The 64,718-nt window shown below is 38.7% G+C and overlaps 1 protein-coding gene and 1 non-coding gene across 2 annotated transcripts; both read right to left on the reverse strand.

Moving 5' to 3' along the window:
- Window positions 1-33,376: 33,376 nt before the first annotated feature.
- On the reverse strand, window positions 33,377-60,598 carry LOC122726767 (SLAM family member 7-like). Its single transcript, XM_043964709.1, has 7 exons — window positions 60,578-60,598; window positions 50,342-50,689; window positions 47,624-47,890; window positions 47,213-47,332; window positions 44,566-44,669; window positions 35,978-36,043; window positions 33,377-35,112 (listed from the first exon to the last, which is right to left on the reverse strand). The coding sequence occupies exons 2-7, from the start codon at window positions 50,652-50,654 to the stop codon at window positions 35,044-35,046; spliced, it is 939 nt and encodes a 312-aa protein (XP_043820644.1). The 5' UTR covers window positions 50,655-50,689; window positions 60,578-60,598; the 3' UTR covers window positions 33,377-35,043.
- Window positions 43,735-43,841, reverse strand: LOC122726891. The gene has a single exon (XR_006352884.1). It is a non-coding gene; the product is annotated as a U6 spliceosomal RNA (small nuclear RNA).
- Window positions 60,599-64,718: the final 4,120 nt, after the last annotated feature.

Raw genomic sequence — 64,718 nt, forward strand, 5'->3', positions numbered from 1 at the left:
GAAAAATGATTTCTACGGTTCTCTGTGAAATCCAGATCAGCATTTTGTGGGGACAAGAGTCTTTCATGATTAAAGAATATGATATATTTTTACCTCAGAGAGAAAACAACTTTTCCATAAGTCAGGCAGGAAATGTCCTAAAAGACCAAAATCAGGTAAAATATAAATAATTTAATATAAAATTATATAATATATTATATACAATTATCTAATATGAAATTGTTAAAGCCTCTTACATTTCACTTCTATCCCCACCCTAAACTGATGTGGGATGGAATTTAGGGTCAAATTGATTGTGAGTCATCCCCAAAGAATTACAAGACTCAGTGACTCAGTTTACCAAGTTTTATTGCAATGCTGTGAGTGAAAGGTATCTCTTGAATAGTGAAAGGAAAGACAGTTATATTTATAGTATGGATAAACTGATTATCAGTCTCATTATAATAATCTCCACCTTGGGGAGGTACAGGGGAGGGCTTATCCTAATTTGGACTTCCTGGGATCCTAAGCCAATCCCCAAGGCGGGTACCTTTTTCAGTGGAGGTGTGTTTTGGGGGTTTACCTGTCAAAAGGTGATTCTGGGGACAAATTTGGCCTTTTCTGTGCATGTCTCTTTCTGATTCCCATGCTTAGTTTCAAAACATCTTCATTTTTCTTTAGAATTTCTATAGCCTGTCATTTTATTTAAGGTCTTCATGCCCTAGCTCCCTCTGTTCCCGGTATGGGTACTGATTACTGTAGGTAAGAGAACCTAGCATCCTGACTTATAAGTTATCCATTAACTGGGGTCTGACTCCCTTTGAGAGCTAATATCTGAATTAAAGCTTGGGTCTTAGGTTTTTCTGTTAACCCTTTTTCACCTCCTACATCACAAACCAAATAGGCTTCAGATACTCCTCTAATCTACAATCTTTAAGGGGAGGATGAATATGGTTGGATAACCTTGAGGTTCATAGATCTCAAAGCCCAAAATTTATAGATCTCCCAAAGCTCAAAGATGAAAGCCCCTTCCCAAAATAGGAAGAATCCAAATAAGTGAAATGGGGAATCCAAATAGGTGAAAGGGGGGTTTCTCCTTGAGAAACTAAACCAAAGGATAGACACACCTAAAGAGATAAGTGGCACAGGATCAGGACTGAATTAGCTCCAGGACCACCACCCTTCATTTCAGTCTCCACTGCCCCTTGGGGAGATAAGATTAGGTGTGGCTGCAGCCTTTGTGGCATGAGGAGGAGAGAGATGGCTTGAGAGATCCAGAGCTACCCCTCACCCAACTTCCCCCAGTCATCACCAGTGTGGGATGGTCTTCCCCCAATAAGGGAACTTTCCACAGTCAGATGATCACCTCATTGTACCACCATAGTTCCTCAATAAAAGTATCTGCCTGTCTCTTGCTCAAGGGGATAGGTATCTCAGAGAGCCACGCCTCTTCTCTTGGTTTCCCTTCCCTAGCACCTAAATAAACTTATTTTACCCTAATTGGATTTGGGTGCAAGAGAGTATAATTCTTTATCTTTTTTTTTTTTGTGTGGAGCAATGAGGTTGAAGTGACTTACCCAGGGTCACACAGCTAGTAAGTATCTGAGGCTGGATTTGAACTCAGGTCCTCCTGAACCCAGGGCTGGTGCTTTATCCACTGCACCACCTAGCTTGCCCCTGGGTGTAATTCTTTAAAGAGGAATTTTTAAGAACCCCTGCCCCAAACCCCTACTCTATTTCCCCATAACAGGGATGAAATGTAAGATCTGAAAGGAAAAAAGATCAAGAGGAGTAAGGTCATGGGGAAGAGAAGGGAAAAGGGGGAGTTAGGGTATCCTGGAGCACAGCTTCTTAAACTTTTTCCACTCATGATCCCTTTTCACCCAAGAAATTTTTACTCAGCTATGGGGATATAGGTATATAAAATAGGTATACATAACCTTTTACTCACATTCAATTACACGACCCCATATGGGGTCTTGACCCACAATTTAAAAAGCAAAGTCCTAGAGTGCAGGACAAAGGGAGGGCACAAGAAATGAGGCTCTGGAGTAGGTAGGTGGCACAGTGGATAAAGCACCAGCCCTGAATTCAAGAGGACCTGAGTTCAAATCCAGCCTCAGACACTTGACACTTACTAGCTGTGTGACTCTGGGCAAGTCACTTAACCCTTATTGCCCTGCCCAAAAATTAAATGAAATGAGATTCTGAGTTCCATGTCAGAGTAAATTCTGCCCCCCTAAACTAATGGAACTGGGGTCTCAGGAAACCCCATGGGAAAGTTGTACTGGGGAAAAGGGCCACTAAATAAGGTAATAAACATCTACAAGTCTGACAGAATAGGAGAGTTTTAGCACTGTGTAGTAGTAGTAGAAGTAATACAGAACTTGGAATCAGGGGGCATTTGTGTCCAAATCTTTCCTATGACACTAACTATAGGATTATGGGCAAGATTCTTAGCCTCTTAGAACTTCAGTTTCTTCATGTATATAAATGGAGTAATAATAGCACCAGCCTCAAAGAGTTGTTTTGATGAACAAATAAGCTAATGTAGGTTATAGAACTTGCAAACGTTAAAGGGGCTATGTTATATGTTAGTTATTATCATCATCACTATTATTTTTTGTGGGGCAATTGGGGTTAAGTGACTTGCCCAGGGTCACACAGCTAGTAAGTGTTAAGTGTCTGAGGCCGCATTTGAACTCAGGTCCTCCTGAAGCCAGAGCCGGTGCTCTATCCACTGTGCCACCTAGCTGCCCAGCTATTATTATTATTAGAGCTGAATAACATGTCTTCTGACTGGGGCCTGCCTTCTATTTTCTACCCTAGAGCCTCAGATCTCACCCTGGCTCCCTCTTGATGACACAGCTTTGGAGACCATCCTTTCCAACGCTGGTTGCACATTTACTCATACCAGTGACTTATTGGTCATTATGGGGAAGATTGGAACACTTTGTACCTCATTGTTACTTTCAGGTTCCCTCTCTACCACTATAACCACTATTCCTTTGAGATTCATTTAAGCCTATTCACTTTCCAATCAAGATTCTGTTGACTGTTGTCTTCTGACCTCAAAGATTTTTTCCTCCATTCTTTAACCAGTTCAGTCCCTGGTTCACAGTCTTTCTCTCCCCTACAATCCCTGCCTTCATACTAAGGGACTTCACCATACATATCAATACTCTCCAAACACTCTTAACTTCCCAATTCATGAACTAACTTATTTTCTATGATCTATTCCTCCACTCCTCTGCAAATATATACATGTATGTACATATATATGTGTGTGTGTATGTGTGTGTGTGTCATGGGGATAATGGGGTACGGGGTTTGGGTTAGGGGTTGGGGTTCTTAGGAATTCCTCTTTAAAGAATTACACCCTCTTGCACACAAAAGCAGTTAAAATAAGATGGTAGTTTATTTAAGGGGCAAGGGAAGAGAGGGGAAGGGAAACCATGAAAAAAATCCTTGGACTTTTCATGGGGAGAGAGGCATGGCACAAAGCATGTGGCTTTGAGATACCAATCTCCTCGAGCAGGAGACTGGCAGGTACTTTTATAGGGGACTGATGGGGGTGAACATCTCACCGTGGAAAGTTCCTTTAGTGAGGGAGGACCATCCCCCACTGGTGGTGGCTGGAGGAGTTGGGTGAGGGGAGGCTGCAGATCTCCCAAGCCATCTCTTCAGGACACAAAGGGAACAGCCCCACCTAATCTTATCACCCCAGGGTTGAGGGACATGAAGGGTGGGGGTCGCTTAGTCCAAACTGGTTCCGCTTATCTCTCTAGTCATATCTGTCCTCTGGCTTAGTTTCTCAAGAAGATTCTTTGATGTGCTCCAGAGAACTTCTGGGGTGCATATATATATATATATGTGAACATATATGTATGTATATACACACACACACATATATATATATACACACACATATACATACATATACATAAATACCCTTTACCTTGGCCTCATTCCCAATGTAGGTGTTAAAATTAGCCTCAGGCTTCTCAAGTGGAGCTTCCCCTCCCCCTCTGCTTCAGCTGCTGGGGGGCTCTGAGCCAGGCTAAACTGTGCAGATGAAAAACCCCAGGCCACTGAGCAGCTTGTGGGCACAGTGGGGAGGTGCACAAAAACCCTCAGAGACGCTAGGGTTTGCTTCACCCAGCCCCCAGCTTGGCTTGGGGAGCATGGGCTCAGCTGGCCCTGGGAGCAGCCAGCCCTGAGTTTCACCTGGGAGAGCAGGTTAATAAAAAGGGGGCTGACAAGAGAGACAGGGACAGTACAAGGAAGATGGAGAAAGCGAGAAAGGGCTAGGATACAGAGACACTAGAGATGTTGAGGGGGCGGTAAGCAGAGAGGAGTTGGAGAAGGGGCTTTCCAGTTAGAAGGTAGAGAGAAAAAGGATGGACAGAGAGAGGACAGACAGAAGGGAGGACGCTGGAGGACACCCAGAGGACTGGAGATGCTGAGATGTCGGTGAGAAAAGAACGCCAGAGACGCAGAGAGGGGAGGACTGACAGAGCAAGTAGAGAAGACGCAGGGGGGTCGACAAAGTGAAAAGGGCTTGGAGTTAGAAGAAAGGAGCTGACCAGTAAAAGTGAAGCAGGAGAGCCAGAGTGAAGGAGAGAAAGAATGAAAGCTGGAGCATACCTTAAGGCAAGAGGCAGCTACGCCCTTATTATATTAAAAGCAGACAGGTCTATAATTTGCATTTCTTAACCCTTATCTTTCACACTGATTTTTATAAATAAACTCTGCTTTGATTATTTAATTAAGAGGCTTCTTAATCGTTTGCTTATCAATTTGGGAGTAGGGCAGTGTGGAGAAATTTTTAAAAGGCCCTAACAGATTGATTTAGGAAATTAATAGCAGTCAGATAGCAAGCCAGTCAGAAATCAAACATCCACAGATTAGGCCCTGCAGTCAGATTAGTCCCCCCAAATCAGGCAAGTTAATAAAATATTTTCACATTTGAATGGCAACCCAGATGGGACTTATGGCCAATTATAATTTTTCTAAACTAATAATTTTTCTTATAATCATACTTTTCATATGAGTACAGTTGTTAAATAATCTTTCAGATATAGTTAATTTTTTTTTACACCAAGTATTCCAAGTCCGTGTCAATGAACTCTGAAATTCCTTTACCTGATCATAATCTGTTTTCATTCCACCTCTCTATCACCTTGCAAGCCCAAACCCTGTTCTTTGTTGTCGCCATGATAAGAGATTGCACCAAGTTTGAATCTAGACTCCAACACATATATTCTGAAATTTTGGCCACTCCTCTATAACTCTTAGAGTCTGTTTCTTCATCTACAAAATGGGGATGAAGATAATATTTGCAGTAATTCCCTTAAAGGGTAATTGTGAACAAAACTTTTTATATAGCTCTAAGTGCTAAAGAAATATGAAATATTTTGTACAGTTATCAACAGGTGAGGGTTCCCAGGACCCTGTGCATCTGGGAAAAGGAAGTTTTTGTTATTTTCTTTTTGTGTTTGCAGGGCCAGGAGGCTCCAAAGGGATCACAGGCCCAGGGGAGTTGATCGGCATTGTAGGGGAGTCAATTACTCTTCCTTTGGAAATCATGGCAGGAGAGAAGGTTGAAAACATCACTTGGATTTCACAAACACTGGTTGCTGTTGTGTACGGGGGACAAGGAAGAAAACCAGCCAATGTCACACTAATAAACCCTTTTTATGTGGGAAGGTTGAACGTCCCTCCCCATAGCTATTCCTTGGAGATCAGTGCCCTGAGGATGGAGGATGCAGGGTCCTACAGAGCTTTGATAACCACTCAGACCTGCTCTGTGGGCACCAACAAGGAGTTCATCTTAAGCATCCATGGTGAGGTTCATGGGCAAAGCTCCTGGTATTGAAACTACTGATACCTAGATATTCATCTTTTTAAGCCCTTGGCTTCTTAGCCTTCTCTACTTTGGCTAAGAGAATGCAATGTTCATCCTCACCATGAGTACCTTTCCTCTCACACAGTGTGGCTTAAGGAGGCAAACATTACATCAAACTTTAGGTCAATGCTGATAGTTCCTGTATTATCACCCTGATATATTCCATGGAAGGAGGAGAAAAGCTAATATTTTTAAGTACTTTGCAAACATTAAAGTGTTAGATTTTAGTGTTATTATAATTTAATATTATCAATTACCAATATAATTAATAATTAAAATTTTGTTATATGTGTTATAGTAGATAATAATAATTCATTAATATTTTTATTTGTTCCCTTCCAAATCCAAGATTCTGTGATTATACTAAGTAAATTGGAGAAAGCTCAAAAATGGTAGGGAAGTGGTGAAGCCAGGGCAGGGACTATTGTTGCTATCCAAAGTAGTTGTGGTATATTGGAATGAAAACTGACAGTGAAGCCAGAAGACCTGGGTTCAAGATCCTACACTACTACTTATTAGCTGTGTGATCATAGCCAAATCACTTAACCTCTCTAAAACTCTGTTTCCTTATATTTAAATTGGGTATAAATAATACTTGCATTATGTACTTCATAGGGCTGCTGGGAAGGTCAAGTTAAATGATAAAATGTAAATAGTTCTTTAATCCACAAAGCACTATATCAGTGGCAATTCTCAACATTGTTATTAACAACTTCAGGAAGACTGGGTTTGTGGAATTGAAAAAAAGCAACACATGAGCATCTATGAATGGATCTCCATCTGAAAGCTCCAGGGCATTCAACTTTCACTGGAAAAATGAAACCAACTCGATTGGGAATCATTTAATTTTTTTTAATTATTTTTTAAAAATAAAAGTATTTTATTATTTTCCAGTTACATGTAAAGATAGCTTTCAGCATTTGTTTACATAAGATTTCTAATTTCAAAATGTTCTCCCTCCCTCAGACACCAGGCAATCCAATATAAGTTTCGTATATATATTATATATACATAACAACATTAAACATATTTCTGCATCAGTCATGCTATAAGAGAATCAGAGCAAAAAGGGAAAACCTCAAAATAAAAAAACAACAGCACCAAAACCAAAAGATATAGTATGGTTCAATCAGCATCCATATTCCACAGTTCTTTTTTTTTTTTTCCTGGATTTGGAGATCCTTTTCCATCATGAGTCCCCTGGAACTTTCTTGCACCATTGTATTGGTGAGAAGAATCCAGTCTATCACAGTTGATCAACACATAATGTTGATGATACTGTGTTTAATGTTCTTCTTGTTCTGCTCATCTCACTCATCATCAGTTCATGCAAGTCCTTCCAGGTTTCTCTGAACTTCTCCTGCTGATCGTTTCTCACAGCACAATAGAATTCCATTACATTCATATACCACAACTTGTTCAGCCATTCCCCAATTGATGGGCAGTCCCTCAATTTTCAATTCCTTGCCACCACAAAAAGAGCAGCTATAAATATTTTTGAACATGTGGGTCCTTTTCCCTTTTCTATGATCTCCTTGGGAAGAAGACCCAAAAGTGGTATTGCTGGGTCAAAGGGTATGCATAGCTTTATCGCCCTTTGGGCATAATTCCAAATTGCTCTCCAGAATGGTTGGATTAGTTCACAGCTCCACCATCAATGCCTTAGTGTTCAAATTTTTCCGCAGCTTCTCCAACATTTATTATTTTCCTTTTTTGTCATATTAGCCAATCTGACAGGTGTCAGGTGGTACCTCAGAGTTGTTTTAATTTGCATCTCTCTAGTCAATAGTGATTTAGAGCATTTTTTCATATGGGAATAGATAGCTTTGATTTCTTCATCAGAAAACTGCCTGTTCATATCCTTTGATCATTTCTCAATTGGGGAATGACTTGGATTCTTATAAATTTGATTTAGTTCTGTAATGATTGGAATGATGCCACCTACTGGAGACTTGCTGTGGGAAAGCTCTGCCATGAGGAAAATGCCTCAGAGGGCAAGGCCATGTGGCTTTTCCTTGGCATCAGGAAATGACGTTTGCTCATGGGTGCTGCCTATCAAGGCTACCAGCCAATGAACTTGAGGAGCCTCCTATTTTCTGGGAGAAGACAGGAAGGAGGAAAGAGAGCCTGCACGGAGAGCTCTCGCTCTTTTGGGTTCCTGACTTGATGGTGGTGGTGGCGGCAGAGGACTTCACAGGAAATTTGAGGAAAGATAGGAATGCCAGGCTGTTGGAATTCTGTTCTCAATCTTTTTCTTTCTATTTTTCAATAAACCCTTAAAAACCTAAACTCGTTTTATCAGTGATTTTAGTCAGCTTCCCCCAAAACTGGGGGAACAGATTAGAATCCACATTTAGAATCTTAAATTATGCAGTTCCTTATATATTTTAGAAATGAGGTCTTTATCAGAAGTACTGGCCATAAAAATTGTTTCCCAGCTTTCTGCATCCCTTCTAATTTTGGATGCATTGCCTCCGTTTGTACAAAACCTTTTTAATTTAATGTAATCAAAATCATCCATTTTGCATTTCATAATATTCTCTATCTCTTGTTTGGTCATAAACTGTTCCCCTTTCCAAAGATCTGAAAGGTAGACTATTCCTTCTTCTCCTAATTTACCTATGGTATCACCTCTTATGTCTAGATCATGTACCCATTTTGATCTTATTTTAGTGTAAGCTGTAAGATGTTGGTCTATACCTAATTTCTGCCATACTATCTTCCAGTTTTCCCGGCAGTTTTTGTCAAATAATGAGTTCCTATCCCAGAAGCTGGAGTCTTTGGGTTTATCAAAAACTACATTACTAATGTCATTTACTACTGTGTCTCTTGTGCCTAGCCTATTCCATTGATCCTCCACTCTATTTCTTAGCCAGTATCAGATAGTTTTGATGACTGCCACTCTATAGTAAAACTCCAGATTTGGTACAGCTAACCCACCTTCCTGTGCCTTTTTTTCATTATTTCCCTTGATGGGAATCATTTATTTTTATGAAGAATATGATGCCCTCTCCTTTCCCTTAGTCTGGTACCTGGAGAGCAACTTTTCCCAAATGGAGGCCTCTAGGGATGGGATCTAACTCTGGGCCTCATTTCCTCATCTGTAAAATGAGGGGTTTAACTAGATGTTTCTAAAAGTCCTTTCCAGCTTTAAATCTAGAATCCTAAGAAGACCAGGTACCTCCAGGGGCTTGTGATCTGGGAGTTGTCCACAGAAGGGAGCCTTCTCATGCCCCTGACCACAGTTCTGAGTCTGGGGTCTCTTAGGGACAGGGCCTTTCTGAGGGAAGCACAGTTTGTACCAGAAATCCATTATTTTTCCCCTTGGAAGAGTTGCAGTCTTTCTTAATTCAGTTCTTTAAGGTTGACCCTAACAGGCACATCTTTTGTTAGCTAGGAGAGTCATCTCCAGATTGGTGTTTTATTCACTGTGTCTAGTGAGTACCATGGGTCCTATATTATGCTAGATTCCATAGGATATAAAAGCCTAAGATACTCCCCAGACTAAAGAAGTATCAATTGGCTTAAATAGCTCCTTTTCAGGTAACTTCACTTACATTATTGCATTTGATAATCACAACGAAAACTTTGTGAGATAAGTACAATTATTTTTTTTGTGTGTGTGGTGAGTAGATAGTTATTTCTTTTATTTTTTAAAATTTTTTTATTATTTTCCAGTTACATATTAGGATAGATTTCAACATTTGTTTTCACAGGACTTTTAGTTCCAAATTTTTTTCTCCCACCCTCCCTTCTTTCCCTCCTCCCTAAGATGGAAAGCAGTCTGATATAGGTTGTATATGTACAATCACATTAAACATATTTCTACATTAGTCATCTTGTGAAAGAAGAATCAGAGCACAAAGGAAAAACCTCAAAAAAGAAGGAAAAAAAAACAGTCCAAAAGTAGAAACAATATGGTTCAATCTGCATTCATAATTCACAGATCTTTTTTCTGGATGTTGAGAACATTTTCTATCATGAGTTCTTTGAAACTGTTTTGGATCCAATGATCCAATGCTGTGAAGTCTTGCCCAAGGTCACATAGCTAGTAAGGCCCAGCTAGGCAGTGGGTAGAGTACTGGGCCTGGAGTCAAGAGGAGCTAAGTTTAAATCACTAGGCACTTATTAGCTGTGTGACCCTGGGAAAGTTATTTAACTTTTATTGGCCTTGGTTTCCTCATTTGTAAAATGAGGAGAATAATAACACTGAGCTCCCAGGTTTGTTGTAAGGATCAAATGATCCTTGTAAAGCAGTTAGCATGGTACCTGGTACATAATAAACTCTCTGTCTGTCTCTATATCTATACTTGACACTTACTATATATATATATATATAATAGTAGTAGTAAGCAGCAGTATTAATACTAATACTAAATATTAGTACTAATGGGTCAAGTAGAGATTTGAATCCAGGTTTCTCCTGACTCCACATTCACTGTTCTTTGTATTATACTATACTTCTAGAATTTTCATACCCATAGGTGATAAGGGGGTGAGAGTGGTGAATTGGTGTCAACTTGTTTGGAAACCTTTTTCTCTGAACCCAGTTTCCTGAGGAACAGAAACCCCGTTCCATTGGTCTATGGGTCCAGACTGTCTCTCAGGGTGGAGTTCCGAGCCTCATTTATCGGTTCCTCTCTTGGTACTGTTTTCTGTAACAGTTTTCCTTTTTCTTTATTTTGCTAGTGACCTTGCTTCTCCTTTTCCCCTTTCAGATTCTACAGCTCTTGCTCATTCAGCCTCCTCAGATTCTTCCTCCTTAGGGAAGGAGACTTTCTTCCTTGGATTCTTGGGGTTCCTGAGAATTGGACACATCTGATCATGACACAAAGAATCAAGAGGAGGAATGAGAAGACAGGAGTCCTGGTGTGAGATACTATGGAGCACCCAGTTTCTTGTCTATGCCAAATGGAGAGCTGCCAATCTGAGAACATAGCTTCCCTGGTTCTTCATCTCACTTAGAATCCCTATAATTGAAAAGATGGATTGGCTGCAGGATGTTCCTGCATCTGCTCTTACTATTGTTGAAGGCAAAAATTGCCATTTTACCTGAAACCTGAATATGAGATTATGGAGAAACCGTTGTACATTTACTTGCTTTTTTCTTAATTTTTTTGGGTATTCTTAAATTGACAAACACTAATAAACATAAATATTTCCATATACAAAGAATAGAAAAAGAGGATTGTATGTGAAACTGTGAATTTCTATTATGTAGTGTATGGGAACATGTGGGCCCCCACATAAAAGTTGAAAATGCTAATGTCCACAAACTAGGAGGAGGGGGGCACAGAATCTTTCCATTCCAAGAAAGGGCTGCCTCCCCTCCCCCCAGGGGAGGGAGACCCAAGGCTGGTCAGGTGGGGGGAGTTTAGTAGGCAGTCTCTGTGTTGCCTCCCCCCCATTGTTTACATTGCATTCTGATTGGGCTAGTTTTGGGCTCCAGTATCTTGGTGGGCAGATTGTAACTGGGGAAGAAGGGAGGGGCCAGCTGTGTTAAAGGATAAAAGAGCTCAGGGGCCCACATTTCACAGCTTTCTTCATTAGGGGGCTGGCCCATTCTTGTGAGAATGTAAATAAAGACCTTTGATACTTCTTCAACACTGAGTCCCAGAAATTTTTAAATGGGGTTTCTCATTATAGTGGTTCTCTATCAAGAATGGTGTGTGTAGGGGCAGCTAAATGGCACAGTGGATAAAACACCGGCCCTGGATTCAGGAGTACCTGAGTTCAAATCCAGCCTCAGACACTTGACACTTACTAGCTCTGTGACCCTAGGCAAGTCACTTAACCTCATGATGTGTGACAGGCTAGCAACCAACTTTAGGATGATGGAGTTGTTGTTTTATACCTAGTTTCTCTCATATTGGACCGACATTCTTCAGAAAAGCCCAGATAAAAATTGCCCATCTTCTCATCCCTTTCTCCCCTGACCCCACCCTGCCCTTTTGACAGTTTCACTTTCTGTGTTGGGAGAACACTAGAAGGGAAGTAAAGGGAAGGGAATAATATTTATATAGTACCTAATATTTACCAGGCAATGTGCCAAGCACTTTTTACAAATATTATCTCGTTACAAATATTATTAGTAAATAGCAACAACTTGCCTGTGGCAATGAGGGAAGACACACATTGTGAAAAAGCACTGCTCAGGTTCCCTAGATGACCCAGTTAAAATCCTGCCTTAGGTCATATGACTATTTAGTCATATTTAGTCATATGACTAAATAGTCATATGACCTTCACTGTAGAATGTGGATATTAATAGCCCTTACCTCCCAGGATTGGAGGACCAAATAAGATAATATCTGTAAAGCATTTAGCACAGTGCTTGCCACACAGTAACCATTTCTTTCATTCCTTCAATCAGAGGACCGGTCTGGGGTGGGGGAGGGCAGTGGAACATAAACATTCAAAGAAAGAGACATCTGTGGAGACCACCTGGAGTGACACCATCTGTAGACCTCCAGTTTGTCTAACGACCCATCCCTGAAACCAGTACTGAAAGCTCCCATGCTCACACGGAGTGAGGTTTTACTCCTTTTCTGTTTCTCACATCTCCTTACTCTGTCTTTTCAACATCCCCAAGACCTGAAATATTCTCCCTTCTTACCTAAGCCTCAATTTCTTTGACTTCCATCAAGACTGAGCTCAAATTCCACCTTTTAAAAAATGTATTTATTTATCTACATACAATTATAATCTGTCCCTTTACTCCCCTTCTCCTCCATTAAACAACAATAACTATGTTATGGGCACATCAAAGAACCTTGTCCTTGAGAAACTAAACCAAAGGACAGACACACCTAAAGAGATAAGTGGAACCAGATTGGACTGAGCTAGTTCTGGGACCTCCACCCTTCATTCTAGTCTCTCCCTATGGGGTGATAAGATTAGGTGTGGCTGCTTCCTTTGTGTCCGGAGGAGAGAGATGGCTTGAGAGATCTGCAGCCACCCCTCACCCAATCCCCCCAGCCACCCCAGTGGGGGATGGTCCTCCCTCACTAAAGGAACTTTCCACAGTCAGATGGTCACCCCCATCAGTCCTCTATAAAAGTACCTGCCGGTCTCCTGCTCGAGGAGATTGGTATCTCAGAGCCAAGCTCTGTGCCATGCCTTTCTCCTCATGAGAAGTCCAAGGATTTCTTTCATGGTTTCCCTTCCCTTCCCCTTCCTCAGCCCTGAAATAAGGTAGTAGTAAGGTATGGTAGTTTAGTCCTAAGGACCCCAAACCCCCATCCCCTTCTCAAACCCCCTACACTATTTTCCCCATGACAACTACAATAAAAAGATGAAAAGCCAAAAAAAAAAAAAGAAAGATAAGAAAAGCCAAATCCTCATTACAAACATACATGATCCAGCAAACAAATTCCCACATTAGCCATGCCAGAACATGTAAGGGTTTGGGTTTTTTGCATTTTTGCAGTTTGCTATCTCTTTGTCAGGAAGTGAGTGGTATGTTTCATCTCCAGTCTTCTGTATCTGTCGTTGATCATCTTTCAAAGGTGTTTTTCAATGTTGAAGACAAATTTACTAAGAACAGACTGATCCCCACCTACTCTCCATTCCCAGGCCAATGAATTGTCTGGGGCTAACCAATCTTTGTGAATTCCAGACTCTTGAGTGATTTTGTCTTTGAGTGCTTCCCCCCAAGCAAACAATCCCCTCCCAAAGATCCCCCACCTTACTCCTTGGACTTTATGTTATTATGTAAAAGGATCAATTTACATTAAGTAGTTTCTACTGAGAGTTAAGTAGCTTCTACTTTTAATTCAAGAGCAATCTTTTAGTTCCCTTTGTTTTGTTACCCCATATAAACCCTGTCCTGGGTTCCCATCTTTGGGTATTCCTAACATTTTGCTTTGTGATAGCATGAGCAATTGTTCCTCTGCCCCATTAAAGACCTTATTTCTCCTATATTGATTTTGTTTCATTAATTTATAGGTTTAACAGTATATACATTGTTCAAGTTATGCTTACTTTGCTCTACATTAGTTCAAATGCGTTCTTCCCAGTTTCTCTGAAAATGTCCATGTTATGATTTCTTTTCTTTTCTCCTCTTTTCTTTCTTTCTTTCTTTCTTTTTTTGCGGGGCAATGAGGGTTAAGTGACTTGCCCAGGGTCACACAGCTAGTGTCAAGTGTCTGAGGTCGGATTTGAACTCAGGTCCTCCAAGGCTGGTGTTTTATCCACTGCGCCACCCAGCTGCCCCAATCTTGTGATTTCTTATGGCAAAATAATTGTCCATTACATTCTTATAGCACAATTTACTTAGCCACTCCCCAATAGGTAGACATACTTTTAGTTTCCAGTTTGAGGGCTAGTATGAAAAGAGCAGCTATTAATCTTTTTATACATACAGGTCTTTTCTCTCTTTCTTTGATCCTTTTGAAGTATAAACCTAGTAATGGTATAGAAGGGTCATAATGATGTGGGAAGGAATTAGGGGTCAAATTGATCATGAGTCATTCCAAAAGAATTACAAGACTCAGTGACTCAGTTTCCCAAGTTTTATTGCAATACTGTGGGTGACCACAGGGAGAGAACCAGAATAGTGGAAAGGAATCTCTTGAATAGTGAAAGGAAAGAGTTACATTTATAGTATGGATAAATTGATTATCAGTCTCATTATAATAATCTCTACCTTAGGGAGGTACAGGGGAGGGCCTGTCCAATTCATTGTAATAATTTCCACCTTTGGGAGGTACAGGGGAGGGCCTGTCCTTCTCATTATAATAATCTCCATTTAGGGAGGTACAGGGGAGGGCCTATCCTAATTTGGCGTTCCTGGGGTCCTAAGCCAACCCCTGAGGCAGGTACCTTTTTCAGTGGAGGTGTGTTTTGGGGGTTTACCTGTCATAAGGTGAATCTGGGGACAAATTTGGCTTTTTCTGCTGTCTCTTTCTGCTTGTTTCAAAACATCTTCATTTTTCATTAGAATTTCTATAGCCTGTCATTTTACTTAAGGTCTTCATGGCCTCTCTCCCTCTGTTCCCATTATGGGCACTGATTTCTGTGGGTAAAAGAACCTAGCATCCTGACCTGTAAGTTATCCATTAACTGGGGTCTAACTCCCTTTTGGAGCTAATATCCGAATTAAAGCTTGGGTCTTAGGTTTTTCTGTTAACCCTTTTTTCACCTCCTACATCAATATCATTTGCATAGTTTAGTAATTTTCATATCCCACCTTCTGTGAAAGACCTTTCCAAGAGCCTTCTCAGTACCTCTGAAATTACATTCTTTCTACTCTTTATATATCTGGTTTGTACACAGTTTGCCTGTTGTCTCCCCTTTACAGTATAAACTTTAACACAGTGCTTGGCACATTGTAAGTGCTTAATAAATGCTTATTGACTTATCTTGCTTTAGTGAAGCCTAAATTCTCAGAATGTTTTTTTGTTGTTGTTGTTTTTTGTTTTTCAGTGAGGCAATTGGGGTTAAGTAACTTGCCCAGGGTCACACAGCTAGTGTTAAGTGTCTGAGGCCGGATTTGAACTCAGGTCCTCCTGACTCCGGGGCCGGTGCTATATCCACTGCGCCACCTAGCTGCCCCAATCTCAGAATGTTTTAAAATGAATAAACAAACAAAAAGGGTTGCAAAGCGAACATATTGAAATAAATATGTATTTTTCCCCATATAAGTTTATGAACACAAGGAAACCAGGTTGAGACACTGGTCTAAAGGAATACTGTTAAACAGCAGAATTAAGGGGACAAAGCTAACCCAACCTAGTCCATGCCTCCCCCCGCCCCCCCCCCCCTTTTTAGCTCATACATCTATGATGTTAAAGCCCAAATATTTACTCACTGAGTTATTTCTTGATTTTCACAATGTATGGTTTTCGAATGGGTAATTTTATTTTTTTCTCAGTAAAGGTCCTTCTGTAATTTCTTTTAAGAATTTTAATCATGTGATAAAATAAGAAATGTGAAGGAAAAGTAAAAGGGAACAGGTTGGAGTGCAAGACTTTTGTTTTTCCGCAAAGATTAAAGTAGAAATCGAAATAGAAAGATACTTGCTTCTCTGATTCTATGACGCATGAGGACACACAATATTTGGGATGTTTCCAAATGAAGTGTCAGGTATCTGCAAAAGTCCAGGTTTCTACTCACTTGGTATGGAAAATCTGTATTTGAAAACCCAAACTTCTCAGGCCTGGAAGAACAAAGGGAATCCTAGTGTCCTAGGACCATAGAGCTTTAAGGGATGTGAGATTCATATGTTGGCTACTTTACAAGAAATGGGAAATACTAATTTTAAAAGAGGGGAACTTTTGAGAAACTACGGTAAAGTTATTAGGAAACCTTCCCAAGGTGAGAAATGTTTATTTTGGTTTTCAAATAAATAATGCATAATAGCTACAAGCCCTATAAATAATTTCTTATCATGAGATCTTGAAGAGGACTAAAATAGAGCAGAAAATGATAACACATGATATTGATGACACAGATCTTAGAGGAAGCATGAAGTGTAAAAGGAATGTATTCCCAATCGCTGGGAATTCTGTTGACCAAAATTATGATTTGATACAAAAGAAATAGTGACTGAAACACAGTTGTTTTCATAATGTTTCTTTTAGCCTCCTGAGAGATGCAGAAGTAATATTTATTATGTTTAATTTAATTTAATTTAAAAGTGTTTCTTACTTAAAAGTGAATCACAGGGGCAGCTAGGTGGCGCAGTGGATAAAGCACTGGCTCTGGATTCAGGAGGACTTGAGTTCAAATCCGGCCTGAGACACTTGACACTTACTAGCTGTGTGACCCTGGGCACTTAACCCTCATTGCCCTGCAAAAAAAAAAAAGTGAATCATAGTCAGCCAGTCAGCAAGCATTTATTAAGCATCTACTATGTGCCAGGCTCTATGTTAAACACTGGGAATACAAAGGAAACAAAAATAGTCCCTGAAAAGAATAGACATGCTAGTGGGGGAAATAACACGTCAATAACTAGGGAATACATGATACATACAGTACAGAGTATATGAAAGGTAATCTCAGAAGGGAAGGCACTAGTAGCTAAAGGGACCAAGAAAGGCCTCTTAAAGAAAGTAATATTTGAACTGAAGCTTGCAGGAAAGCTGGGCAGCTAAGAGGCAGAGGTGAGAAGGGAGACCATTTCAGACATGGACAATTACCCATGAAAAGGCAAAGAGAAGGTAGTTAGAATGTCCTGGTGGAGCAGCAAAAAATAGGCCAATGTTTTTGGATTGTAGAGTCCAGGAGAGGAGTAAAGTATAAGGAACCTGGAGGCATGGGAAGGGAACAGGTTATGAAAAGCTATAGTTGCCAAATAGAGAATTTGCTATTTGATCCTGGAGGTAATAAGGAATCCAATAGGGTTTATTAAGGAAGGGGGAGACATGGTCAGACATATTTTATAAAAGTTACCTTGGCAACTGAGTAGAGAATATTTTGGAGTGTGTAGAGGCTTGGGCAGAGGAACCAAAAAAGAAGGATATTGCAATAGTTCTGAAGAGGGGTAATAAAGGCCTGAAATACAATGATGGTTGTGTAAGTGGAGAGAAGAAGGTATATACAAGAGATGTTGTGAAGATAGAAGAGAAAAGATTTGACTTCAGGTTGCTTGTGTGGAGTAAGAGTGAAAGTGAGAGAGAGACCAAGATGATGATCTTGGGCCACTGGGAGGATAGTGGTACCCTTGCCAGTAAGAGGGATGTTTGGAAATAGGGAAGGTTGGAGGAAAGATATTGAGTTCAATTATGGACTTGTTGAGTTTGAGATGTATGTAGAACATCCACAGATACTACATTCAAAAGGCAGTCAGGACTTGTATATAGAAGGGAAGTAAATGTAGGACTATAATACAGGTCATAACTAGGGCTAGATATATAGAACTAGCAATTATCTGCATAAAAAGGGTCATTGAACCAATGGGAGATGTTGATCAACTTCTATAATTATAGTATGAAGGTGATGCAATTAGAGTTCTCTCTCCTTTATTCCAGGGGATCTGTGATCTCACTCAAATAGATATTCCTTACAGTAAAGTGGAGGACATCCCATCCATGCCTACTCATCCTATGTGACTCTTGTCCACATCCTACTAAAAATCCACAGAATGTGGATTCTACCCAATATACTGGGTACCCAATGTACTTATCATTTTCTGGATACCAGTAAAGTATATGACCTGTCCTTTTACTATATCTTATCCCTGCTATGTGATGGGACCATCTTCTTTCTAGTTATATATTTCACTAAAGATATTCTTTAGACAAATTTTACTGTGTGATTTCTCATTTGTATGTAGTTTTTGTAGCCTGTTCATATCCACCATAGACTTCTCTGTTATTCCAACATGAGGTGATCCTCAACTTAGACTTAGTACTTCATGGCTTGTAGCTATAAACCAGCCATGGAAGGATAGAATTTATTAAATGCCTACTATGTGATAAGCACTATGCTAACCACGTCACAAATATTGTTACATTTGATTCTCACAAGAACCCTATGAGGTAGATGCTATGAGTCACAAAGCTAGTAAATGTTTGAGGTCGAATTTGGACTTAGATTGTTCTGTCTCCAGGGCTAGCACTTTGCCAACCACTACCTGGTAGCCAAATATTACTTTTTCTTTTAAAAGACTGGCTTTTGTTTAAGAGAAAAATTTGTTATCATTAATATTATACTCCAAGGACCATTGGGTACTTATACTTGTATGTATTAATTCCCCTTATTAGAATGGGAGTTTTTTGAGAGCATGAACTATCTTGCTTTCTACATGTATTTATATAAAGCATGGTGTTTTGTATATGGTAAGCACTTAATAAATGGTGTTTTTTTCACTTATTCATTTAGCCAGTCAATAACTAACATTGATATAAATAGATATCTAGCATTTAGATAGCACTTAAAGGTTTGCATGACAGTTCACATATATTAATTACCTCAAAAGACCTGTATGGGAACTTTCAGTGTCAAGATGACAGAGTGAGGAAGGAACCCTCTGAAGACCTCCCAAATTTCCCCTCCATACAACTAGAAAACTGCCTCAGAATTGGTTCAGGAGCAGGGAAGCAACTTACCAGCCTGGCAGAAAAGGTCTGTCTTACTGGGGTGGGAAGGGAGTGAGGTCTGAGAGTAGCAGCAGCAACCAGCCAGCCAGCATTGCAGCAGGGGACCTCAAGCAGGGTTCTAAGCCTGGGGCAATCCACGAAGGCCTTGCCTTCCTGAAAACCAGCAGCTCCCTAAGCAAGTGAACAATCTGAGCAGCACAGCAAGGCCCCACTCCAAGACCCTACTCCCAACAGGGAGGCATTGACCTCATTGCTGACTAGTAGGGAAGCTTTGCCCCTGAGCTGGCCAACAGTGAGATTGCACCCCTGGGACCTACCAGAAGAGAAACACATTTTTTTTGTTTGTTTTTTTGTTTGGGCAATGAGGGTTAAGTGACTTGCCCAAGGTCACACAGCTAGTAAGTGTCAAGTGTCTGAGGCTGGATTTGAATTTAGGTCCTCTTGACTCCAGCAGTGCTCTATCCACTGCACCACCTAGCCGCCTGTAGAGAAACACTTTTCATAGCAACCCAGCAGTGGGGCCCCAACCCTTGGGCAGATCTGCAACAAAATTATTTCTCCAGGGCCTTTCAGTAGAGAGGCCCTATTCCTAAAGCAACCTAGTAGCAAGGTCCCAACTTTGGAACAGGCCAGCAGGTAAACCAGGGGAGGTCAATAGGGAGGATGCACCCTCTAGTACAAACAGAAGGGAAGCATACCCTACAGAGAAAGCAAACAACTAATCTCTGAAGTCATGTGAAAGCCAGCAGTAAGACCCAAAGTCCCAGCACAAAAACTTGGGACAGTGCAGTACTGGAGCCCAACTCTTACATAAAAACACCAAGTCACAAAAAAGGTTTTAAAATGAGCAAAAACAAAAACAAAAAAAAGCTTTGACTATAAAAAGTTACTATGGTGATAGGGAGGATCAAGGCATAAACATAAAATAAAAGGAATACAATAGTGCTGAAATGGCTACAGGTGAAACTTCAAAGAAAAATGTAATTTGGTTTAAGGCCCCAAAGAATACCTGGAAGAGCTTAAAAAGGATTTAAAAAAATAGAGAAGTAGAAGAAAAATTGGGGAAAGAAATGAAAGTAATGCAAGAGAATCATGAAAAAAGAGTCAATAGCATAGGAAAAGATATACAAAAATTTACTGAGGAAAATAATTCCTTAAAAAATAGAATTAGCCAAATAGAAAAGAAAGTACAAGAGTTCCCTAAAGAAAATAATTCCTTAAAAATTAGAATTGAGCTGATTAAACTAATGACTCTATGAGCCAACAAGAAATTATAGAACAAAATTTTTAAACATTTAAAAATAGAAAAGAATGTAAAATTTATTATTGGAAAAAATTACCTAGAAAATAGATCCAGGAGAGATAATATAAGAATTATTGAACTACCTGAAAGCCATGACAAAAAATAAATAAATAAAAGGCCTGGACAGTATCTTTCAAGAAATAATCAAAGAAAATTGCCCTGATGTATTAGAACCAGAGGGAAAAATAGAAATAAAAAGAATCCACTAATCACCACCTGAAAGAGATCCCAAAATAGAAACTCACAGAAACATCATAGCCAAATTCCAAAGCTCACAGATCAAGGAGAAACTATTGCAGAGAGCCAAAAAGAAAAAAAAAATCAAATAGCATGGACCTACTGTAAGGATTACATAGAATTTGGCAGCTTCCACACTAAAGAACCAGAGGGCTTGGAATCCAATATACCAGAAGGCAAAAGAGTTAGGCTTACAACTAAGAACCACCTACCCAGCAAAATTGAATATAATCTTTTGGGGGAAAATGGATATTTAATGAAATACAGGACTTTTATGCATTTCTGATTAGAAGACCAGAGCTGAATATATTAAAAAAAAAATCTCCAAATACAAGACTCAAGGGAAACATAAAAAGGTGAACAAGAAACAAGAAAAAAAAAAGAAATTCAGTAAGGTTAAGCTGCTTATATTTCTATATTTGTATAAATCTTAACAACTTTATTATTTATAAGAGCAATTGGAGGGAGTTTATGTAGACAGAGGGTGTGGACATAAGGTGACTTTGGTGGAATGATATCCAAGAAAACAAAATAAAGGGGTGAGAAAGAAATCACACTGGAAGAAAAAGGAGGGGGGAGATTTAATGAGGTAAATTATTCCACATAAAAGAGGCACAAATGAGCCAGTAACAAATGAATTCACAGGAGTTGCCTCTGTTTTGCATGGTGGGTGGGGGTGGGTAATGTGGGAGAGGAACTGAGAATGATTCTTTAGCCTGTTTATTTTCTTGTGTGGAACACCTTGCAATCCATATTTCACTCATCTGTCAAAGTAATTTTCTGAAAGTATAGGTCTGGTCATAGCCCTTACTCATTGTACTTCAATGGCTCCTTTTTATCTCCAGGACCAAATATAAACTATTCTATTTTCCATTTAAGGTTCTTCACAATCTGGGGCCTTCCTCCTTTTCCAGTCTTATTGTGCTTTACTTCTCTCCATGGACTAAGATCCAGCTACCCCGGCCTTAAACATGATGATCTAAATCCTATCTCTCTGGCTTTGTGCTGATTATTCTCCATGCCTGAAATGCTCTGCCTCTTCATACTGCCCTATAAGTCACACTTAGACAGACCATGTGGACACACATAACTTACATGGTCAAAACAAAACACCACATTCCTTTTACAATGACTATATCACACTCTAATAGTTCACACATGCTTCAGTGATTCAATAGCTAGAGTGTTAGCTCTGAAGTTGAGAAGAGCTGAGTTCAAATCTATGAACAGCTAGGTGGCATGGTGAATAGAACACCAGAACTAGAGTCAGGAAGACTTATCATCATGAATCCAGATCTGGCCTCAGACACTCACTAGCTGAATGACTCTGGGCAAATTTGCCTCAGTTTCCTCATCTGTAAAATGAGCTGGAGAAGGAAATGGCCAACCACTATCAAGAAAATCCCAAAGGGGGTCACAAAGAGTCAGAAATGATTAAAAAATGAGCAAACAAGAAGTTCAAATCTTACCAGCTTTGTGGTCTGCCTGCTTCAGTTTCCTCAACTTTAAATTAGCAATAATAATATCACTTATTGCTTATTATAAAGCTAAAATGAAATAATATTTTAAAGTGCTTTGTAAACTTTAAAGTGCTATATAAATACTATTGTTGTTATTGTTATTACATGTGAATTGGCAAGCAATATCCAGTAAGTTGGTACCTCATGCAAATAAGTGATAACTTATCAATAATATAAGTAGTACCAGACACAAGCACAATGCAGTTTGCAATCTCAAAAGTTACAATATTTGATGATGGAAAAAGAAATTTCCATGAGGGAAAAATAAAAATAAAATATCTGGAATAGAAAAAAGATTCCAGTAAAGAAAACAGGAAATATTTCCAAAATGAAATATCAAGAATGAAAAAAGATCCCAGAAAATTAACAAGACTAAAAATGAAATGAAGCTCTAATTTCAGAATCATCAAAAGAAATTTCCAGGTTGCCTATCTTCAGTGTGACTTATGTAATTGAGTTGTTATTATTCAAAAGGAAAAATAAAACAATAAGAGAAAATACAGGGAAGTTATTTAAAGTATCTGAGTTGTTCCTCCACATTTCACACTGGTTTGAGCCCTTGGTGCATGTACTAGGTGATATTGGAAATACTATAGTAATAGTAGCAACCCCCACTCAGTTCATGTTTTGCATTTCATTAACTTATTAAAAAGATAGGGTGTCACTTTGGCAAGGGTGGGAAATTTACAATTTTTGCCTAATGGTGGCTCTATACCTAAGCCAAAAGTTTGGTGGACTCTTGAAGGATCCCTTTAACTTGTGTTCATTGATTTGCCCATGACAGCAACCCAACCCTGCCAATAAATTAATCAATCTTTTCTTTTCTTTTCCTTTTTTTTTTTTTGTGGAGCAATGAGGGTTAAGTAACTTGCCCAGAGAGTCACACAGCTAGTAAGTGTCAAGTGTCTGAGGCCGGATTTGAATTCAGGTCCTCCTGAATCCAGGGTCAGTGCTCTATCCACTGCACCACCTAGCTGTACCACCTAGCTGCCCCTTAATCAATCATTTTTTTGTTATTTGGTTTTTGGTTTTTGATGGGGTTTTTTTAGTGAGGCAATTGGGGTTAAGTGACTTGCCCAGGGTCACACAGCTAGTAAGTGTTAAGTGTCTGAGGCTGGATTTGAACTCAGGTACTCCTGACTCCAGGGCCAGTGCTCTATCCACTGTACCACCTGGCTGCCCCAATCAATCATTTTTAAAGCACCTTCTACATGTCAGGTACCATACAAGGTATTGGGAAAAGGAAAAGAATAAGCATTTATATTAAGGCTATTACATGCCAGAACATTACAAAAATCTCATTTGATCCTCACAACAACCCTTAGAGAAAGATGTTGTTATTATTTTCCTTTTACAGTTTAGGAAACTGAGGTGGACAAAGGTTAGGTGATTTGCCCAGGATCATACACCTATAATAAGTATCTAAGGCTGGACTTGATGTCCAGTATTCCTGACTTCAGACACAGCACTCTCTCTACTGCATCACCTGGTGAGGCTATAAGTCAATTGAACTCAGACCTTTCTGACTCTGTTTCCAGTGCTCTATCCAAAGAAACATCTTCTGATTAGATGATACCTTTTTGTCCTGAAAAATGTTGCAGAAGTGAAGCCAAGATGGCAGAGAGAAGCCAGGAATTTGCCTTAGCTCTACCCAATTTCCCTTGGAAAAACATTAAAGCTAACCTCTAATTCTGGAGGTATATAACATACAAAAAGATGGAGTGAAAATCTTCCAGCTTAAGATAACTGAGAAGGCCTTCTAGAGAGATCTGTCTCACTTGGGTAAAAGGGGAGTGCCATACAGCGGACCATGTCTGGGCAAGCTGGATCTTAGTCACAGCAGAGATCAGCAGCTGGGACCTCAAGACTCAGCAGGTTAGTGGCACAGAAGGCTAGCTGCAAACCCTCCAGCCCCAACACAGAAGGGAAACTGACAGCAGGGGTATCCCCTACACAACAAGCATGACTAGGCCACCCCAGGGCAGTGAGCAAGGGAAATCCCTTAGGCCTCAGATCATAAAGCCAGTGATCAGGCCCCTGGCCCCCAGCACAAGACACTTGGAATAGTATCCCCTATCCCCCAGGAGCAGAGCTCAACTCTAAAAGTCAAGGAATAGGCTAAAACATGAATAAGAAACAGAAAAGAATCCTCACCATAGAAAGCTAATATGGCTACAAGGACAACCAAAACACAAACTCAGAAGAATACAACACTATCAAAAGGGGAAGATGAATTGGTCTCAAGACCAAATAGTCTTCTTGAAAGAATTCAAAATGAATTTTAAAAATCAAATGAGAGAGGTAGAAGAAAAATTGGGAAAAGAAATGAGAGTTATACAAGAGAGTCAGACACTTGGAAAAAAGAAAGACAAAAATCCACTGAAGAAAACAACTCCTTAGAAAGTAGAATTGGCCAAATGGAAAAGGAGGCGTAAAAACTGACTAAAGAAAATGATTCCTTAAAATTTAGAACTGGGCAGGTGGAAGATAGTGACTCTATGAGACATCAGGAATCAGTCAAATGGAATCAAAAGAATGAAAAAATAGAAGAAAATGTAAAATACATCATTATAAAAACAACTGACCTGGAAAATAAATCCAGGAGAGATAATTTAAGAATTATTGGACTACCTGAAAGCTGTGATGAAAAAAAAAAAAAAAAGAGCCTGGACAGCATGTTTCATAAAATTATTAAGAAGTGCCCTGATATCCTAGAACCAAAGAGTAAAATAGTCATTGAAAGAATCCACTGATCACCTCCAGAAAGATACCCCAAAAGGAAAACTCCAAGGAATATTGTAGCCAAATTCCAGAATTATCAGGTGAAGAAGAAAATACTGCAAGCAGGCAGAAAGAAACAATTTAAATATAAAAACCCCAAAGTCAGGATTATATGGAACCTGGCAGCTTCAACATTAAAGGATTGTAGGGCTTGGAATATGATAGAAGCAGAAGCAAAGTAGCTTGGATTGCAACCAAGATTCAACTACACAGCCAAATTGAATATAATCTCTCAGGGAAAAAGATGGATTTTCAGTGAAATAGGGGACTTTAAAAACTTTCCTGGTGAAAAGAGAACTGAACAGAAAATTCAATCTTCAGATACAAGACTCAAGAGAAGCATAAAAAGGTAAATAGGGAAAACAAAACATGTTATTCAATAAGGTTAAACTGTTTACATCCCTACATGGGAAGACAATACTTGTAAATCTTGAGAGCTATATCTCTGTTAGGGCAGATCGAAGGAGTATACATAGATAGAGAGTGTGGGTATAAGTTGACTTTGATGTGATAGTATATTAAAAAAAGAAAAATGTTGCATGCTTCAGCAGACCTCAAACTCAATACAAGGAAATAGTGGTCTACAGCAGTTTAAAAAAAAAATTCATATGATCTTGGGTTATATTAAGAAAGGCGATGTTTACAGGAATAAGAAAGTGATAGCACTACTTTAATCTGCACTGGCTAGATGACATCTGAAATACCATTTAATACAATTTAAGAAAGACATTGCTAAGCTAGGAAGCACTGAGAGGATGGAAATCAGGGTGGAAAAGATTTCAAATTAATGTCATATGAACATCATTTGAAGGAATTGGTGATGTTTAGCCTGGGAAAAGCAAAGGGTGGGGGAGGGAGGCAAAGAAGAGAGGAATTCTGTATTCAAGTATTTGAAGGACTGTCATCTCAAAGAGGAATGACTTGTTCTTTTTGTTCCCAGGGGACAAAACTAGGAACAAAGGATGGAAGTTGCAGAAAGGTAAAGTTAGTCTTTATATATAGAAAACAATAAACCAAACAAATAACTTCCTAACAATTATCTAAAAGTGACTAATATGGACTTGAAGATTTTTGATGACACAACATTAGGAGAAATAGCTAACACATTAGATGACAGAGTCCCAAAATCAGTGTGTAGAAAGATCTTGATAGTCCAAAGTATTAGACTGAATATGTGAAGATTAAATTTAATAAGGTACATATATGATTATATCAATAGATGCAGAGAAAGTTTTTGACAAAATACACCACTAATTCCTATTAAAAACAGCAGAGAACATAGAAATAAATGGAGCTTACCTTAAAATAGTAAGCAGTATCTACCTAAAATCATCAGCAAACATTATATATAATGGAGATAAGTTAGAGGCATTCCCAATAAGATCAGGGGTGAAACAGGGTTGTCCATTATCACCTCTTTATTTAATATTGTACTAGAAATGTTAGCTTTAGTAATAAGAGAAGAAAAAGCAATTAAAGGAATTAGAATAGGTAAGGAGGAAACAAAACTATCTCTCTTTACAGATGATATGATGGTATACTTAGAGAATCCTAGAGAATCAACTAAAAAACTACTTGAAACAATTAACAACTTTAGGAAAGTTGCAGGATATAAAATAAATCCACATAAATCACCAACATTTCTATATATGACCAACAAAGCTCAGCAGCAAAAGATAGAAAGAGAAATTCCACTTAAAATAACTGTAGACAATATAAAACATTTGGGAGTCTACCTGCCAAAACAAACCCAGGAACTCTATGAACATAATTACAAAACACTTTTCACACAAATCAAATCAGATCTAAATAATTGGCAAAATATCAGTTGCTCATGGATAGACTGAGCTAATATAATAAAAATGACAATTCTACCTAAATTAATTTACTTATTCAGTGCCATACCAATCAGAATACCTAAAAATTATTTTATAGAGCTAGAAAAAATAATAACAAAATTCATCTGGAAGAACAAAAGATCAAGAATATCAAGGAAACTAATGAAAAAAATACACAGGAAGGTGGGCTAGCCATACCAAATCTGAAGCTATACTATAAAGAAGCAGTCATTAAAACTATTTGGTACTGGCTAAGAAATAGAATGGTGGATCAACAGAATAGGTTGGGCACAGGAGACACAGTAGTAAATGACTATAGTAATCTACTCTTTGATAAACCCAAAGACTCCATCTTCTGGGATAGGAACTCAGTATTTGACATGCTGGGAAAACTGGAAGATAGTATGGGAAAAACAAAAAACAAAACAAAACAAAAAGAAATAGGCATAGACCAACATCTTACACTGTATACAAAAAAAGGGTCAAAATGGATACATGATTTAGACATAAAGGGTGATACCATAGGTAAATTAGTAGAGGAAGAACTCTCAGATCTATGGAGAGGAGAAGAATTTATGACCAAACAAGAGACAGAGAATATTATGAAATTCAAAATGGATGATTTTAATTATATTAAATTAAAAAGGTTTTGTACAAACAGAAGCAATGCAGTCAAAATTAGAAGGGAAACAGAAAGCTGGGAAACAGTTTTTACATCCAGTATTTCTGATAAAGTCCTCATTTCTAAAATATATAGGGAACTAAGTCAAATTTATAGTAATGCGAGTCATTCCCTAATTGAGAAATGGTCAAAGGATATAAACAGGCAGTTTTCAGATGAAGAAATCAAAGCTATTTATTGCCATATGAAAAAATGCTCTAAATCACTATTGATTAGAGAAATGCCAATTAAAACAACTCTGAGGTACCACCTCACACCTATCATATTGGCTAATATGACAAAAAAAGAAAATAATAAATGTTGGAGAAGCTGTGGAAAAATTGGAACACTAATGCAATGTTGGTGGAGTTGTGAACTGATCCTGCCATTCTGGGGAGCAACTTGGAACTATGGCCAAAGGGCTGTGGGAATGTGCATGCCCTTTGACCCAGTAATACCACTAATAGGTCTGTATACCAAAGGGATCATAAAAAAAAGGGAAAAGGCACCACATGTACAAAAATATTTATAGCAGTTCTCTTTGTGGTGGCAAAGAACTGGAAGCTAAGGGAATGCCTATCAATTGGGGAATGGCTGAACAAGTTGTAGTATATGAATATAATGGAATACTATTGTGCTGTAAAAAATGATGAGGAGATAGGCAGCTAGGTGGCTATGGATTCAGGAGGATCTGGGTTCAAATCTAGCCTCAGACACTTGACACTTACTAGCTGTGTGACCCTGGGCAAGTCACTTAACCCTCATTGCCCCACAAAAAAAAAAAGAAAAAAAAGAAAAAAAGAAATGATGAGGAGACAGATTTCAAAAAAACCTGGAAAGACTCAAGTAGACTGATGCTGAGTGAAGTGAGCAGAACCAGGAGAACATTATACACAGTAACAGCAACATTGTGTGATGATCAACTGTGATAGACTTAACTGTTCTTAGCAATACAATGATCCAAGTCCAAAGGACTCATGATGGAAAATGTTCTCCACATTCAGAAAAAAAGAACTGTGGATTCTCAATACAGATTGAACCATACTGTTTCTACTTTTTTTTCTCTTTTGTTCTGATTATTCTTTCACAATATGACTAATGCAGAAATATGTTTAATGTGATTGTACATATATAACCTTTATCAGATTGCTTTCTCTCTTGGGGAAGGGGGAAAAAAGGAAGGGAGGGAGAAAAATGTAGAACTAAAAATCTTATGAAAACAAATGTTGAGAACTATTTTTACATGTAACTGGAAAATAATAAAATACTTTTATGATTTAAAAAAAGGAGAATATTTCCTAATAATTACTGTTGTCTGAAATTGGAATGGGCTGATTCAGATGGCTACAAAAGTTTTATATCAGTGCTTCATTGTGGTGTGGAGATTCCCCCAGGTTTTTTGAATCTATGCCAATGTTGTTGTTGTTGTTGAGTCATTTCAGTCATGTTCAACTCTTTGTGACCTCATTTAGGGATTTCTTGGCAGAGGTACTGGAACGGTTTGCCATTTCTTTCTCCTACTCATTTTACAGATGAGGAACTGAGGGAAACAGAGTTAAGTGACTTGCCCACAGTCACACATCTTCCTGACTCCAGGCCTGACACTGTATTCACTGGGCCACCTAGTTGTGCAATTTAATGCAATTAATTAATCAATAAATATTTATTAAATACTTGCTATATGCCAGAGACTGTGATGGACTCTAGAGATACAAGCATCAAATAGTGCTTGCCCTTAAGAAAACTTACAAACCGGCTTAGGGAGCAATTTGTACAATACAAGTGTATATGAAATAGATACAAATTGATTTTGCAAAGGAAAACACTAACTGAAGATGAGAGTAGAGAGAAAAATGAAGAAAGGCTTGATGTAGAAGGTGGTCCTTTATTTGAGACTTAAGGAGGTAAAGGAGTGCATTCTAGGCATGGCAAATAGCTAGTCAAATAACTGGCATTGGGTATGGTGCACTGAACCTGGAGTCAGGAAGACCTAAGTTCAAATCCAGCCTGAGACACTTACTAGCTCTGTGACTCTGGGCAAATTGCTTAACCTGTCTGCCTCAGTTCCCTCATTTGTAAAATGGGGATAATAATAAAAGCACCTACTTTCTAGGTTGATTATGAAAATAGAATATGTTTGGTCAAAGTGCTTTTCAAACCTTAAAGTACTATAGAAATCCAAGGAATGATGAAGGTACTAAATAATGAAGAACATTGAAAAGACCAGTTTGACTTTACTGTAGTATACATAGTAGGGAGTAATATGTATGTAATAAGACTTGAAAAGTTGGAGCCAGGTTGAGAAGGATTTAATTTTAAATGCCAAGCAGAGCAGTTTATATTTGATTCTAAAGGTAATAGAAAGTCACTAGATTTTATTGAATAGGGTTGTATAAACAACACAGAAAAGTTGGTGTCTTGGAGAGCTGGGGTGCTTAATCTTTCCTACTAAGGATGGCCTAGCCCACATAAGTAGATTAGGTTCAATTTGGGGAAAACGAGATCTTAAATAGAGGTCTATTTTCCCTTAGCCCTTTGGCTCTTTAAACCTCTCCCTCCCCAGCCCCTGTTCTAAAGCCCCAGTAAAATCAATCTAAAGCTTTGGTCTGGCTCATGTCTAGGGTGTCTTCTTTAGAATGCTCTCATGTTTTTACCAGTCTATCATTCCATTGTGAATTTTACATGGCCCCACTGACTCATGGACATTGAATTTTTCATTTTAAAAAATATTTTCGCAATTCTAGCTTAAGGTGGTACTTTAAAGTTGTCTTTGCATTTTTCTGAGTTTTAGGGAATTTGAGCATTTCTTCATATGGTTATTTAACAGGTGGTATTTTTCTTCCTCTCCAAAACTCATTCCAAATTCAGTGCTTTTTCATTAAAGTTTGTGCTCTTCATATAACCATGCTACCCAGTGTAGGAGAGATTCTCCACACTCCCCTTTCACCCCTCAAATTTAACAGAAAGTGATCTCAAAATGGCAAATTCATATGTGACACATCCTCTTGTCAAACCTTTAGTTTTGGGGTTTTTATGGGGGAGGGTAGATGCCTCTGCTTTCTGTGTTGTTCCTTTTGATTGGTGTTAACATCGGTGATGAGAGGTGGCTCTCTTCCTTGATGAAATATATTTGTTCCTATGCCCTAAGACTTAAAGAAATGGCTCCAGCAATTTTCTCACTGGTAAAATAAATAAGATGACTAATACTTATTCATTTATCTGCCACCCTCCCTCCCCATCTAATATGGAAAGGAAAAGGGGCACAGTGAAGTGACTCATGATGCCCCAGAGGAAAGACCACCCCCATCTCTCTTTCCTGGTTTTCAACTGTTTCCTTCTGTCATGAGATAAACTCTCTTGCAAACCCCTTTCATTCTCTAAGGTGGAGCTCAATTTTTCCCTCTATAACCTCATTGAAGAGAGCTCTCTGCCCTTCTCCACTACACGTTTATTTTTAAGAGGCACAATTTCCATTATGTCTCCCTTAAGTTTTTACATCAATTCATCTTTTGCTCTAACCACTCTTTACTTGGGGGACCACACTTATCACTGACTCTTCCCTTCCCTTGTTCAACCTCCACTCTCCCTCTCTTCCCTGATGACCATGTTTTCCCCTCATTCAAAGAGATTCTCCCCTTTGTTAGATAGCTCCATATTGAGCACCTTTCCCCAATCTTAGAATTTTCCCTCTCCTCACGATATGTATGTATTTAGCAATTATACTTTCCCCTGTTTTTCTACCCTGCTCTGTTCGCTTGGATAAGGGTGCTCCACATCTCCTGGTGTCCCTAATGAAGGAATTCTTTCTTATTATCTTTCTGTCTGATTCTCCTTCCCTCTATGTAGAATAGAACAAATAGAAAATCTGGAAGGTGTGTCTGTTTTTTGTGATGCTAAAAAAAAGGGCAGCCAGATGGTACAGTGGATAGAATACCAGGCCTGGAGTTCAAATCCAGTCTCAGACACTCACTAGCCATGTGACCCTGGGCAAGTCACTTAACCCTACTTTCCTCAACTTCCTCTTTTGTAAAATGGTTGGGGAAAGAAATGGCAACCCACACCAGTATTTTTGCCAAGAAAATCCCAAATGGAGTCATGAAGAGTAAGACAGGACTGAAATGACTGCATAACAACAGTGAAAAGAAGAAAGAATCTGAACACTGAGCACAAGCTGGATACGTTATTTATATGAAAGCCTTGTTATTCATGATATTCTGAAAATTTTTGTAATCTTAGAACTCTCAAAAAAATCTTAGAACTCTCTCTTCACTGGCTAGAAGGCTATTTTCAAGGAACACACTATCCAGAAAATCACTATGTGCCCTTCTCCACACCCTGAAGACTGGAGTTCAGAAATGGTATCCTTGAACTCCCCATCAGGCTAAGTGTAATGAAACATTGACTGCTTCCATGAGCTTCTCCCGTAAGTTGACATTGCTGCTTTTGAGAAATTTTTGGAAGAAAATGAAAGGGTAAAGTGTCTTAGCAAACCTTCCAGAGGCTACAATCAACTTTTATCAGCCACAAGTATAGGAACTTCCTCCAAAGCCAGCCAATCATCAGGAATTACCTCTGTCCTAAAATGAGGCTAAACACTGTCCCCCATGGCCTGTAATCTTATCGGATTTACTGGGGAACTACTTAAATTGACTAGGGACTCTCCTTGAGTCACCCCTCCCCCTTTTGCTAAAATGCATTTGTGTCCTTAAAATCTTCCTGGTGAGATTTATTTCCTTGAGATGTCAGCTCTACTTTAAATCATCTTCTTTCTCAGTCAAAGGTATCCCTAGACTGTCTCAAGTACTGGAAATCTTAGTCCCAGATATATAGTTAATTTTTAAAAATAGGAAGTCTTCATGAAACTACAAAATATTAAACCTGTAAGAGACCATTAAGATCATCTAATAAAATTCCCTCATTATAGAAATGGCCTAACTAAAGCCCAAAGAAGGGGGGAAGGGGAAAGGGAACAAATTTATTATTCACCCATTATTTGCAGGATACTATGCTTAGCAATTTACAATATTATTTGACTTGATCCTCACAAAAATTTTGGGAGGTAAGCACCATTATTATTCCTGTTTGAGGAAATCAAGGTAGATAGAAGTTAAGTGACTTGTCCAGGATCACACAGCTAGTGAGTGTCTGAGGTCATATTTGAAGTCAGATCTTCCTTACTCCAGGCCCCGTGCTCTACTTAATTATCTTCCTAGCTGCCTCTAAGAAAGAGAAATAACTGTGATCACATTATGAGTAAATAATGGTACCAGGACTAGAGCTTCTTCTAACTCCCATACTAGAGATTTTAAAAATTATTACATCACACTGTTTCTTAGGTCTCACTGAAACATTGTTCTCTTGGTTTATATGACTTCACTAGTTTAACTCATGTGAAGAAAGACATTCTGCAGTAATTAAAAAGTTAAATGGCCCTTGTTCATTGCTGATTGTGATGATACAGGGACACAAACCTTCCCCTCAACCTTTGACAAAAAAGGAGGTAGTAAAAAAGGGTGAAACTGGATCCATGCTTTTCCTCTACTTTATCTACCTTAATCTCCAAGTCCACCAATATATGTGTGTGTGTTTTTGTTTTTGTTTTTGTTTTGCGGGGCAATTGGGGTTAAGTGACTTGCCCAGGGTCACACAGCTAGTAAGTGTTAAGTGTCTGAGGTCAGATTTGAACTCAGGTCCTCCTGAATCCAGGGCCGGTGCTCTATCTACTGCGTCACCTAGCTGCCCCTATGTGTGTGTTTTTATGTGTACATATGTATGAGTTTAAATCTCACTGCAGACACTTAGTAGCTGTGTGACCCTGGACAAGTCACTTAACCATAATTTCCTTTAACATCCAGGACCATCTGCAGTCATCCTGATCTATATCTTGCCACTGGACCCAGATGGCTCTGGAGAAGAGAGTAAGGGTGGTGACTTTGCACAGCCCTCCCTCATTTAAATTCTATTCACTGTAAGTCATGACAGCACCTTGATGTCATGGTCCTCTTCAAGAATGAAGGACAAGTGGGGCAGCTAGGTGTTAATCTCCTTTGCTCTTTTCCACAAACAAAGCAGGTTTTATTAATGGGAACAAAATTTACAACACAGGTAAAGTTAATAAAGCCAGGGACAACAAGAAAGGGAATAGGGGAAGAGAAAATGAATAAGCTCCCTGGCTCTAGCAAAGACCAACTCAAACCCCAAACTTGCTTCCAGCTCAGCCAGCTCAAAGAGTGGGCCTCACTTCCACAACACAAACTCACCACCACCTTGAGTCTGTAGTTTCAATGAGAGTCAGCTGTGCAGTCTCTCCCCGCTCTGGTCCGAAGATCAACTACAACACAGCTCCTCTCTCTTCCCCTTTTTGCCTCTTCCACAGGAAGGGGAGGTTCTTAGCCATGCTGAGTCTCTAATTGGTTCAACATACCCCCTGGGCTGTCTCCATTATTATTTGGCCAGCCCCATGTGGGCAAAGAGGAACTACTAGGGGAGGATTAGATACTAAGTTTGATACTTTGACTCAATAAATGTTCTTTTCTACAATTAATTCCTTACACTTATAAATTAGAAGGTTTAGCCCCAGTTTGGGGCATTAAGCATTTATTAAAGCATACAAGGTATTAGCAAAAAGAGAACACCTGGGTCAGAAAGTTAAGAAAAGGCCTATCTAGCCTAGAGTTCCAGCCCCTCTTGGTTCTTCCTCAAGTCCTCCTCTACCAGCTGTTTGAGAGATGAACAGCTAGTCGCAGCTTCCTCTGAGTCTGGAGGAGAGGCATTCCATACACACCACTTCAAACTAATTGGCTAGCATCACACAAATCTATTGGTTCACTGGACTTGAAGGTGGTCCCATGTTGAGGTCAGAGTCCACAGCCTCTGAGAACACACTCTATTGAGAGCCAGGCAGGTGTGGTTTCAATCAAGTCAACTTCAAGTAAATCTATCAGCAGAGTCAGTCAATCCTATCAATACAATCAATCCATGTCAATCCCCTCAAGCTGGGGCCTTTGGGCATTGGCAAAACCCATTATTTTTTCACAATAGATAAGTACATATACATATATATATACATACATACATACATACACATATAGGAAAATATTTACCAGACATTACAACATGAAGGAACTCTCCCATTGGGAATGAGATAACTCTGCTTAACTAAGAGACAGAGTCCCTGATCTCACCCAAAGGGGAAATTTCCCAAAGTTTTTAGTGCATCAAGTTGGAGATACAGACATGATACAGACTGCCAGCTCCTCTCATGTTGTATCCTTCCCAGAGTTTTATTCTCTAGCAATTTTAAATGGTGTTGACACTGTCCATGTTCTCTCTCAAAGCTGAAACTCAAAGAAACTGAAGAAGCCCAAATTAACTGCAGAGACTTGAAGAGACTTTTGAGATCTGAAGAGACTAGAGAGTCTAAGTCTTGTTAAGGCCTGCTCCTGGTTTGCTGGGGCCTGGTCTGGTGGTGTGGCCTGTGCTGGACTGTGCTCCGCTCTTATCCAGGTGTGTCAGACTTTTCCTGCTGGCCTTCTAAGTTGTCTTTGGTTGGAAAATTATTTTACATTGTCCTTGTCAGTAGTGAATACAGGATGCTTAAAATAGCTAAAGAGCTACATGATTGCTTGCTAATTTGCCACAAACTTTCTTCTTTTAAACATATCATGCCTATAAGTGGTGATGCTTTCCTAATGAGTCCCAAATCCTGAATTAACAGCTGATAAGGATGCTTAATAACTTTCAGAGGGAGGTTTAGGAGAGCTGTTTTGCTATTTAGATATTACCAAAGCCTAATGTTCCTGAAGATGCTGGGTTCTTTTCAAGTGTGTCGGATTTACCCATCTGAAAAAAAGACACAAGCAGGGATGTTATCAAGCTAAAATGAGATAATGGATGTAAAGCACTTTGCAAACATTAAAGTACTATATAGATGACAGCTGTTATTGTTACTAGGCTCAAGTCCCCAGGACTTCTGTCTGTACAAGACTTCATTCCCTGAGTCTTCTACTGAACTCCTGTGAAATTCAAGGAATATTTATAGAGCAAAAGAAAATGTATTGGTAGATGTTTAACAATGAGACTGGTGGTAGAAGAGAATCTATGCACATGTACTTTTAAGTCTAATTTGTATTATTTAGTTTCTTAAGTATATATATATATATATATATATATGTATATATATATGTATATATATATGTATATATATGTATATATATATATATGTATTTGTATATATCTATATCTCTATCAGACTATATATCTACCTATCTATATATAAAATATCTCAAGACTTGATTTGTAGCTGGCTGATTTTGAGGTGTAAATTCTGACAGTGAAAACTTAACCATGGTTCTGTAAGCTGGTTAAAGCTGGCTCCAACATACCCCTGGCATAAATATATATATATAAATGTATGGAGCATCTTGAGATCCCTCCAACCTTTCTTGGTTGGCTATATATTGTCCATGAAGCCTTCCCTGAATTTCCCTAGTTGTTAACAACTCTCCCCTGCTTCATATCAATTAGTGCTTTGTTTTATATTTATCACCCTCCTACTACAGTGCAATCTTCATAAGGACCAGTACTATGTCTTAGCCATAAAGAATATGTCTAAAGGAATTGACTATTGTTTTGAGAGCTCCAAAAAGGGCAATAAAGACTTGAGGCAGAGAGGAAGAAAATTAAAAATTAAAGAAAAATTCCTTACCTTTGGATTATACTTCAAAATATCATAAATTGTGTTTGGTGATTCCAAATTTTTTTGAATGTTTTTCTGTAAAAAAAAAAAGGAAAAATTCAAATACCATCATTCCCCTGAGTTACAGAGACTCTGTCATAACTCAGAAATGTGTGAGGTCAGGAAAAGGGAACAAACGCTTACTAGGCACAACTTTAAAAAGATGTGAAATGTGGGACTAGCCCAAGAGAGTCCTACTCTTATGAGCATGCCTAGAATGTTTGACCTTATGCAGTCCTCCACATAGATTTTGGAGCAAGAACATGCATTCTGTTTCCTGTTTGCTTACCACATGGTGAATGAAAGACTTTGTGATTGGCTATTGATCCAGAACTAAATATGCTTATAAAAAACTCCCACTGGAGCAACTCAGTCTCTTTATTTTTTGGACAGATTTCAAGTGAGAAATAAGTCAGTCAATAAACATTTATTAAGTTCTTACTATTTTCCAGGTACTGTGCTAAGTACTGAGGATACAAAGAAGGAAAAAGTGAGTTCCTGTCTTCAAGGAGTTCATAATCTAATGGAAAAAGACAACACATAAAAGAAACTGAAAGGGAGGTGAGAGGTACCCCATAGGATAACCTCCTTAAATGGATTAGGATCTCAGAGGTGCTCTCCATGGTCCACCCATCACTATTTTCAATTATAGTCAAGGAAGGGGCCCTGAAAAGGGGAATGAATTATATGGGATTCTTGGTGGGGAAAAGCTCTGGGTTCTTCTCTCTCATCTTGTCTCAAAGAAGCCATGAGAATCCTCTTTCATGTTGGCAATACAAGGAAAACATAATATAAGCCTCTGGATGAGATAAAGGGCTTTGGTTCCTTCCTACCCAGGTCAACATGTGACCAGTGAATGAAGAGTCCAGCTATTTTTCTCTCTCCATTGTATCTATTCTTTCTTGCTCTTAGGTGAAAAATACTGGATATTGAACAAACTAGGCAATGATTTTGTGAGCTTCAAAAGGTTGGGAAAGCACCAGGAGTTCAGGAAGTAGAATACATGACAGTTTTACAGCAGCCAAGTATAATGAAGAAATACTAATTTGACCCACCAGAGCAATAGTTTTATGGTAGCCAAGAAAGAGTCACTCATTGTGATGTCATACCTAAACTCCAATTTGAAAAAGCTAAGTAATGAAATAAGTTCTTTCATATTTATAGACTGTTGTTCATTTTTTTAAAAAGGGAATTGAAGTGAGAGACAAAAGAAAAAATCAAAAAGATATAACAAAGATGATAAAAGAACTTTAAGGACTAAAGATTCAAGGAGAATTTAAGGAATGAAGAGAAAATGAGAAACAGTTTGATTACTATTCCTAAGAGCTCAATTAAATTCGACATGGAACTAAATCACATGTTAACATATAAGTGAATTCATGTTATTTTTGCAGGAGAGATAGTACAATGACAAGATGTGGAAGAGGGAGAATAGGAGAGAAGAAACCAGAGATTCACTTCTACTCAGATGATGGGTGAACAGAGAGAATGGATAGTAATTGCTCCAATCTCTTAATAAATTAGAAGGAATAGGAAAATATAGAAAAGAAGTAAAAATGGGGAAGGATTGGGATGGGTGTGTCAGTGTGGAAAGGGAAAGGAAATGGTGCCTCTGAAAACATTGTCAGGGAGATGAGGACAGTAGAGTCTGTAGTAAAAGACATGGACCTTCATTTGGGGAGAATTTGCACCTTAGGAGATCACTTTTTCAGAGAACAGTCCTACCTTCTGGAACTGAATCACAACACAAGAAAGGCAATGCCCAAAGGTAACCAGTATTCATAACTATGGGGGTTTTGGGTAGAGAGGCACATAATAGGATAAATTAATACAGCCTTAGGAAAGAAGACTGATCAAGGCAAAGTCAGAAAGCAGGACCTGGCTTCATAGATTGGGGCTCAGAGACAATCTAACACCATTGAGCAGGCAGTGTGGTTTGAGGGATCAAATACTGTACTTACAGAGAGGAAGACTTCAATTCAAAGTCTACCTCAGACTCTTACTAATTATAAGACTTGGACAAGGCACAATTCTCTTAGATTTAGTTCCTTCATAGAAATTTGGGATAAGCTATACTATAAAGAGGCACTCATCAAAATTATTTGGTACTGGATAAGAAATAGAGTGGTAGATCAATGGAATAGGTTAGGCACAGGAGACACAGTAGTAAAAGACTATAGTAATGGAATGTTTGATAAACCCAAAGACTACAGCTTCTGGGATAGGAACTCAGTATCTTACAAAAACTGCTGGGAAAACTAGAAGATAGTATGGCATAAATTAGGCATAGACCAATATCTTACACCATATACCAAAAAAAGGTCAAAATGGATACATGAGTTAGATGTAGAAGGTGATACCATAGGAGAATTAGGAGAGGAAGGAATGGTTTACCTCTTAGATCTATGGAGAGGTGAAGAATTTATGACCAAACAAGAGATAGAGAATATTATGAAATGCAAAATGGATGATTTTGATTATATTAAATCAAAAAGGGGTTGTACAAACAGAAGCAATGCAGCCAAAATTAGAAGGGAGGCAGAAAGCTGGGAAACAGCCAGTATTTCTGATAAAGTCCTCATTTCTAAAATATATAGGGAACTAAATCAAATTTATAAGAATGCAAGTTATTCCCCAATTGACAATGGTCAAAGGATATTAACAGGTAGTTTTCAAATTTTCATTTTATTTGGAATTTTCCCCAAGTTACATGTAAAAAAATGATTTTTTTCACATTGATTTTTTTAAAACTTTGTGTTCTAAATTTTTTCCTCCCTCTTTCCTCAGCCCTCCTTATGAAATCAAACAATTCAATATTATGTCATACTTGTGCAGTTACACAAAACATCTTCACATTAGTCAGGTTGTGAAAGAAAATAGACAAAATAACTTTAGAAAGAGGAGCTAACAAATAAAATTATACTTCAGTCTGCATTCAGATACTATCAGTTCTTCCTCTGTTGATGGTGTGCATTTTTCATACGTCCTTCTGATATCATCTTGCTCATCATTTCTTTCACAGTTACTATTGCTAACTGTATTACCCTCCATCTTACTCCCTACCCTTGATATTTACTCTATTTTCTTTCTTCACTCTATCCCTCCTCGAAAGTGTTTTGCTTTTTACTGCCTCCTCCCCGAATCTGCTCTACCTTCCTTCACCTCCCCCACTCCCTTATCTCCTTCCCCTCCTACTTTCCCTCAGGGTAAAATATATTACTATATCCACTTGAGTGTGTATGTTATTCCCTCTTTGAACCAATTCTGATAAGAGTAAGATTCAATCACTTCCCCACTCCTTCCCCATCTTCCCCTCCACTCCATAAGCTTTTTCCTGTTTCTTTTATGTGAGCTTCTTTTCTCCAGTCCACCTCTCCCTTTCCCTTTCTTCCAGTGCATTCCTCTTCCCCTTAACTTTATTTTAACGATGTCATCATGGGTCAGCTAGGTGATACAGTGGACAAAGCCCCAGCCCTGGACCCAGGAGGCACCAAGCCCATATCTGGCCCCAGACATAAGCCACTCCACCCTGCCTGCCCCACAAAAAACAAGGATAAACAAAAAATACATGCTTTAAAGATATCATAACTTCATGTTAATTTCACACCTGTGCCCTTTGTCTAAGTATATTCCTTTCAGCTTACGAAAGTTCTTATGAGTTAGAAGTATTATCTTCCCATGTAGGAATGTAAACAATTTAACCTTTTAATATCCTTCATAATTTCTTTTTAAGTTAAAGATTAAATTTAAAGTTTAAGATTAAGTTAAAGTTAAGTTAAAATCGCTTGTTATGAAAAAAAAATTAAATAAAAATACCACCCCTGATCTTTTATTGGTTAGACTCTGTTGCCCACAACCTTTCTATGCTTTATCTTTCTATGCTTCTCTAGGGTCTTGTATTTGAAAGTCAAATTTTCTATTCAGTTCAGGTCTTCTCATCACAAATGCCTGAAAGTCCTCTTTTTCATTGAAGTCCCATTTTCCCCCAAAAGATTATACTCAGTTTTGTTGGGTAGGTGATTTTTGGTTGTAGTTCCAGTTCTTTTGCCCTCTGGAATATCATATTCCATGGCCTCCATTCCTTTAATGTAGATACTGCAAAATCTTATTTTATCCTTACTGTCGCTCCACAGTATTTGAATTCCTTTTTTCTAGCTGTTTGCACTATTTTCTTCTTTACCTGGGATCTCTGGAATTTGGCTATAATATTCCTGGAAGTTTTCCTTTTGGGATCTCTTTCTGGAAGTGATTGATGGGGATTCTTTCCATTTTTATTATACCTTCTGCTTCTATAATATCAGGGCAATTTTCCCTGAGATTTTCTTAGAAGATGATGCCTAAACTCTTAATGTGGTCATGATTTTCAGGTAATCCAATGATTTTTAAACTATCACTCCTGGATCTATTTTCTAGGTCAGCTGTTTTTCCAAGGAGATATTTCATATTGCCTTCTTTTTTTTTATTCATTTGGATTTGCTTTACTGTGTCTTGGTTTGTCACAAAGTCACTAGCTTCCATTTGTCCAATCCTAATTCTTAGGCAATTATTTTCTTTAGAGACCTTTTGTATCTCCTTTTCCATTTGGCTTTTCAAGCCATTGACTTTTTTCTCATGACTTTCCTTCATCACTCTCATTTCTCTTTCCATTCTTACCTCCACCTCTCTAAATCTTCCTTCTGTCTCTCCTACTTTTTCTTCAAAGTCCCTTTTGAGCACTTCCATGGCCTGAGACCTATTCATATTTTTCTTGGAAGCTTTGGATGTTGACACTTTGACTTTGTTATTATCTTCTTCTGAGGCTGTATTCTGTTCTACCTTTCCCCCAAAGAAGCTTTCTATCATCTGCTGTTTTCTCTACTTACTCATCTAGACCTGGAAGCAGATATTTGATTGATATCTGATTCTCTATGATTAGAAACTTGATGTTGCTGTGCCCCTCCCCCACTGGGCCACAACCTCTTGAGTCAACCCACTGATTCAGAACCTGGGCGCTTCACCCCAATTCCAGCAGAGACCACAGCCACTTCAACCTGGCCAACCACTGAACTCCCTCACTGGTTGGCAAGCTGAGCTTCAGAATAAGCCACTGGCACTGAAGACCCTAAGACCCTGGAGGTGTGGTCTCTTCTGATTTGGGTCTGAACTGGGTGCTGAGCTCCTCGCCTCAGCCTGAACAGCAGGTGATCCCACTCACCTACCTGATTAAGCCATCTTTGGCTGTAAAACAGTCTCAATCTGTTCTTATGTGGGTTAGGCTGCTCCAGGAGTTGTCTTACGGCATTACTTTTGGAGTATGTGGATGAGTTTGTCAGGAGCTCAGGAGTCACAGCCTTTCCTCTACCATCTTGTCTCTGCCCACTAAATAGGGAGTTTTCAGATGAAAAAATCAAAGCTATCTATTGCCATATGAAAAAATGCTCTAAAACACTATTGATTAGAGGAATGTCAATTAAAATAACTCTGAGGTACTACCTCACACCTAACAGATTGGCTAATGTGACAAAAAAAGGAAAATAATAAATGTTGGAGAAGCTGTGGAAAAATTGGAAAACATGCATTCTTGGTGGAGTTAAGTGATCCAACCATTCTGGAGAACAGTTTGCAACTATGCCCAAAGTGCTATAAAACTGTACAAACCCTTTGACCCAGCAATACCACAATGAGTTTAATCCCAAAGAGATCATAAAAAGAAGGGAAAAGTACCCACATGTACAAAAATATTTATAGCTACTTTTTTGTAGCAGCAAAGAATTGGAAATTGAGGGGAAGCCCATAAATTGGGGAATGGCTAAACAAGTTGTGGTATATGAAAGTAATGGAATACTATTGTGCTGTAAGAAATGATGAGCAGGTAGATTTCAGAGAAACCTGGAAAGACCTCCATGAACTGATACCAAGTGAGATGAGCAGAACCAGGACAACATTGTACACAGTATCAACAACATTTCATGATGATCAACTGTGATAGACTTAACTCTTCTCATCAATACAATGATCCAAGATAATTCCAAAGAACTCACAATGAAAATGCTCTCCAAATCCAGAAAAAAGAACTATGGAATCTAGATACAGATTGAACCATACTGTTTCTCCTTTTTTTGTTTTTGTTTTTTTCATTTTTGAGGTTTTCCCCTACTGTTTTGATTCTTCTTTCACACCATGAATAATACAGAATTTTTTGTGTGTGTGTGAGGCAATTGGGGTTAAGTGACTTGCCCAGGTTCACACAACTAGCAAGTGTTAAGTGTCTGAGGCTGGATTTGAACTCAGGTCCTCCTGACTCCAGGGCTGGTGCTCTATCCACTGTGCCACCTAGCTGACCCCAGAAATATTTTTAATGTGATTGTACATATATAACCTATATCAGATTTCTTTCTGTCTTGGGGAAGGGAGGGAGGGAGAAAAAACTGTAATTAAAAATGTTAAAACAAATGTTGAAAACTATCTCTACATGTAAGTAGAAAATAATAAAATAATTTTATGATAAAAAAAGAAATTGCAGATAATATTAGCACCTATGTCACAGGGTTGTTGTGAGGATCAAATGAGAAAAGATGTTCAAAGTGCACTGCAAATCTTAAAATGCTATATAAATGTTAGCTTGCTTTTTTTTTTTTTTTGAGGAAAGCAGGTAGCACAGTGGATAGAACACTGGACTTGGTATCATAGTAGACCTCAGTTCAAATCTTGCTTAAGTTCTTCCTCAACAATCATCTAATCACTTTGACCCTAAAAACTTTTATCTATAAAATAGATGTAATAGACCCTATCTCCCTGGGCTATTGTATCAAGTGAGATAATAAAAGAACTTTCCAAACCATAACATCTATGTAGATAAATGTTAGCCATTTGATACCAATTTCATTAATTAATATCATTATGGGTCTCAGAAGAAAAAAATGAATGATGGATATAAGATCTACTAATTCAATAATTTACAAGTGGGATGAGGAGGAAATTCAAACGTTTCATTCCAAAAATAATCTTTGGCAGAGACCCAGAAAGAATGAAAAAGGAATAATTAAAGGTCTTGCCCATAACTGAAGAACAGTATTTGGAATAAATAAGAATGGAAGAAAAACAATGTGAGGGTATATCAAAGGGAAAATTAATTGGAACTGAACACTATAAAAGAATGTTCCTTAAAATAAGTAGTTGGGGGGGGGCTGAGGGAATGCCTATCAATTGGGGAATGGCTGAACAAGTTGTAGTATATTAATATAATGGAATACTATTGTGCTGTAAAAAATGATGAGGAGATAGGCAGCTAGGTGGCTATGGATTCAGGAGGACCTGAGTTCAAATCCAGCCTCAGACACTTGACACTTACTAGCTGTGTGACCCTGGGCATGTCACTTAATCCTCATTGCCCAGCCAAAAAACAAAACAACAAAAAAAAAAAACCCAAAGCAAAAAAAAATCCAAAATAAGTAGTTGGGCTATGGAAGGAAAGATTTTTGAACCACATACTTAACTGGGGCAGAGGGTAAGAGAAAGGCTAAATAAAGTTCATCAGTTTGGCAGTGGAAAGCATTTTTCATCATGAATCCTTTGGAATTATTTTGCTTCATTGTCTTGATCAGAATAGCTATGTCTTTCACATTTGACCATCCTTATAGTATTCCTACTACTGTGGACAATGTTCTTCTGGTTCTGCTCACCTCATTTGCATGAGTTCTTTTATGTCTACTCAGGTTTTTCTGAAACCATCCTGCTCCTCATTTTTTAAAAATATGGAATGCTTCATGAATTTTATTGTCATCCTTGTGCAGGGGCCATGCTAATTTTCTCTGTATCATTCCAATTTTAGAAAATGTGCTGTTGAAGTGAGCACCTGCTCATCATTTCTTAATAGCACCATATTATTCCATCACAACCACATACCACAACTTGTTCAGCGATTCCCCAATTGATGGGCATCCCCTTAATTTTCAATTCTTTGCCACCACAAAGAGCCATTATATATATATATATATATATATATATATATATATATACACATACACATACATATATATATATATGTATATATATATTTTGTACAAAGAGGTCCTTTTCCCTTTGACTTCTTTGCGATACAGACCTAATAGTGGTATTGCTGAGTTAAAGGGTATACACAATTTTATAGCCCGTTGAGTGTAGTTCCAAATTGTTCTCCAGAATGGTTGAACTAGTTTACAACTCCACTAACAGTGCATTAGTGTCTCAATTTTTCCACACTACCTCCAGCATTTGTCATTTTCTTTTTCTGTCACGTTTCTGTCATGTCAAAGTGATATTTCAAGCTGTACTATATAGCATGATAAGCTAAAAATAGGTGACCAAAATTGTGTACTTTTCATAACTAGGGCTGCAATGGAGAGGAGGAAAGTATTTACTTGGGAGTGGAGAATTTCAGTAATGTCTTTTGGGGGATGAGGATTAGACACATCAGAAAACAATCTATGTGACACTTCCCCCACCCTCTTGTAAATGGTTTAATACTTGTCAAACCTCAACCTCACATAAAGAACATGGGAGGGGCCCAGGGTCTGGGGAGGAAAGGAGAAAGAACTTACTTTAGGATAGGAAGCTGTGGCATATATTGTATGTTCTGTAGCAGCAGGGCTTAGATTAGGAATTGAGTCATAAGTGGTATGCTCCTGGTCTCGTGCATCAGCCTCTGCATTGCAGTGAGGAAAGACAGGTTTAAAATTGATGATACCAATACATTTGCCACCCCCCATGCTACCACCTATGACTCTGCAGCCAGTGACATGAGTTAAGTCATTACATATTACCAGGAGCAAATCACCTCATATATTACAGATATATTAATATATTATAGAATGTCGCATCACTGGTCAGCTCCCATAGTTCTCTCTAAGGTGAATCTCTTGGCAGTGTGTGACCATCTTAGAGATCCAGAAGTTGCATACCCAACAGAGTATTTTTATGGAGGATGTTCCAGTGCTACTACTTAAAAAAAGTAAGACCTTAGGAAGCAAAACAATAAAGGAGGAAAGGGAAAGATGATGGAAGGAGAGCGTTAGAGACAGAGAGACACACACAGAGAAAAAAAATTATTACTGTTGTCACAAAATTCTCTGGAATGAAAATTATATTGGAGGGACAGTCATTATAGATGAGGGCCTGTGAAGAGGGAGAAAATGGGTATAGACAGGGATATGCTGGAGCCAGCTCAACTGCTTTTTGGAGAGCCAGTTGTTAAATATTCAGTGTGAGCATTTAGACCTTGATAATCAGCAAACATTACAAATCAGGGCTTGATTTTTGAGAGCTTATTAAACATTTACTAGCATGCTTCAGGGTGTTGGACTTGATAGAGTTAGGTGAATGGGAAATGTAGAGTAGAGATCCTGAAAGGAAAATGAGGTGTGGAGCCACTATCCAGTTTTCTTCATGGGATGTAAGAGCAGAAGGCCTTCATTACTTCCCAGTTTAAGCAACCAGATACTATATAAGGAGTCCCAACAATGTAATCACAATAAAAAAACATCCTCTGGAAGGTGGTAAGGAATTTGTTATGGTGAGAACCTCCAGGTAGATGTGAGATAAATAGGGACCATAGGATTAGGAGAATAAGTTTGAGAGGTATCTAAGCCTTAATCTCCCTAGCTCTAAGGAAGTAAAAAACTCATGTAGAATCACCAAACCTCAGTGTGATTTATGATTCAATTTCAGCTTGGAAGTCTGCTCTATAAAAGTACTCCATTAAAGTTCTTGCCTTTTAGTGGTTTAACATTATTATCCTGGGAATACTTTTGATAAATGTACAGACTGCAACCACAAACTCAATTTACAAGTGAGACAAAGTTGGGAGGAATAGATAACAATTGAGATCTAAAAAGATCTTGTCAGTATAGAATGTTGGACAGATTCTAATAAGATGCAATTGAAAAAGCATAAATGTCAAGTTCTTCACACAGCTACAAAACCCCCAGATTCACAGGTGTAAGATGGAAGAGGCATGTCTAGATATTAATTTGTTTGAAAAAGATCTGTAGATCTTACTAAGTTGAAAGTTAAATATGAAGTGAATATGATATAGCAGCCCAAAAAAGCCAATGGAATCTTAGGCTTCCTTGAGACATATAGTTTTTTTTTTCTGACCCTTTACCTGATTCAGTTACTGGTGCCCCAAATTAATTAAAATTTTTTTTATTTTATTATTTTTTAAGGGGCAGTGAGGGTTAAGTGACTTGCCCAGGGTCACACAGCTAGTAAATGTCAAGTGTCTGAGGTCAGATTTGAACTCAGGTCCTCCTGAATCCAAGACTGGTACTTTATCCACTGCACCACCTAGCTGTCCCCTGCCCCCAAATTAATTTGTATTTACTTGGTTTCTGATTTGTGTTTACTTATCTGCTTAAATGTTGCCACATGCAGAGTAGAATGCAAACTCCTTGAAGGTAAGAATAATTTCAGTCTTGTCTTTATATACTCAAGACAAAATAAAGACATACTATTCCCTGGGTTTATTTGAATAGTTCCTACAATGGCAGCAATCAATGGTTTAAATGTTATATGCTGCCTTTCCCCATATAGTTCCTGGTATGAAATAGTGCTTACTTAATGCTGAATGAATGAATGAATGAATGAATGAATTATGTTAAGGTCTAGGGAAATGATAATCCTGTTGTACTCTGACCTGATCAGTCCCATAGCTGAAGTATTGTATTCAGTTCTTAACAGTTATATTTAGGAAAGACCTTGATAAGCAATGTCCTTATGACAGGAATTAGATGGTGAAGGATCTTAGGACTATAGCATATGAATATTTATGAAAGAATTAGGGAAGATAAGACTCTAAGAAAAAAAATATGTGGGTGTCTGTGATAATTATCTTTAAGGATTTGAAGGCCTGTCACTTAAAAGAGGAATTATACTTGTTCTGTGGGATCCCAGAGGATAGAATGAAGAGCAATGAATGGATGAAAGTTGCCAAATGTAAAGTTTAGCCTTGATACAAGCAAAAGCTTTCTAACAATTAGAGCAATCTCAAAATGGAGTGGGCTACTTCAGGTAAAAGAGAGTTCCTTCTCACTAGAGGTCTTCAAGTAGTGGATGGATGACTATATGTTATGAAAGTTGTAGGGTGTATTGTTGTATAGGTATGAGTTGCAATTGGTCATCTCTGAGAGGCCTTCTAACTCTAAGATTTTTTGACAAAAAATGTGCTTCATCTTCCAGAAAAGCTCAAACCTTTTTCTTTTTTTCTCTGAATGTACCAGAAAGACGGTCCCAACATAAAGAGAATAACCAGGACAATGGTCACCATGAAGTACAGGAAGACTCTGGTGTAGCGTACGTTATGTTCAATGCCTTAAAAGAGAAGATACAAAGAAACAGGATCACTAGGAGCAATCTGAACCAAGCAAATAAAAAAATTGTCTTAATCAAGTCAACTAGAGGGAACTGACCACTGAAAAAACTACTTTCCCTCACAGTCCCAGAGAAGGAGTATTTCCTTTGGCTGAGACTTAGCCAGTGACAGTGCTCAGGAGAGCTGTTCCCATAAGAACTAGGTTGATACCAAGGTTAAGAATAACTATAATTCAAATCCCCGTAGGACTCCATGATCTCGGGCTCCTGGGAAGACAGTCAGAAATTTACCTGCACAGAGCTCACTGGCAAGAATCGTATGGGAACTGTTGCTGACAGGGTTCCTGGCAGTACAGGTGTACAGGTCATGGTCACCAGGTTTCCAACTGATGGTGAGAATGGATCCTCCACTAGATGAATTAGCGCCCTGTCTCACAGGTGTCCAGTTGTATGTTACATTCTCTCTTACTTGTTCCACAGAACATGTCACATTGACAAGACAGGTACCATTATCATTGGTCCTAGGACCCAATGTGATTTTTGGCTCTGTCAATCTCTCTGCATGAAAGGTAAAATATAATATTCAATGAGATGCTTTGATTATGTTCCTCCCCCCTATAAAGATGGTCAATGATTTCCTTAGGCACTGTAGATCAGAATCCTGGGCTTCAGAATTCTGCCCTGGAGTACTATAGAGGAGAAGAAATCAGTGACACTAGACAGTCCCCATCAAGTTCCAATTGCTAACATTACCTAAGTATGCACACCCAGAGCTACAAAGGAATAGAGAGTTCAGGTAGGAAACACTCTTTCTATACAAACAGAAGTGTGTGAGGAGTATAACAGGTACTGGTTTCTCAGGTACAATTTGTAAGAGGCTGGAGACTGCCATTGCATTTATGGAACAGAGAGTGAGAGTGCCCAGGGGAGTCATGTTTTCCTCCAAGCTTTCTGGGAAACTCCTTTACCTGTTCTAGGTTTCTGTTGATCAGAAAAGGATGGGAAGAAGAGGACAGTTATTCTCAGATAGTGATACCCTTGTCTAGGGGCAAGGAAAGGGATAATACTTCCTCCTTATAAGCTTAAGATGTTCCATCATGTGAGAAATAAATTTTCCTTAACTATATACACATGGAATTCTAATATGTTAGAGATGAAAGGAACCTGAACACTATCTAGTCCAACATGTCATCCATTTTAAAGATTCTCTCTGCAACATCTCATCTGGCCTCTATTTGAATACATTAAAACAGAGAGCCCATGACCTCACAAAGCAGTCTACTCCAATTTGAAATAGCTCTAGTTGTTAGAAAGTTCTTCTTTACATTAAATCATTGTAACTTATAGGATCATAGATTTAGGGAAGGGATTTTAGTGGGTATCTAAACCCATCCCTTCATTTTGTTGTTGTTGTTGTTGGGCAATGAGGGTTAAGTGACTTGCCCAGGGTCACACAGCTAGTAAGTGTCAAGTGTCTGAGGCTGGATTTGAACTCAGGTACTCCTGAATCCAGAGCGGTACTTTATCCACTGCGCCACCTAGCTGCCCCCCCCATCCCTTCATTTTTATATAGGAAACTGAGGCCCCAAGAGGTTAAGTGACTTTCCTAAAGTTTCATGAATGCTAAGAGGCAGAGTCAAGATCTAACCTGGGATTGATTGTTCTTTCTACTATATCACAGCATTGGGCCAAGTTCTGCCTTCATTGACACTTATTATACTTAAAGTCAGCATATAGCAAGGGACTTTAAAATAGGGTTTTACTGGGGCGGCTAGGTGGCGCAGTGGATAAAGCACCGGCCCTGGATTCAGGAGTTCCTGAGTTCAAATCCGGCCTCAGACACTTGACACTTACTAGCTGTGTGACCCTGGGCAAGTCACTTAACCCCATTGCCCCGTAAAAAAAAAAAAAAATAGGGTTTTACTGCATTACTCCTAGATAAAGCTTACACTCAGGCAGAATCACCTTTAAATTTGACCTATACCCTGGAGTGCTGGAAGAAAGCAGCTTTCACAACAGTCAGGCAGAAAGTCACATAAATATTCTGTGTATCCAATTTTTGCATGTTGATGTGTTTGAAAAGAAACTGAGGGAGCCAAGATGGCGGAGGAAAGGCAGTGAGCTCCCGAACTCATGACACAATCGCTCCAAAAAACATCCAAATAATGCCATAGGAAAATGCCCGGAGCAGCAAAACTCACAGAAGAATGTGCTGAAATCATCTTCTAACCAAGAACAGCTTGGAAGGTCAGAAGGAGGGAGCTGCTGTGCTGATACAGGACTTGAGCCCAACCCCACAGTTACCCTGACACAGATCCAGTCCCAGAAAGGCCTCACCAGAGAAGGAGACCCCCCAGAGCCTCTGAATCAGCTGAAGCACCAGTGTCATCTGGAACTAAGCTCACAGTCTGGTGAGTGGGCTGAGCCCTGGGCAGGGGGAAGACTACAGGGGTCTATGCTGGTGCTAAGGCAGAACTTGGATTTTACACCCCTGCTGAGAACCAGGAGGGAGGCTCGAGTAGCCTCCCAGGTTGGGGAGGGGCACAGGCTCATTGGAGCTAACAACCACAACACACAAAGCTGGTTGATTAGCAAGTTGGTTTGGGGTCATCTAGGACCAGGAAACAGGCCAGGTAAGGGAAGAACCTGATTCTCCTTAAATCATACCACCTGGGACTTCTTAAGCTTGGGATACTGCAGCCTGGAAACAGTGCCCCACTTTAAGGAGCTAAAAGTATAGTAAAAGAAAGGCAAGATGAGCCAACAGAGAAAGGTGAGGACCATAGAAAGTTTCTTCAGTAACAAGGAAGACCAAGGGGCACCCTCAGAGGAAGATGTCAACATCAGGGCCCCTATATCTAAAGCTTCCAAGAAAAATATGAATTGGTCTCAGGCCATAAAGGTGCTCAAAAAGGACTTTGAAGATAAAGTTAGAGAGGTAGAGGAAAAAATGGAAAGAGAAATGAGGGTGATGCAGGAAAAGAAACTGAGATTGAATTTAATGCTGACCATGGATAAGGAGGGTGAAGAACTTCTTAATGGGTTCAACGATGTTTGCTATAGTTATTTCTGCTGTGTAGGAGCCGGCATCCTCCATTGTCAGGCCATTGATCTGTGGAGCATAACTATAGCTTTGGTTGAGGAAGTCCACTCGCCCCATATAATGAGGATTTATTATTGTTATTTTGGGTGATTTTCCTTCTTCTCTTGTCTCTAAGATGGCAAGAGACCTCTGGGAACTCCAAACAATATGTGTGACCTGCTTTTCTTTGGGAATTGCCAGTGGGAGAATTACAGATTCCCCTGGGATTCCAATCACCATCTTTGGGACTGAATCCTCTCCAGAAGCACTTGGTGCTAAAAACATAAAAGAAGATCACAGTTAATACCTTTCTCTGCACGCTTCCCACCTCTAGATAAGTCTAGAGCCCAGAAGAGCCCCAAGAACAATCTCTCAGACGTGGCTTATTCTAAAGACCTTTCTATTTTTTTTAAAGTAATAAACATTTTTATTTATAGTTTTGGGTTCCAATTTTTATCCCTCCTTTCCTACTTCCCCTCCCTTCTCCCTGAGGAGTAAGCAATCAGATGTAGGTTATACATGTATGATCATGTAAAACATTACCATATCAGTCATTTTGTATAAGAAAACTTGAATAAAAGAAAAAATGAAAGAAAGTAAAAAATAGCGTGCTTCAGTCTGTGTTCCATTAATATCAGTCCTTTATTTGGAGATGGATAGTAAGATTCATCAATAGTCTTCTGGGATTGTCTTGAACCATTCTATCATTGAGAATAGTTAAGTCATTCACAGGTAAAGACCTTTCTAAAGGGCTCTCTTCTAAAGACCTTTCATTTCTGTGCTTTTTCTATGAGACACATAAAGTCATTGTAAAAAGTACCAGATAATTTCAGGAGTTCATTTTCCTGTCTTACTCCACATCTGGCTAAAGAACCCATAGTGTCTTTCTCCACCTATGCTATGACACTATGGTCAACTCCGACTGTCACCATGTAGGGGAACATCTCACCTGTCAGATTGGCTAAAATGATAGAAAGGGAAAATGACATATTTTGGAGGGGACTTGGACCCATAGTGTCTTTCTTCACCTACAATGACTGCCTATGACCAGAAATAGGGGCCAAATTTTCTATGAGAAGTATTGGGTAATGCATGAACAACAACAACAAAAAAATGAATCAAGGCAGGAATAATATGTAAAACTGTTTCCAATGAGATGGGATCACAGAATGTCAGAGGGGTAAAGGACCTCTTTTCCAATCTAGCACTTATATGAGAAAAGATAAAAATTATAAGGCAACCAAAAAATCAAGAGCTCTAATCAAGGGAAATCACTTACATAGGTACCTAACTTTCATATTATGTTTGACTATTGAGGTGGTACAGTGGATAGAGAGCCAGCTCTGCAGTGAGGATTCATTCTGAATTCAAATCCTGCCTCAGATGTCCCCTAGTTGTATGACCCTGGACATGCCACTCAACCTCAGTTTGTCTCAGTTTACTCATCTGTAAAATAGAGCTAATAATAGCACCTATTTCAGGCTTATTGTGCGGATCAAATGAAATAAGCTTTATAAAGTGCTTAGCACCATGCCTGGCACACAGTAATCAGCATATAAATGTTTATTACATTATTATTTCCTCTATCTTAGAAGCCACAAACAATTGGTGACCAAGTCTTTTTTGATCCTATCTCCATGATTCTCATTTCTCTCCCTTTCTCCCACTCACACCAATACTACCATAGTTCAGACCCTCATCAGCTGTTAAAATTACTAATAAAAATAAAGTACTATACCTTTAGATCTTTCATCTTTGCATTTTCTGAAAACAGTAGTCCCTCTAGAAGGAGTAATCCTATAGTTACTATCAGCTATTAATAATTAATACCAATTAGCAATTGACAGGAGCAGACTGACTATATCTACAGGCACAATTATCTCCTTGGGTAATTGAGTTTTTTGTTTTTTTGCTTTTTTGAAGGTCAATGAGGGTTAAGTGACTTGCCCAGGGTCACCCAGCTAGTGTCAAGTGAGTAAGGCCGGATTTGAAAGAAAGTCCTCCTGAATCCAGGGTTGGTGCTTTATCCACTGCGCCACCTAGCGGCTCCGGTAATAGAGTTTTGATAGGGAAAGAAACTAACCTCCTTTCAAAAAGGCAAAGAGGACTGGACTAATTAGAAATTGAAAGACTAGAAGCTGTAGTTCCCCATGAAGCAGCTATGACTTCAAACACATATTTCACCTTAGAGAGATAAAATGAAATAATATTTGCTTATCAAATGAAGATTTGGAGGTCATCAATTTATAGCTGAGAAGGACCTAGGAAGGCATTTAAGTTCAACCTCTGGTTATTACAGATGAAGAAATTGAACCAAAATGTGTCCAAGTTCAATACAGATAAAAGTAGAGCAGGCATTTAAACACCAGTCCTGGGTGGCACAGTGGATAATATGCCAGGCCTGTAGTCAGGAAGATTTTATTTCAAATCCAGCTTCAGATGCATATTAGCTGTGTGACTCTGGGCAAGTCATTTAACCACTTGCCTCAGTTGCCTCATCTGTAAAATGAGCTGGAGAAGGAAATGCCAAACCACTCCAGTATCTTTGTCAAGAAAAACCTCAAAATGGGTTTATGGAGAGTCAGACACAACTGAACAACAGTAACAACTTCTGACACAAAAAACATTCTTCATTTCTCCACAGATGCCTATAATAAAATAAAGACTCCCCAAAGTAGTTGTAAGGCTCAAATAATACAGAAAATGTGAATCCAGATTCAACATATTATTACGAATATAGAAGCCTTTCCCTTGGAGAATTCAGTTTAGCTTTTCAGAATGGCTGAAAGTGAGAAATTGAAACTGTCATAAATCTTTCTCATTGAACTATTTGTGTTATCTATCCTAGACTTCAAAAAATTCCTGCATCACATGGGTAAAAAGGATTGGGGTGGGGGGTGAGGAAGGGAGAGAGAAAAAGATTGCTCTGCACAGATAAATTACACCATAATGAAAAGAAGGGAGTTATGTGCAAGAAGTGACAGTAGGCAAAGATCTTTAGCCGCTGTCCTTATCCGGTGCCCTTGCTCAGTCTCTCAGTGAATAAACATTTATTAGGCACTGTTAAGGGCTAAAATTCTAGCTAAATTGTCTAAAATATCTAATGAGTGGTCGCCAATAAATTATAAACTTTAACAAGAGTTAGACTTTTAAGTATTTATTAAGGAGAATAAGAATTTGGTAAAGAGAGAGAGAAAGGCCTAGATTCCTATCTATTAAAGGGAAAGCACATTTCTAGCTCTGCTCTCCACCAGAGTCCAAAGGAAAAACCTGAGACCGAGCGCCAGTCTCTTCCTTCCTCCTCCCACTAGCCCGTGTCACTTCCTGACACCAAAGAAGAGACTCCTGGTCTTGCCCTCAAAGTCCTTCGCTTCATGGGCGGAACTCTTCTACAGTAAGTCTCCAGCAGGTGGCATCATTCCAATTGTTATAGCACCAACTACATGCTAGGCACTGTGCTAAGTGTTGGAGCTATAAATTAGGGGGGCAGCTAGGTGGCGCAGTGGATAGAGCACTGGTCCTGGATTCAGGAGTACCTGAGTTCAAATCCGACCTCAGACACTTGACACTTACTAGCTGTGTGACCATGGGCAAGTCACTTAACCCCCATTGCCCTAAAATAAATAAATAAATAAATAAGGGCAAAAACCAGTCCTTGCCCTTGAGGAGCTAATGAGGAAGAGAACAAACGAACAAATATGTTTGCCTACTTATCTCTTCTACTGCAGCCATACTTAGTGAGAAACACTGAGAAAAGTATCACACAGGAAAAAGAACAGGCAAATTTCCATCAGCCTAGGGTAGTAGAAGTGAGACCTCCTGACTTGCACCACATAAGACCACCTCTTCCTCTCTCTGGTTTTATATCTATGCATTTGCTCACCACTTCCTCTCACACCCAAAGGTATAAGAACAATTTGGTAATTCTCTAAGGCCTAATGGTGTAGCAGAGTCAAACCGTAATAGAACTTGGGACTCCATTAACCCTGCTTCTTTTCAGCTCTATTGCAATGACCACTACATAGCTCTTGGGTTTTTTTAGCTGGTGAATTTGTATATGTATTGAGTAAGTGTCACAAGAAGCTGGAATTTCTCTATGATGCAATGTATGGGGCACACTTCTGTTTGGTAAGCAGAAGTATTAAGCAGAAGGCCTGGAGTTTCCCACCCACTAAGAGCTCAGCTATGGGAACTGAATGAATCATACTGACTCTATCTCAAGACTGAAATCTGGGACAGTATATTTTTAAAAAGTAACAGGATTAGACTGTTTTCTTTAAGAACTATATACATATGTATATGATTGATTTGCAAGTGTATCTAGTATGGAAATTCAGGCTTTGAGTATGTTTTAATAATAAGTTCTCAAAATTGGATTAAGGATTTTACATATAGCATTTCACTGATAATTATAAAGAAAGTGAAATTATTTCCCCATATTAAAAGATAGAAGGGTTCATTTTACAAGTTGTTAAGATTCTTATATCAGGTACATGGTTTAGGTAAAGATAGAGGTATGTAAGAGTTAAAATTTTCTAAAGTCTCAAGTGAATTATGGGTTACTAATTTGATGTTTTTTTAACAGCTCTGTTATTAATAGGATTTGTTCCAAAAGGCTTGAGCTGTTTCTTTACTACTTGAACTGGTTATTGGAAAATAAAATTTAAGAGATTGTACTTAATTGTATTACTTGACCTGGCAAATTTTAGCAGAATTACCTAGAAATCTCTAAAAGTGAATTAGAAGGGGCAGCTAGGTGGCGCAGTGGATAGAGCACTGGCCCTGCATTCGGGAGGACCTGAGTTCAAATCCAGCCTCAGACCCTTGACACTTATTAGCTGTGTGATCCTGGGCAAGTCACTTAACCCCAGTTGCTTCACCAAAAAAAAGAAAAGTGAATTAGAACCAGAGAATCAGAGGTCTCTTCAGAAATGTCCTGAGAATAAGGCCTATTCCAGAATGTTGAGGAGAAGATATTTATTTCCAAGGAGCAGATGACTACATGGCACATCTGGGACTCAAGATGTGCTGATTAATGAACACTGGGGGTGAGTTATTAGGATACAAGGAGACTTGATGTTATTTAATGTTGATGATCATCATTGTATTGCTTTGGCCTTTTGTTTTATGGCGTTTATGCTGAGTTTTCTTTGTTACTTTGGCAACATATATATCTCCCCTGTTAAAACCAGTCCTTACTTACATAATTCCAATTATAAATATATAAAACCCTTATAAATTTGACTTGTCAAAGTTTGGGGGATTGAAGGAGTTTTAGGAATTGAATGAAGTACACTGACTCTATTTTGTGACAATTCTGGAGCTAGTTCAGTTTTCTTTTCTATTCAATTGATAGTCTAGTCCAGTTTCTGCCTTGTGAAAAAACTTTATTCAATTATGGGAATTATGAGAAAGCTTTGTTGCATTGTTTGAACCTAGCCCTGAATGGCTGGGAAGCTAGACTACCTCTTCTTGATGCTTAAAAACCCTTTCCTTAAGGAACTCACACTTTAATGTGGGAGATAATTAGCTAACAAATATGTTTGCTATATGTAACAAACAAACAAGCTACAAACAGGATGTAATTAAAAGAAGGAAGGCACTAGAATTAAGAGAGATTGAGAAAGCCTTCTTGTAGGAGATAAGATTTTAGTTAAGACTTGAAGGAATCCAGGGAAGCTAGTAGGCAGAGATAAGGAGGAGAGAATTCTGGGAATGGGAGACAGCCAGAGAAAATGCCCAGAGCTGAGAGATAGCATGTATCATGCGGTTACTTTACGGTAAAAATCACATTCCCTACACTGTACACACACGCACACATAGTGAACATGTGGTTAACAGCTCTACTGCCCTCACCCATCCTAAGCAGAATTGCCAACCACACAAGGCTGGTCTCTTCACTTCCCTTTGAACATGTTCTAGTATAAAGTGTATTAGCTTTTAAACACCACATCTAAAACTTGCTTAGTTGCATGGACTATGAGAGGATATGTAAATGTAAAAAATGTAAAGGGGCATTGGTGCACACCCAAGTGATATAAGATGAAGAGACCCACATAGGATATGTCAAGGGATGTGTTTCTTGGAGAAAATGCTGGTCTAACTTGTGGATAAGAAGAGCCTCTTTCCAATGGCTGTGTAGTCAGACCTGTCTGTGTCTTTAAATCTACCCCAAGGAGACACAGTCACTCTTTGTGTGGGAATCAGGGCTGAAGATCTCATTCATTCACAGCAAGGGCACCATGCTGTTGAGCTAAAGATTTAGTAAGCGTCTGCTAGCCCTGGGAAATGGGCTTCCAGTTTGGGTGTGTTTCATTTGTCCTTTTTCAATTGTAAGTACAGGGCCTAGAGTCTGAGACCTGAGAGCTTGAGTCATGGGCACCTTGGAGGCTGGATGTTGCAGCTAGTCCAAAACGGAGAGGAAGCCAGGGTCCTAGGATACAAATCTGAGGGTGAGGAGGAGTAGAGATATGGTGCTTTAGACTTGGCTCCTGATGGGACTAATGGACTAATAGTTTAAGGAACTGTGTTAAACTATGAACTATACTTCCTCCCTTCCTAGAGACTGAGGACCATGTAGGGAGGAATATATCCTTAGGCGTTGAGAAGGTGTGTGAAATGTTGGTATGTTTCTTCTTGCCATACCTTTGAAGTAAACATTAAATATGCTTTTGTAAAAGCTAATCTGACAAGTAGTTAAATAGAACTGAGGTGCTTGGACCCTTAACATTGAGGGAACATAATTGGTGGGGACTTGAGCAAAGATGAAAGACACATCCCCCCCAACCCTTTATGGGTACCTGAGAACCCTGAGGAGTGTGTGTGTGTGTGTGTGTGTGTGTGTGTGTGTGTGTGTGTGTGTGTGCTGGGGAGTGGAAATGTGACACACTTGACCTTCAGGCAATGGGGACCAAACTAATCACCGTTATACGTGGATATGGTGAGAGACTTGAGACAGGAAAATCTAGATCTAGACAGGAAATACTAGACTTGACATGTCTAGTATTACTAGTACATAGGAACCTTTCCCTACATATTTTGATCTCTATCCCCAACTTCTCATCTGAGGAGTTTATCCCCAGAGTTCCTGATAAGACCATACCATTGTTCTATGTACATACATAGCAAAGCCGGGATGATAAAAATGAATGTGGGTGGTTATGGTTGGGACCGGGGCTTCAGAAACACTGAATGTTCCAATTAGGATGACTCTAAAAGTTTATTTAGTCCCACAGAGCTTGAATTTAAGGAAAAGGATCTATTACATTCTGCTTAGATATCTTCACTTCATTAATCTTGTGGATAGGCTACATTCTGGCCTCAATCTCTCTCAAGGTTGGCCATTAATTTATCATTTGCACCCATGTATGATCTTAGTTGGGGCAGGTAGGTGGCACTGTACCTGAAGTCAGAAAGACCTGAACTCAAATCCAACCTCAGACACTTACAGCTGTGTGACCCTGGGAAAGTCACTGAACCCTCTTTGCCTCAGTTTCCTCATATGTAAAATGAGCGAGAGAAGCAAATGGCAAACCGTTCCAGTATCTCTGCAAAGAAAACTCCAAATAGCATCATAAAGAGCCAAACACCACTGAAAACAACTGAACAACAACAACAAATATGAAGTTTACCAATGAGAAGGACTCCATCACCTCCACAGGCAACCCATTCTATTTTTGGTTAAGGTCTAATTATTAGGAAGCTTTTCTTGTTAGCAAGCCTGAATTTATTTCTATGAAATTTTCATTCTGTTCTCCTGGATTGGCTACCTTGGACGAAATAGAACAAGTCTCATTCATTCATTTATTTTTTCCAAGACAGCCCTTCCAATACTTGAACATAATATACTTATTTCTATCTTTATATCTATATTCAGTGTCCTTTTCCTCTTTCTGGTCACTCAGAATCACACTGTCACAATTTTCAAAAATAATTGACTTTGGGTCAACAATGACATTCAGTGGCTCTATCATTCAGCACCTGAGGATACAGTTCATTTTGACCAGGTGACTTGAATATATTAAGGAAAACTAAACATTTTTTTCCTATATCCTTTCATAGCTTGGCTATCAAGTTGGATACCTATTAGGGATTTTTAATGCCCAGTCCAAAGATCCTTCTCCTTGTCAAGGATGACAGTAAGAAAATAAAAATTGAGCAGCTATGCTTTTTCTCAGTTGTTAGCTATCATCATCATTGTTATTTGGTTGATAGAGTTTTAGACTTGGAGTTGGGAATTTGGGGGTTGAAATCCAACTTCATTTGCTTATTATTTATAAGACCCTGTACAATCACTCCATCTCTGTGAGTTTATTTCTTCATATGTGAAATGGGGACATTCATAACACCTACTTTACAGGAGATGAGATGAGATAATATATTTTTTTGTAAAGCACTTTGAGAACCTTAAATCACTATATAAAGGATAAGTTTTAATATTACTATGGTCTCCTCCATGGTTCTCATGCAGCATTCATATCTCTTCTTCTTTCCTCTTTCCCTGATTTATGTAAAAAGAATCTACCTACTTTTCTTATCTTTTCCTTTCCTTTCTCTATCCTTTGTTGTTCAGTCATTTCAGTCCTCTAGCATTTTCTTGGCAAAGATACTGGAGTGATTTGCCATTTCTTTCTCCAACTCTTTTTATAGCTGAGGAAACTGAGGCAAACAGGGCTAAGTGACTTGCCGAGGGTCATACACCTAGTAAATGTCTGAAACTGGATTTGAACTCAGGAAGATAAGTCTTCCTGACTCTAGGCCCAGCACTCTATCTACTGCATCATTTCTTGTTGTTCATCCTTCATTTTTTTGAACAAGACCAATGACATCACAAGTAATCTCAAGATTTTCTAGTGAATTGGATTTAAATGAGGTGGAGTTTTTCAAATAGCCTCACTCTCTCTTCCAGAGTCATTGAAGCCCAGTTGCAATACTTAGGATGACTGGCAACTGTACCATCTAGCTGCCCTTTAACTATCCCTAGTTATCCTTGTTATATTCAAATCACCTGGTCAAATACATGCTCATGTACTGAATGAATTGATGAATGTCGTTGTGGATCTAAGGTCGGTGATATTTGAAAATTATGGAGAATAGGAGAGATGCTACAGGACTAGAAAATAGTAAATAACCCAAAGTTCAAGAGAAAATGGAAAAGGGAAGAGAATCTCCATACTATAGGCCAATGAACTTGATTTTGATTCCTGGCAAAATTCTAGAACATATTTTTCTATGATTTAGCACTCTTTACACTGTACTTACAAGAACATACCACATTTTCCCATTCATCCTCTCTTACTTATCCTTTTCCCCATCTTCTCTACATAACATTTATGAGTTGTGTTGGTCTATAAGAAAAGAAGCTTTTGGTAATTTTAGAGGGAAAATCTGGAAGTGAGTCTTTTTTGTGTGTCATGTTCTTAGCATGTGATCAGAGAAACATATCAAGAGACACAGAGGGACAGAGAGGAGATAGGGAGAGACAAAAGGGTAACAGAGAGTCAGAGAGAGAAATGAATGAGGCATTTGATTATGTGTTCAAGAGTCAATTGAGCCATGTGAGTTTATCACTGGAAAGAGAAAAGTCAAGAGGAAGGAGGAGCAAGGGAATAAGCACTTATTAAGCATCTACCATGTGCCAGATGCTATGCTAAGCACTTTACAAAAATGATCTCTTTTGATCTTCATAATGACCCTGGAAGGGAGATGTTATTAATATCCTCATTGTACAGTTGAGGAAACTGAGATAAATAAATAGATGCCATAGAGCTAGTGGGTGTCTGGGGTGGGATTTGAATTCAGATCTTCCTGACTGCAGACCTAGCACTCTATCCATTTCCCTATCTATGGGAACCAAATGTATGCTTTATTTATGTTATTATTAGCTCCATGCTGGTGCCTAGTGATCCTCTGATTTTTCTAGTCTATTAACTACTTGGTAGAGCAAGAGGCTTCACAGGCCACTTACTCTAGTCATATGAATATTGTCAAGAACTAGAAACCCTCCTTAGAGGTTATTTATCTGTTGTTGACAAACCTGGGAGGAAGAGTATTAAATTAGAGTAGTAATAATAACAATAATAGTTCATATGGACATAGCATTTACTGTGGACAAAGTGCTTTCCTCCAGACAACCCAGGGAATTGGGCAGTGTGAACACTTACCTGGTGAAATGACTTGCTCGATGTCACACAGCTAAAAACCAGTAAAGCCAATATTTGGATTCCAAGTCCAATGCCCTCTTTCCTACCCCATGCTTCCCTAGAAAATAATACTAGCTTGACATTTTATAGCATTTTTACATTTATAAAACATTTAACATCTATGATCTCACTTGATCTTCACAACAGTCTAATAAGTTGGTTATCACAAGTTTCATTAAAGAGAGGGGCTTACCTAAGGTCGCATAGCTAAGAGTAGAAGAAAGAAGACTCAGATATGGTTTCTCTGACTCTAATGCTACTGCTATTTTCACTATACCATGCCAAAGACTCAAGTACAGGCCCTGTCAGCTTATAGAAGGAGACTGGGTTTTAGATAATCTTTGATGGACCTCTAGAACCACACTCTGAGATCTAGTGGTCTGACCAAATAACCAGACTATCCCCCCTCCCCCAACATAAACCTCCACACATATACACAACACATACATATGTATAAATGATTCATTTGCCCCTTTTTGTACTTAGCTTAAGTCAGCCCATCCCACAGTTCAGAGATCTCAGAGACAAAGTATTCCAAGTTGGTCTTTAAGAATAGTTGCTCTTTCCTCTTATATAATCAGATTAGCAAATACTCACAAAGAGAACAACAAAACCAACAAAAAAAGATTTAGTTAGTGTTGTGAATAGATTCTTTTTTTTTTTTTGCGGGGCAATGGGGGTTAAGTGACTTGCCCAGGGTCACACAGCTAGTAAGTATCAAGTGTCTGAGGCTGGATTTGAACTCAGGCACTCCTGAATCCAGGGCCAGTGCTCTATCCACTGCACCAGCTAGCTGCCCCGTGAATAGATTCTTATTATAAAACTCTTAACATGCCAGGGATCTGAGATTAAGAGTATCACAACTCATTCTGTACCAGTGCAAACTCATCCTCTTATGTCCATTTTCACCTAATCTCCATCTCTCACCTGTGACTCTGGTGACAGAGAAGACATAAAGCAGGAGTAGAGATTCACTCCATACACTTATGTCCATAAACATAAGACCAGGGAGACATGAAGAAGAAAAATAGAATTCAGAGGCCACCAAGTGCATCCATTCTACTCCAGTCATTATCCTGTTCTTCCAGGCATCCTCTAAAGACAAATCAACTTTGGACAGAAAGAAGTCTTTGGATCCTCTGGACATGAGGTAAGTGGACTCTTGTCCTATGGCTGAGTCAGAGCCTAGTAGATTTAATAAAAAGAGTCATTGTTCATCCATTGGGGGATTTCTTCTAAATGACCCCTCAGGAATAGTTGAAGTCTATAATTATTCTATTGACCACAACTGTAGCAGGTGGAGAAAAGCCCTACAATAGGGATCAAAATACAAAAAATGTTCAAAGGAACCCCATAGAATGTGAGATCCTAAAAGTCAGGGACTATTTTCCTTTTGACTTCATATTACCAACACAGCACAGTGTCCCTGAATATAGTAGGCACTTTATAAATACTTGTTAAGTTTAATTGAATTGAAAAGCCATTAGTCCTTACTAGCTCTTTTCTGAGAAAGGGTAGAGAGATTGGATGCTGGTAGTCATTTGGACTTACCTGTAAGTGGATAGAAGAGGAAAAACAGGAACCACCTTTGGAGGAAATAGGCCATGTGTCTCTATTCAGATTGAACATAACAAAATCTCAATAACGCCTCAGCTTTAAAGAGAGGTTCACTTCTTTCAAATCCCACGTGGGAGTTGAAATATGCTATCGTCACTTGTGGGTGGGACAGAATGAAAGCAGCAGAGGAGGGTCATGGAAGGCATAGAGTGATACTGAGGAGAAGCCATATTAATTAGAGAGCATTCACAGATTCCCTGGAGTTCTTGTCAAATAAAAGAGACTTTACCAAAAGAGGGTGTCCTGTGGTGTTGGTTGTCTTTTTTTTCTTGGGGTGTCATCAAATATTTGGCCCTTGAATTCAACTGTTTCTGAAACTTGTTTATGTACATAATCTGATCCCTTTTCTATTTCTTAACTAGTTCAAAATAATTTTGATAAGGTTGTTTACAGTATAATTTGAACTTTTGGAGTACCACTTCCCCTTCATTCCTATTTTTTTCTATTATTTCCCTTGAGATTCTAGGCCTTTTGTGCTGAGCACAGTGCCTGGTACATGATAAGCACTTAATAAAAGTTTGTTCATTGATAGGTTCACTGATTAGTTCTTGAAATATGCAGATACAAATAGGCAAGATGATTTAGTTGATAGTTCAAGAAAAGGGTGCCACCTGCTGACTTACCCAGATATTGCAGCATAAATAGGAAGTCCCTCTGGATGACACACCTGTTTACTTCTGTTGCCCAAATAAGGGCAGGTGCTTTTGCATAGAAGAAATGTACTTGTCATTGTTCCTATACTCATGACCTATTAAATTGCATTATTAAATTATAATGAATGTTCTAGATTGTCAGAATCTTTATGGACTTTAGCTGTCATACATCTTTTTGGATACTGATTCTGTCTCCCCTCCTAACTTTGTGGCATTTGAACATCTGATAAGCATGCCATCTATATCTTTATCCAAAGCACTGATAAAAATCTTAAATAGCTCAGCGCCAAGCAAGATCCCTTGGAAGTCCACAGGAGACTTCCTTCCAATTGAAGTCAAACTATCAATGACTAACTACTGTCAGTTTGGTCATTCAACTCCATCCAAGTCCATTTAATTTTAAATCTTATTATACAGATATATTTTGTTTTCACATCACTTTTATTTCCAAATGTATATCCCCCCCCCCACAGAAGCATTTACTGTACCAGAAATAAAAGAGCAAAAAAGTAATTCAGCAAAACCAACCAACATAGTTATGGACTACATCTGACAGCATATGCAATAATCAACACCCATTGTTTCCCACCTCTAAAAAAAGAGGGGGCCATTTTCTCAATTCTTCTCCTGGGAAAAAAATTAACCTTTATAATTGCATAACACTCTGTCTATCTTTTCTCTCTCCCTCCTCTCTCTGTTTCTCTCTACCAAATGCATTTAACTCTTTGATTGTCTGGACCAGATTTTCCACAATAGCATAATGCTTTGCTGAAATCCAGGCAAACTATGTTTGTAGCATTCCCTGGTCTTTCAGGTTAAATCTTGCTTTTTTCTTTTTTAATAAACATATCTATTTAAAGTTTTGAGTTCCAAATTCTATTCTTCCCTCCCTCCCCTCCCCTGTCCCTGAGGTGGTAAGCAATGAGATATAGGTTATACACCATGCAATTATGTCATATTAATGATTTTGCATAAGAAGACTTCAATAAAAGAAAAATGTGGACAATAGAATGTTTCAGTCTGTGCTCAATCTATATCAGTTCTTTCTCTGAAGATGGAAAGTATGCTTCATCATTAGTCCTTTGGGATTATCTTGAATCATTGCAGTGCTGAGAATACTTAAGTCATTCGCAGTTCTTCACCATATAATATTGCTGTCACTGTGTATGGTGTTCTCCTGGTTCTGCTCACTTCACTATAAATTAGTTCATGTAAGTCCTTCCTGAAATCATCCCACTTATCATTTCTTATAGTACAAAAATATTCTCAGACACTTGACACTTATTAGCTGTGTGACCTTGGGCATGTCACTTAATCTTCATTGCCCCCCCCCAAATAACTCCCTAAAAACTAGATTCAGCCAAATGGAAAAGTACAAAAGGACACTGAAGAAAATAAATCTTTAAATATTAAAACTGAACAAATGGAAACTAATGACTCCATGAGACACCAAGATACAATAAAACAAAATAAAAAAAGTAAAACACATAGAAGAAAATGTGAAATTTCTCATTGGAAAAACAACTGACCTAGAAAATAGATCCAGGAGATATAATATAAGAATTATTGGACTACCTGAAATATATGACCAAAAAAAAATCCTGGAAAATATCTTTCAAAAAATTATCAAGGAAAACTGCCCTGCAATAATAGAACCAGAGGGCAAAGTAGAAATTGAATGAATCCACAGATCACTGCCTGAAAGAGAGATCCCAAAATGAAAACTCCCTGGAACATCATAGCCAAATTTCAAAGCTCACAGATCAAAGAAAAAGTATTGCAATCAACCAAAAACAAACAACCCTGTTCCCCTGCCCAAATTCAAATACTGT

The sequence above is a fragment of the Dromiciops gliroides genome, chromosome 4 (genome assembly GCF_019393635.1).
Source record: "Dromiciops gliroides isolate mDroGli1 chromosome 4, mDroGli1.pri, whole genome shotgun sequence".
NCBI lineage: Eukaryota > Metazoa > Chordata > Mammalia > Microbiotheria > Microbiotheriidae > Dromiciops > Dromiciops gliroides.

What these genes read in the sequence shown, in the direction of transcription:
- LOC122726767 (XM_043964709.1), bottom strand. Translation starts at nt 50,654, where the DNA reads ATGGTGATTGGAATCCCAGGGGAATCTGTAATTCTCCCACTGGCAATT. An exon ending in CTTCACCCTCCTTATCCATG is followed by an intron (nt 47,891 to 50,341) that starts GTCAGCATTAAA and finishes CCTTTCATGCAG; the next exon opens with AGAGATTGACAGAGCCAAAA. An exon ending in CCACAGCTTCCTATCCTAAA is followed by an intron (nt 36,044 to 44,565) that starts GTAAGTTCTTTC and finishes TTTTTTTTACAG; the next exon opens with AAAAACATTCAAAAAAATTT.